This window comes from Gossypium arboreum, chromosome 6, assembly GCF_025698485.1.
Source record: "Gossypium arboreum isolate Shixiya-1 chromosome 6, ASM2569848v2, whole genome shotgun sequence".
In the NCBI taxonomy this organism is placed as follows: Eukaryota; Viridiplantae; Streptophyta; class Magnoliopsida; order Malvales; family Malvaceae; genus Gossypium; species Gossypium arboreum.
Window position 1 is genome coordinate 64,410,586 of NC_069075.1, and position 72,089 is coordinate 64,482,674.

At 33.7% G+C, this 72,089-nt stretch overlaps 2 protein-coding genes and 1 non-coding gene across 9 annotated transcripts; 1 reads left to right on the top strand and 2 right to left on the bottom strand.

Annotated features, from left to right (window-relative positions):
* Positions 1 to 9,813: 9,813 nt before the first annotated feature.
* Positions 9,814 to 17,273, bottom strand: LOC108486166 (UDP-arabinose 4-epimerase 1-like). 7 transcript variants are annotated; one of them, XM_017790048.2, is made up of 10 exons: positions 17,054 to 17,273; positions 16,037 to 16,190; positions 15,514 to 15,638; positions 14,837 to 14,950; positions 14,646 to 14,753; positions 14,452 to 14,543; positions 12,233 to 12,374; positions 11,992 to 12,086; positions 11,381 to 11,510; positions 9,814 to 10,480 (listed from the first exon to the last, which is right to left on the bottom strand). In XM_017790048.2, the coding sequence occupies exons 2-10, from the start codon at positions 16,095 to 16,097 to the stop codon at positions 10,106 to 10,108; spliced, it is 1,242 nt and encodes a 413-aa protein (XP_017645537.1). In that variant the 5' UTR covers positions 16,098 to 16,190; positions 17,054 to 17,273; the 3' UTR covers positions 9,814 to 10,105. The 7 variants fall into 7 exon arrangements, with proteins under 7 accessions (XP_017645537.1, XP_017645536.1, XP_017645538.1 ...); XM_017790047.2 differs by having other exon boundaries at positions 16,037 to 16,195; XM_017790049.2 differs by having other exon boundaries at positions 16,037 to 16,195; positions 16,744 to 17,273.
* Positions 17,274 to 27,934: 10,661 nt separating this feature from the next.
* On the bottom strand, positions 27,935 to 28,041 carry LOC128294744 (small nucleolar RNA R71). The gene has a single exon (XR_008285051.1). It is a non-coding gene; the product is annotated as a small nucleolar RNA R71 (small nucleolar RNA).
* Positions 28,042 to 42,736: 14,695 nt separating this feature from the next.
* Positions 42,737 to 46,683, top strand: LOC108486165 (protein CHUP1, chloroplastic-like). The gene is made up of 7 exons (XM_017790042.2): positions 42,737 to 43,943; positions 44,095 to 44,970; positions 45,171 to 45,302; positions 45,560 to 45,741; positions 45,837 to 45,948; positions 46,036 to 46,179; positions 46,280 to 46,683. The coding sequence occupies exons 1-7, from the start codon at positions 43,167 to 43,169 to the stop codon at positions 46,358 to 46,360; spliced, it is 2,304 nt and encodes a 767-aa protein (XP_017645531.1). The 5' UTR covers positions 42,737 to 43,166; the 3' UTR covers positions 46,361 to 46,683.
* Positions 46,684 to 72,089: the final 25,406 nt, after the last annotated feature.

Sequence of the window (72,089 nt, forward strand, 5' to 3'; positions counted from 1 at the left end):
CCGCGTCACCCATACTTTGCCTTCCACCACCGATACAAGCAAGGGGTTCGCACCCAAACAATCACAACGCCAACGCCATCGAAGGACCACGTGGCCCTCGGCCTGACCAACAACATCAAATGCCGGTTCTTCCTCCAACACTAATGTCGACACTCCCGTAAGACCCATGCATCCGATCCCCCACGACGCTGAACCCGTCGTCAACCACCTCACTAATCGGCCCAACCAATAGCGGCCCTCACGAGTTCTTCACACAACTCCAACGTCAACGACCCGAATAACCCATTCGCTCCAGCACCTCCAATATTCGTGACGACCAGCGGCCACTGTCCACTCGTGGCCGAACCTACTAGTCTCGCACAACTGTCTTACCACCCGAGTGGCATTTACACAGTAACTTAGTATTTGATACTCCTACCAACCAAAATAGGTATGATCGTTTATATCATAACCAACTAGTGCCTTGCAAATGCTTATCCTTACCTGTTTTAGATGCTTTACATCTTGAAACTGCTGTTACTAATTATTTCCACAATATTGGTTAGGTTGGAAATTTTGATATTACTAATTGTGCCTATTATAAGCTGGTTTTCAAATTTTATTCCACGTTTCATTTTCAGCAACATGGTCCAATCTCATTGGATACACCTGGTGTTGTCAAGTTTCGGTTACTTGGTACCATGCATAGTTTGTCCCTCACTGATTTTAATATTGCATTATCTTTTGTGACTAAGGACCATACCATGTCTACTGATTATAAAAATAGCCTATGTCTACTGATAATGTCGAATCCATGTATAGCCCAAAAACATCAAAGGACTTATGGTTTCGTAACCCCGCCTTATGTTACATACACCGTTTTTTGGCTTACAATTTTTCAAGCCGTCGAGATGCTCCGGCTACCGTTTCGAAGATGGAATTATTCTTATTGTGGTGTATGTATATTGGTATGCGCTTCAATTCAAACATGTTATAAATGCAAAGCGTCCTCGAATTTTAGGCTAATTTATTACACAATTATTATTTTCCCTGCAGGGTTCTAATGCTCCTATGTCAGAATTGCATGTTGCTTGTCAGGCCAATCCTTTGGATGCTTAATGCCTCGACTCAATGGGACTGCTTCTTGGTACTCCATCTTCCTTTCATTTTGTCTCTCTAGGTGTTCACTCTGCACCGACTGAGCAAGTCTTTCGACAGTAAAATTAGAATGAAGTACCTACTCTCGCCCAACCTTCGATGACTGTTGAGCAACATTTAGAATGCATCGAGGCTCGACTCGACACTTTTGGCCAACAGCTAGCCGAACTCATTACCATTATGCGCAAACGACAGTAACTACACGGAGAGTTCTTCTAAACTTTTCTTCTGCCTATTTCTTTATTTATTCTACATCTAGGACTATGTGTTTTAAGTAGAGGGAGGCATTCCTCATTATTTCTGTTGTTTTAGATGATGATTTTTTGTTGTTGGTGGTACTTTGGTTGTTGCTGCCCATATAATTTTTTTTTTGTAAGAAGAATATTCTGCCTCTTTTCATACTCAAGAATTTGACCATGACTTTCCCACCATTTGATCCACATGCATGCTTTTGGTCTACTGAGTTAGTTATGATTTTGCTTGTTTGATTGCATCTCCATTGCTTTATTTCTTGTAGGCTGAATAATTATGATTAATAGAGTTAACCCTATTTTGCTTTTAGTAAAGTTGATTAAGTTTAAATGAAAAGAGGACAGTTAATACAATTGCATGCTTAAAATATGTTCATGACTATTAAGGTGGATGCTGAAACTTATTTTTGACACTTGATTGTTGCTCCTAAGTCCTCTAAAATTAAAATAATAATAATGTTTTTGTGGTTATGAGTGCAGCTTAAAATGTGACTAGCTGAGTAACCGGGATAAGGTGCTTGGGTTGTCCTCCTATTTCGTGTTAAAAGGTTGTGTGACGTGTTAGGTAAAACTCCGCTAACCGGAATTAATTTAACCAGGGTGAGGTGCTTAGCTGTCACCTCTCTTCGCGTCAAAAGGTTCGATATGTTCTTAAGAAAAATAAAAATTAGGAGTATGTTGGGCAGAGTAACCGGGGTACGGGGCTTGGCTGTCATCTCTCTTCACATCAAAATGTTCAATATATTCTTAAGCAAAAATAAATAAATTAAATTAAATTAAAAATATATATATTGATAAAGTGGGGGGATTAAAGGAAGAAACAAATAGGGTGTCTTGATAGGTTTGGTAAATTACCTAATTTTCATTGAATAATCCAAGACAATCTTAATTTTTTGTATGTTAATTGGAATACTTTTTCAACTTTACTTAAAGCAAGCTAAGGGTTTTCTTTATTTTTCATATGCATTTTGACTAATTTTTATAAAACTTTGGAGTAGTATTTCTTTCATGGCAGGATTTAACTTTCACAATGGATAGGAACCATACTTGAGGGCAAGCATGGGCTAAGTAGGGGGAATTTGATAATACTCTAGAACGACATATTTTATGTGCTAATTGCATGTTTATTTTGAGTATGATCCTACTATTTTTGGCTATTTTATGGTCTTTTATCTTTTAGGGACTAAATTGAAGGCAAAAGTAAATTTAAGGGTGAAAAGCATGAATTTGGAGATAAAGTATCCCAACATGCGAAGTAAGAGGGAAGTGGTGCCAAAAATGCAAAGTGTGGAAGACTTTTGGGGCAAAAATGCAAAAGAAGAGATTTTATAGCACAAGACTCTATTTAATGTTTAATTATTTAAGGGTTATTATTAAGGACAATTGTTTAGATTTAATTTTAGAATTTATTTTTAATTATCTTTAATTATCTTTATTTATTTGTGGTTATCTTTTAGAATTTAATTAGAAATAGACTAGGTTTCTTAGTACTATAAATAGGGGATGAAGTGACACAAATGGGACATCATTTTTTAGCTGTAACACTCTCTCCCCCGTAAATTTAGTCTTTTTGTTATTTTCATATTTCAATAAAAAAATTCTCTTTCCATTATTTTTTGTTTTTCCCCAAAAATCATGAGCCACTAAATCTAATCTAGCCGAAGGTTGTCAAAATTCTCCAAAAAGGTTCATGAGGCTTAGAATCCACGTTTAGCCTTCTCAACAGGGTATTCATCACTTCTCTGCATTACGGGGCTGGCGCTTCCGTCCATGTCCTTAATAGGTGATCTTTTCAACTTGTGCAAGGAACGGCCGCTGTGTACGTTTGGGGAAGGTTGCACAGTCGGTTCGTTGGCTTTCTACATCAGAAGTTGGCGAGTTCAAGAGACAAAATGGCTTGGTATTCACTGTTGGGAAGTGATGATCTAGCAGAAGATAGTCCCACAAAAGTGATTATTAGCTAGAGTCAGGTTCCGCCAAATCTTAAGTCTAAATTCTTGGAGCTGATAGTCGTAGGCGTCCTCTTCTACTATAACTGGCTTACTCTGTAATGACCCGAATTTTACCGTTACCGAAAAAGTGTATTTTCGGGTCTCTATTTCTGAAAAATGGATTCGTAAATATTTATTAAAAATATTTATGAAGTAAAATGAGTGGTTAATTAGAGTTTAATTAAGTGAATTTAATTTAATTAAGAGTAATTAAGTAAAAGGACCAAATTGAATAAAGTGTGAAAGTTGAATTATAGATTAAAAGAAAATAAAAAGGACTAAAAGGGCAATTATACAAAAAGTATAAATTGAGGCTGTTTATCGTGAAGAAAATCTAAGATTTTTTTTGTTTAGTATATTATTATATTATTATATTATTATATAATAAAGATACTTTATGTTTTAATTATATTATATTATATTATATTATATATATATAAACTAAAGAAGCAAATGAAAGGAAATAGAAACAGAATGAAACAAAACAGAGAGCAGGGGAGAAAAAGAAAGAAAGAATGGGAGAAAAGGGAAAATTGAAGGTTTGAAACTTTAAGCTTTAATAGGTAAGTCAATCAAGCCCTTTTTATTTAATTTTGATGTTTTAGAAGTTTTAGAACAAAGTTTTGATGAAATTAAGTTGATATTTTGATAGTTATTAGATTTCTAGATATTGTCCATGTTAAATAAAATGATGAATTAAGGGCTAAATTGATAGAAATTCAAGTTAAAAATGATGCAATGATTGAATTGTAAAGTGATTCATAAGTTTTATGCTTTAAGGACTAAATTGAAAGAATTTCGAAATTATGGTTTTATGATGAAAAATAGATAATTATGTCTAAGTTTGGTTAAAATTGAGTAGAAATAAAGTATGAATTAAGATAGAAAAGCAAGTGAATTTAGTTAGAATTAAATTGAAATTAAAGTAAATCAACATTTTGTACTAAGACTATTTTGGATAGCAGCAGTAGTCTAAGTTTGAAAAATCACCAAAAATTGTAGAAATTGAATTAGAGAATGAGTAAAATATGGAATTAAATATTATTGAGTCTAGTTTCTTATAGAAGAAACTATATAAGCAATTGAATTGTAAATTATGAGATATAATGAATTTTGTGAGACAAGGTCAGAATGAATTCGGGTTCCCCTGTTCTGACTTTGGAAAATCACAAAAAAGTTGAAGAAAAATAATTATAGGCTTAAAGTTATATGTTTAGAATCCCTAATGAGTCTATTTTCATTAGAAATCAATAGGAATATTATCCGAGTTCTGTACTATGAGATAACTAATTTTTAGTAAAGAAGGGACGAAACTGTCAAACAGCAGAATAGGGGTGAATTAGTAATGTATTAATGATTATGAATTGTATTAATTTCGTAGTCAATGTGGTACCAGAAATCTCGGCTAAGAAAGGACAAGACAAAGTCAACGGGAGTTAGCTCAAAAATTATGGTTTGTATTTCTATAATCCGAACTTAGTTATTATTTGTTATATTTATATACATATGGCAATTGTTAGTGTTAGAATTATGATGTTTTACAATTGGAATGGATTGATTTTGGTATGCGATGAATTTATTGAATTTATATTGATTCAAATTATTTTGATTGAATTTATATTGATTGAATTATATAATATATATGACTTATGTAGAAATTTGAATATTGAATGAATGTTATATTGAAAATATATTGATTGGAAATATGAGGAAATTGATATGAATATATGAGATTGTGATATTTGAATATTTGGTATTGAAAAGTGAATTGAATTGTATTGAATTATGAATTAATGTGCATAATTGAAATATATTTGTTGAATTGAATGAAATTGTATGAATTGTGAAAATGGGTGAATATGTGTAATTATCGGAATGAGATATTGATGAAAGAATTATTAAATTGAGAAAGTGAATGGAATACCCTATTAACTAGTCGGGCTGAGTCGGATATAATTGGCATGCCATAGGATCTGGAAGTGTACGGGATTTGCCGGCTTTATCGATCAGGCATTTTATGTGTTGTATTTCAGGCACCTCGTGTGTCGTATCAGTCACCTCGTGTGTCGTATCAGGCACCTTGTGTGTCGTTTTAGGCACTTTATGTGTCGTATATTGATCAGGTACTATGTACCGTTTTAGGCACAATGTGCCGTACTGGTGTGTTTGGGTTGGAATTCGTGTATCCGTCAAAGTCCAGGTTTGTTAATAGGGGTAAATAAGTGAAAGATAAATCAAATAAATTTGATTGATCAAGCTATTGAAATGAAACGAGAAATTGAATTGAGAATTGAAAATTTAGATATGAAATTGAAAATATGAACCAAAGGTTCATGAAATGATTGGAGTTCGAATTGATGATATATGATGCCACTTGATGAATTGAAATGTGATTTGAGATATATGAATCATATGTATATCTTGAAAGCTATCGGGATAGTAAGTTGATATGATATAAATGAAATTGATGTTATTGAAATGAATTAAAATGGAATATGATTGATAAGTGTATAGTTGAATATAGTTTAATGATATTGAATTGTGAGTAAATTAAGGAAAGCTATACCAAGTAGTAAGTGAAAGAACGGAGTAAATAATAATGGATTTAGTTAAGAATTGAACAATTATGTTATTGTGTTTATTATATGATTTGTATAAAATTTATATGGTAAGTAGTTGAAATTTATCTATGAATAAATAATTGAATAATTGTAATTGTTATTATGATCTTAAGTATTTGTTATATTATTAATTGTTCGGATTATAGAAATAACACTTGAGTATACCATACTCGATTATACGGTTTGTTTCGTCTTGTGAGTTAAGTAAAGATAGTACGTTGAATCAGCATCCCAAGACGATCCCAAATTCATTAAGGTAAAGTATGTTGAGTATTGATAATGGCATGTACCCAGGATGTTTAATGAGAGTCATTTAGGTTGTAAAAGTATTGATGAAATGAGTAAATTATGGTTGGCAATGGTATGTAGTATGAATTTTGAAATTTACTAAAAATTCGTAGTGATTCTAAATTAGTCCCGAATTGAATTTACTGTTCATATTGGACCGCGAGGGCCCATTAGAGGGACGACATCTTAAAACTAGGATGTGTGTGAATATTTATTTTAATTAATGACCGAAATTGGACTGTACTGACTGGTAATGTCTCGTAACCCTATTCCGGTGACGGTATAGGGTTAGGGGACGTTACATACTCTGCTTGAGAAGGATCACTTAAAAGCCAACGATTGGACCCAAGGCGAATCGAGACAACCGGAGGCTGGAATCTCACCACATAAGAAACTCTCTCTGTGTTTATTTTTATATTCTCCATTTTAATTTATTTAATTTCACAATTTCAATTCAACTTTCAATTCTATTTTTATTTTATTTTTCGAGATCAAAACTTTTAATTCTGCTTTTATTTTTATTTTTTTACGAACGTAGGTTTTCTTGGGCACGATTCTACCTAGGATTTCGAGAAACAAGCATTCGTGCAATCCGGTCCCTGAGGATTCGACCCTACTTCCCCTTTACTGTTCTTTTTCATTACTTTGTAGGAAATAGGATATTTTTGGTGCTCTCAACGACCGCATCAACCCGTCCGGGCTAAATCCAATTCATAACATATGCTCAAGAGGATTTATATATTAGGATTACTCGTCCAAGCTAAATCCTTTCATAAATGAGGTCAATAGGATTACTCGTCCGAGCTAAATCCCGTCAGCAACAAATGCAAGTCCTCATTCATTTCGAGAAATCACATATCTATCGATATTCATTTATTCAACGAGATTTAACATTTTCAAGCATTTCCCGGCATGTAGTTATTTTATACATCTATAGCATTCATATAATTTAAATGATCACATTCCACATTCGTTCCAAGCATAAAAGTAACATTTTTCTCGTTTATCCTTTATCGGGCATTTTCGTTAATCAGGCTTTGTTAGGTATATTTTCAACGTCATATACATATATAATATTTATACAATTCACAAACACAACACTTAATTCAAGTATAAAAACATATAAAATTTAGTTACACAAACTTACCTCGACAATTGTTCGTGTATGAAAAATCTACTAATCCGACTTTTTCCTCTTTTCCTCGTTCTAGCTCCGAATTTGGTCTAACGAATCTATACGAGTAAATTTGACATCAATTTATCATATTTTATATTCAAGTGGACTCGATTTTTATCCTAGGAAAAATTACCATTTTGCCCTTAACTTTTCCATAAATTCCCAATTCGTCCCTAAGCTCAGAAAATGAAATTTATGCAATTTAGGAAAATGAAATTTATGCAATTTACTCCTTATTCCAAGCCTAACCAAAATCCCATTACAACATTTATAGCACATGCAACCAAAATCCCATTACAACATTTATAGCACATGCATTCATAAAATTTCAGAATTTTTCATAAAATTTCAGAATTTTTAACCAAATTTCACAACTTTACATTTTAGTCCCTAAATCATGTTTTTATCAAAAATCATTTTGTAAAAGTTGTTTATCTATCAACAACCTTTCATTTTCTACCATAAATTTCTAATTTTCACCATATACATCCATGACCCATTTTTCACATTTTGATAACTTTTCAAATTAATCCCCCAAATAGATAGATTAAGACTATCTCAGTTTCAAAAATATAAAAATTACTAAAAACGAGGCTTGATTACTTACCCAAATAGGCTTGATAAGTTTTCTTCCTCTCTCCTAGGGTTTCCATAGAAATATTTGGGGAAGATGATATGAAATTTTTTTTCATTTAATTAAATTGTCATTTAATAACGTTTCATCTTTCCAATTTAGTCCTTAGCCTTTTTTTTTTCTATGGATGAGTCATACCAAAATATCTACATACTTTCTTTAATGGTCTAATTACCATATAAGGACCTTAAGTTTTGAATTCCATAGCTATTTAATCCTTATAGCTACTAGAATTCAACTTTTGCATTTTATGCGATTTGGTCCTTCCCGTAATTAAACACATATTCGGTAAAATTTTCTTATCAAAATTTTCACATGACATTTCTAATATAGTACGGATCATATATAAAATAAAAATAAATTTTATTTTCGGCTCGAATTTGTGGTCCCGAAACCACTGTTTTAATTTTATCGAAATTGGGCTGTTACATCCCCGACTTCCCAAAATTACCTAAGAATTTTTGCCTTTTCAGTCAAAAACCTTAAACACTTTCAAAATACCCAAAATCCTAAACTCTAATAAAAAAGCTAACCCTAGAAGAGAGAATTAAAAAATGCGTCCAGCTGAACACATTTTCCAACAAACCGACTTATATCCCCAATTAAATTTAAAATTAGCTAAAAACCCAAATTAAAAAAAATGGCCTATAAACCTTATCTTGCCAGAATTGAGGCATATTGTGATCTATTAATTACTAATAATTATCCAAAATATAAAGATAGATAAAAATGGTCTTTGGTGGCCTTGAAGGGAACAATGCAAGAATAAGGGCTCCTTTGGATTCAGAAGAACCCTTGTTTTACCACGTTTTGTATGTTTTTTGTGCAATCTCATCACTACAATGTGTTTGAATTATTACGTTTAAAAATTTTGATGGCACCACACTTTACTTTTCTCACTGGACCTTTAAGGGCCAATAGAAAAAAAGTGAAGTTGCGTTTACAACTTAAATTACATTTTTATCTTTTGTCTTTACTAACATGCTCTTTCGTTTTCCAGTACCAGCATTTTTTTAATGTTCTTAGTAAGAGATATACATATAAATTTAGATCATTAATTATATAAAAATAATATCAATATATACATTAATAGAATCATAAAATAATAAATATAACTATGTAAATAAATTAATAATTAATTGAATTTTAATATAAAATAATATGGTAATATTTTGAGTGAATTAAATTTTATACTTTAAAATATTGAATAAATTAAAATACTATAAAAATATGAAAAATATAAATAATTGAATGTTGTTTTGTTAAGATTTAATTCGTATAAATATATAGTGATTATATATATTAATCAATATAAAATGATTTTAATAAGTTAATATAAATATAACTCTAATATTTTCTAAGATTCATTTAACGTTAACATTAACATTATTTTATTTTATTTTATTTTATTTTATATTTTATATTTTATTATTTAATATAAGTATGGTTTTAATATTTTTATATACACTTATTTTAATATAATATCTTTAAAAATCATTTTTTATTTTTCCTCACCCCCATCACAATGTTTATATCTAAACACGTATTATCATTGTTTTTAATCTTACAAAAAAAGTCTCACTGTCGGTCTAAAAGAAACATAACTTGTTAATTTCACCTCACAGGGGTTTTCTTTTCAGCAGGCACACAAGCAGCAAGAATTATTGAATCAATGTATTGGATTGGTAATGATAACAAAGCATGGAAGAAAATATGGGCGAAAGAAAAAGAAAATCAATAAAACTGAGCCTGAGCTGGGTCTTCAAATACACATATATAATGAATTAGCTGCTTACTCTCTCTCTCTCTCTCTCTCTCTCTCTCTCTATATATATTATATATATATATATCACTAGCCAAGTACTGAAAAAGTGAATTTTCATCTCCATTTTCCCTCCCCTCCATAAACAGCTTAAAATTGGAGCCACCTAGGGGTAGTCTTCAATATGCCAATTGCTATAACAAATAAAATGGTTGTGAGTAGACTCTAGAGAGGTAACCATCACCTAAGAGGCTGCTGCGTATCCATCACGATGTGCCTTTTGCCATCGCCATGCAATCTGTAAACTTTCCTGGAGATCAGTAAGCTGAGCTGTCCAATTCAGCTCACGCCTGATCTTAGTTGGATCACTAAACACTTCAGCATAATCTCCAGGTCGGCGGGGCAGATAGTCAACTTTGATCTCCACCCCAGTGGCTTTCTTACATGCTTCCACAAACTCCTTCACTGATCTACCTCTTCCAGTGCCAACATTGTAGATTCCCACTTCACCGGGCTTTGCCTTTTTAAGAGCTTTCACATGAGCATCAACCAGGTCGGTAACATCAATATAATCACGTATGCAAGTCCCATCATGTGTTTTGTAGTCTGTTCCCTTGACCTGCATGAAAATCCCAATAACCAAAATAAAATTACCACAAAGCCCCATCGTGCCCTTTGTTCACTGAAATCATTTGAAACATAAAGGCAAAACCATGGACATGTTGGATGACAGGTGTGATAACTTGTAAAGTTACAAGAATAAACAAACATGCAATAAGCACATACAAAGCACAGTTGTAATAAATAATACAGAGTTAATTTATCATATACACTACATGTAGTTTTTCACTTGAGAAAGGAACCATTGTTAAACATGTGAAATGACTGAATTCTTCACCCAGATCTTTCAAATCGTCCATGAGCTCCAAGATCTAACTAAAGTATTAGGCAGATGCTTGCAAAGAGGATGTCACCATAAAAGAAAATAAAATTAAATACATAATGCATCTGGCTATACAAAATCATCTACAACAAACTTGTTTCAAGGAAAAGATGAAAATGTAGGCATTATATGTTCACAGAAATTTTTCTATTGGTTGTCAAACCCCAGAGTCACTTATATATAATTTTGATAATGAACTTTTTTTTGTTTTCACACAAAGAATCAACAATTTGATTGCTTTCATGTTAGATCATCACTTCAGTAGACTTATTTGCACTTCCTCGTATGTAGAAAGAGAATAGCATTCTCAAAATTATGCAATTTTACATCAACAATATATTGCACAGGCCTTCAAGAAAGCTCGCTGCTGCTACTCTCCAAGTTTTAAAAATTAAAATCAGAACATTGAATTGGATCTGCACCATTTTTGGTGTTCACAATCTTCCTAAAATATGTCAAACTATTATCTAGGTTGCCTGTATATGACTAGTAGTTTACTTCTTGACCCCAGGTGAAGCTGGAAGTACGAAGCAATCATTAAAGAATCAAAGTGAAGGGATTAAAGGAATAACACACCTTTAGACCAGGAATAACACCATGTGCTGCATCAAAACAAGCACCTGAAATTCGTCCATGCTCACGCAACTCAGGTTTGGGAGCCTCACCTAATCTTCCTTCAGGATCTGATCCAATCACATTGAAGTATCTAAAATTTACCAAAAATATATTAATCATAACTGCTGCAAGTTTTTAATCTGTAAAAAGGATAAATAAAAAGAAGAGCATATTGTTGGACTATTAGTAGTTGTGGTCAGAACTCTACACATTGAATATGATACTAGAAGTCCTTCTAGGCCTACAAAGTTCATCAATACTAACTTCATAATTACAATAATCTGAACTCAGCCACCTTCTAAGGTTTCCTTGTAATCTAGAACTACAAAATACAATAAAAACAGGAATAGGTAGACCTTCCATGTCTATGTCTTATCTATGCAGAAGTTGGCTGGAAGAACAATGAGAACTTATCAATTAACGTCCTCCAATGGGAAAGTATGAAGATCTAACATACTTAGTTTTGGTTTAAGGCCTGGAAGACTTATAGGATTTTGGTGAGTTACTAAAATTATGCACATTGAGAAAAAAACAAGTAACCTAAAAGCTTCTAAAGTAAACTAAAAAAAAACCTTAGGATCATTACTGCCATGTCTGAGTTCTTAGAGTAATCCAGGATGATATCCTCTGCCATCTTCTTAGCTTTTCCATATGGATTGATTGGAACCTGAGTTGGTTCCAAAACAAAGGTCAGTTGCCTTGTAATATAACTCTATATTAATCAATAAGTTGATAAATGTTGATCACTTAATCTTTGGCCCCAAACAAAAAAATAGCAAAATGGTTAAGCATAAAACCAAGTTTGCAACTTGCCTGTGGGGTTTCTTCAGTGATTGGCATCTTTTCAGGCTCTCCATATGTGGCACATGTACTAGAATATATCAAAGTCCTAACATCATGTGCAGCCATTGACTCTAAGATCACCAAGGTGTTTGAAGTAATGTTGTGATAATACCTAAAATTCATGGGAATATATATACCATAAAGAAGATAATTTCAAGATTAATTTAAATCATATGAAAACTTCTCAATCAAAGACTGAGAAGTTGATTTTAAATGTAAAAAACGATGATTTTTAATAACTTAGTTAATGAAAATATATGAGAAATAAATTCAAAATGTGCAAATTCTGTTCTGAAATGTGAAAATGAAGTTGATTCTGATATAATTGCCCAAGTAGACAAGATGAGAACTAGTGGGATATAGATGGCATGCCATTACGAAATACTTAGCACTCTCTCTGTTCTGACATGGCACTTCGGTGTCGCTTTGTTCTGATTAAGCACTTGAGTGCTATTCTGTGATGACATGGCACTCTGGTGCTACTCTGTTCTGTTATTGCACTTCAGTGCATCCCTATACTATTTCCGTATGTCCTAAGTGTTCTGTAAAGTCTACGTTGGGCGACCATTGAATGATAAAAGACAAAAATAAAGCTAAGAATAATATGACAAGATTATGTGTTAGTGATGGAATGATAATTAAAGAAATTATAATGATTGAGTTATAGTATGGGGATACTAATACTAAATTGTTCTATACTTATTTGCTATAATGCTATTGAACTATATTTCATTTATTTAATTAAAGGTAAGTTTAATTCTAGTTGTACTCACTAAGCTTTCACAAGCTTACCACGTTATTTTTAACGCATAGGTAAAGATGTGAAGTGAGGATTTATCGAGCATCAGTCTCTTCACATCTCGTCACACCCCAAGAGCTTGGAGAAAAGTATGCTATCTCCACTATTTTTGTTTTAAGTATATGGCATGTACATAGGTGAATGTTTATGTAAGTAATAAGGAACTAATTGATTCCCACGCTTGATTTTGACGTGTTTTGGTGAGTAAATATAAGGTATTATTTGGTATATGAGTTATGGTTTGTGCTTGGAATGATTATGAATGATTTTGGTATGGTTTGGATGTGTTTGAAAACAGAATTTTTAAGCCCCCTATCCCAAGGTCTCAAGACATGTGAATTGCGTCTCGAGACATACAAACTTCAAAGCTAAAAGTCTACAATAACTGAGTCGTGTCTCGAGACATAAAGGACTTTGTCTGGAGACATGCACTCACTTGTCTCGAGACAGGGCAACATCGAAGCTGAACTTCTACAATGCCATGGCAATGTCTCAAGAAATGTAGGCCTCAGTAATAAGGTCTTGAAATCATTATTAATAGTCTAATTATGTTCCTAAAATGTAATAAGGTCTTCAAATCATTATTAAAAATTCAATTTAAAAGCATTTGAAATCGTAAATGTATGTTCAGTGTTAAATGTAACATTCGTTGCTCGAGTTCACTCGGGTAAGGAGTGTTACAATGAAGACATTTGAATGGTAATGGTATCAGTGGCAGTGCCAGACTGCCAGTAATTTAGTGAATAGCAGCGCCAAAGGTTGTGGCTATATGGTACAGTTGGTTAGACAGAAGCACTCAGAAATAAAACAACAATCAAACCCCAGGACAATCCCTTTTTCATCTCAAACTGTTGGGTTAAGCATAAGAAAGGACCCTAGACAAGTCTAAGGCTTTATACGTGGAAGACACAATGTATCAAGCATACTTAGTGGAAAAAATTCATCTATAGGTCCACATAAACAAAAGGAATCCAACTTAAGTTTTTCTTTCGAAATGTAGTGACCTAGAATAGCTCTTCCCTGAACTGCTCTTTGACTGATGGAAATTTATTAGCTTCAGTTCTAGTGCTCTCATAAATCATGGTAAGGTCAGGTAACAAAGCTTAAATTATTTGTGAAATAGAATGGACCTTAGAAACTGGTATCCTGCCATGTAATTTATAAACAAGGGTACAATTAAATAGGCAGAGTTGCCATCAGCAGGACCAATGAAACAATACACTCTTTCTACTCATTTCATGGTACTACAGCACAGTTGGGTTCATCAACTAAATAAGCACTTGTCAAAATATCAATGGAAAAATAGCAAAATGTGCAATCTACCTCACAGCTCATCTGATCTATATTAACTCAGCCAATTATAAATTATGAAGAAGCTAAGGAAACTTACTTGAGAGGATCAAGTGTGCTTTCCCCAACATATGCAACAGCTGCAAAGTGCATTACAGCGTCAAATGCATTTTCTGAAAATATTTTGTTTACCTATAAAATCAAGGAAACACAGTACACCACATCCACATTTAAATGCATTAAATTGATAATTTTGAAAAATAATAATCATATCAAATTTCAAGAAAAGGATACTGCTTTTGCATCCCCCAAGTCAGCATAAACGAATTGAAGCTGTCCGGGCTCCGGAAATAATTTTTGTAGAACCTTGACAGCACCTATGTTTCCACGTGAAAGATTGTCCTGCAAGAGAGGAAACTTCTTCCTTAAAACCAGGACTAATCACTATGCAAAACAACTGAAATATAAGGAATCCTGAATTATACCACAATAGTTACACGGTATGACTCCTTCAGAAGTCGTAAAGCAGCATGTGAACCAATATAGCCAGCACCACCAGTTACAAGAACATGTGTTACACCTTCTTCATGTTCGGAGAACTGGAATGACAAAAGTCAAGAATGGTAAGAGATTTCAGAAGTTGTAACACTATATAACTACAAAACAACTGGACTGATTCCAAGTGTTCATATAAAGTAGCATCAATTATGTTTTTTCCTCAACTAGAAGGGAAGATGTTAACCACATTCGAAGGCCAAAGGACAAATCCACCATCAAGTGAACAGTTTGATGAAATAAGCCAGCAGCAGGCAACGACAACATGCAAGGATGAATCTTATGGACAATAGCAAAGGGTCCAGCTATAATTGCTAGTGAAGCCCCAGAAATATAACCACATATCAGAACTAACTTAACAATTTAAAGAAAATCAAATAAAGAAAAAAAGTCTTATTGACAATGTCAGTTGTTCTTCAATTGTCAAAGTAACCAAGATATCTGCACTGGAAAAATGCGGCACAATCTTTTGATAGATTGAACCTGGTATTATAGAATCACTATGCCCCATTTTTTCTTGTGATAGAGAGAACAAATATTGCATATTAACTTCGGTATAGCATTATAGAGAGGGAAGAGAAAACCAGAGAACGAATTGAGTACATACCCGACTTAGAGTGTTGAAGTTTGGGGATTGCTTGAGCATGATAATGCATAAGGCTGTAAGGGTTGCAGCCATAAGGATTTTACCTACAAAATTGCTCTTCCTCTTGGGATCAGGATATTCCATTCCTGCAATAAAACACAAACAACAAAATTAAATTTACAGAACAATTTTCTTTTTCCAATTTTATATCATCATCAGCTCTGCTCTGCCTTAAAATGTAAGCAAGTCATATATCATAAATAACTTGAGAAAAAATTGAATATATAATTTGTTTTCCACACTCGGCAACAAATAGTTACTACAATTTTAAAAAGTAAACAAGTATTTTCAACAAAATTCTCAGCAGAAGATGGTTTGATTATCCAAATTTCAAATGAATGGGTAAAGTTCAAACTTTTTAAATGAAAATGGGAGGATTAAGTTCATCATAAGTAATAAGAAATGAAAGCGCATCGAGATTATATAAGAAAATGAACCAGAAATGGATTAGAACTTAGAAAATGAAGTTGAGAGAAAATGTTACCGGACAACGGCATGGATCTAGTAGACCTTGGCTGGCTTCTCCCTCTTGCAAAATTTAGCATTTGAAGAAAACTTCTTGTGATATGAACACAATTTATGTTTCAATTTCAAGGATCAATCAAAGAGCCTTCCTTGGAAATGGCTTTGTGGCAAATCTGCTCTAAAAACAAAAACAGAAAAAGGTTAACAACGATTACAACATTTCTTAAAACATGAGAGAATCATAACATATACAGAAAATTGGTAAAATAAAGAAACAAAAATCAATTATATATGGACCATCCATTGAATTCAGAAAATAGAAAGGACACCACAAAAGGTTGAATTCGAAAATTATAATAAATTTAAATGGAAAAAAAAAAAAGAAGCCAGGATCATTTTCATATTACATTTCAAATTCCTATAATCACAGACAGAAGAGAACTTGAAATTCAAGATCCAAAAAAAAAAAAACAAATAGCAAGTAAATAAGAAAATAAAATAAAAATTAAAGAGATGAAAATAATAAAAATAAATAAATAAACACATTTGCAATTCTTTGTCAGAGCACGTTTGGTCAAGCAGTAGAATAAAAAATTATTAATACAAAAAAAACAATACAATTAGACAATTAAACATTTAATTTTACTTTGATTAATCAGAGACAGACCCAGTTAAGAAAATAAAGCTAGAATCTGAAATCACCTAGGCAAAGAAAAAGAATCCCACCAAAGAAATGTGACCCTATTCTCAAATGAGAAATCATAGAAAAGCACAAAACGAAAACCAGGACTTTCATGGCAGAGGCACCAAAGGAAATGGAATAAAAAGAAATTTACCAGAAAATAAAAACAAAAGAACATTAATGAGACTTTGAAGAAGGCCAAGAAAAAACAAAAGAAAAAACAAAACAACGGAAAAAGGCAAGGGAAAGAGGGATGAACTTGGCATCAGCAAAAGGATCTAAACATCACATTTGTAATACATGCAAATATGTAATGCAAAGAAACTTTAGAATAAATTAAAAGCAAGAAAGAACCCAGCCACGATGATTGAAAACGTGAGAGAGAGAGTAAACGTAAAAAGGCAAGGCAAGGCGAGGCAAGGCAGCAGAGCAGGTCCCTCCCTCCCTGTCTTAGGGCCTCACTGCGTACGTTTCAAATATAAATACTTGACATCTTTTCTACACTGAGAGGGGGAGACCAACAACAGTTGTAAAAGGCGGAGCACACCATTTTACAAAAAAATTTAATTACATAATAAACAAATTTTGATGTAAAGGCACTTCTAATTTTATTTATGAAAATAGATTAATTTTTTCATTATTTATCGGAAACGGCCGAAAACTACAAGATACGTTCATGTGGGAGCGTTTTTTTGAGAAATTTCAATAAATTTCATCCCTAAGGCAACGATTTTGCCATGTCAGCACAAAACGCTCTGATGTGGACTTGCTTTGCTGATGTGGCAAAATTGTTCCTTCAAGGACGCAACTCGTATTTTTTTTTTCAACAGTCATTTAAAATTTTAGTTGGGCATCTAACGATAAAAAAAAAAAAACTATAAAAAACCCCTCCTATTTTTTTCACACAACATTTCTTCCAAATTTCTCAAAAAATCTCTCAAATTTCTCTATAAATCTCTCAAAGCTCTTTTTAATTAAATTAATTTCTTTAATTTTTTTAAATTAGTATTTTTTTTATAATTTCAAAAATATTTGATTGGGTTAGCAATGGCCAGGGAATTAATTCGTCTCGATTATAAACATATCTATATCGAACAAATGAAAATGGTAAGGGTTAATTTTAATTTTTTAATATTATTTAATTATATTTTCATTTATGTAATTTTAATTAATTTTTATTTTATAATTTTTTGTAACAGTCTATAAATCGGGTTTACAATGTTATATTCGTAATATATCTAGAGTCCTCCATCATCATTGATAGAAAACTACTTGAGGGAAGCGGGTTTTTGGCACGTGGCTAATATAGACCGGGGTTGCAAGTTGGACCCGAAATTCATTAGTGCATTAATAGAAAGGTGGAGACCCGAGACGCACACATTTCATCTTCCATGCGGAAAGTGTATCATCACTTTAGAGGACGTGCAGTTACAACTGGGATTGCCAGTGGATGGATCCGTACTCACAGGGTCTGTTCAATCTACTGATTGGGGAGCAATATGTTACAATCTTTTAGATGCAATTTCAAATAATATTTACGGAGGTTGGATTGAGATGGGCTGGTTACGAGACACATTCCCAGAGCCGGGGAATGATTCGACTGAAGTAGAAAAAATATGATATGCTCGGGCATACATCCTTGAGATGATTGGAGGTTATTTGATGCCGGACTTGTCACGAAACCTCGTACATCTGAGGTGGCTGTTGAAACTCATTGAGTTTAGAGCAGCTAGCGAACTTAGTTGAAGGTCTGCCGTGTTGGCAACATTGTACCAGGAGATGTGCAGGACGATGCTACTAAATAAAGTCAAAATCGAAGGTTGTCTATCACTACTACAATCATGGGCTCGGTTTTGCTTTCCATTTTTACGTCATCGAGTGAACCACCCATATACATTCTCAATTATAACGAGGTAAAATTTATATTATATTTTACAATTATTACATAGATTTAAAATATAATTTTACGCTAAAAAATTATTTAATTAGGTGGAACCATTTGACAAGTTTATGTTGGAATACCTACCGCTCTTGAAGATATACGGCTTCTATTAGACCAACGGTTGAAAGCGCATGTAAGTATTAATAATATATATACATAACATAGTCGTTTTATATTTAGTATTTAATATTATGTATATAACTAATATTTTTATCATGTTCATATAGTTTCAATGGACACCATATGAGGATTCAGCAATTCGGGCAGTAATTCTGGATGAATTCTTTTAAAATCCGAACATTTGGCATGTTAAGGTCCCATTGGTCAACTATACTACTGTCGAGATGCACCAGACGAATAGAGTGTTGCGGCAATTTAGATTTCGACAGCTGATTCTCGTGGCACCCGAAGTGCTCAATGATGAGCACAAAATTGACTTATGGCAATCAAATACGAATTGGCCGGTATTCTTCTCGGAATATATCAAAATTTGGGAAAATTAGTTTGATCATATACCTATTCGCGAACCGATCATCGTTCCAGAGTTAGTGTGCTCGCCAGATTACATGCCATGGTTTAGGATCCATGGCAAGCCATATTTGCTATCGGGAGAGCAGAGACGTAGGCAAATCCGTGTCGAAAAGGAACGACGGAACCCTTTAAATCCAAGGAGAATGGATGACAGCACAGGCCCATCAACAACACCCACACAATCACCGGGCCGCCTCAAGCGACAACATCCACACCACAGCCCTTTCAGATTATGCTAGGTGCGTATCCTAGTCCTTATATGTATCCTAACTCTTATATGTTTCCTTTTTCCAGTCCTATGCCAGGTTGAAATGTATGGCCCGATGCATCTCCTTTTTCGATGACTCTGACTTAATCGACGATATATAAGTCATCATCGTAGGAGGGATTGCACGAGGTACCGTTGGGGAGCTCATCTTATTACCAATCCCCATCGCCTTATGGGATTCAAACATCTCCGCCGTGGGTGATGCAAACACCTTCGCATTCTTTATTCTATTAAGGTGGGTTATCCTCCCAACACCCACAACCAGAACAACCACAACCCTCGCCGGAGCAACCACAACCCCCGCCGAAAGCTAAACCAAGGAGGAATCAAATAGATAATAATCAACCACCCCATGTGGCACTGATTCCGACCGACACATACATTGATTTTTTTAATATATTTGTACAAACTATTTTTATATTGTTTCATTTAATAAAATAAAAGTTGTTTTGAATATTTTAATAGTAAATTATTTTTATCTTTTTAATAAAATAGAAGTTCTTTTGAATAAGGCAATAGAAATAATACAACATAATTTTATTACAGCAATTATCACCTATTTCAATTTGAACATGTTCAAATTGTATAACCTGGATTTCTACACCATCCGCACAACTTCTGCTGGTTTGTTTTTCCCAGATATCCATATTATTACGTATTCTACTCAAGCAAGGTCGACCTTTTAGTTTGCGACGCAATTCTGTATTCGGTAACAACTTAAATGGAGCAAGCAATACAGACGACCACTTATATTCATCTAGGATCGGTAGGAATACGTGTCTCCACACATTGTACATGTATTCTATTTTGTACACCTCGTCAACATATCTCACGGGATCCAAACGGAGGTTCTGACAAGTTGCAATTGCATGAGCGCGTGGATAGCAAAGTGCGTCAAACGTCCCACAGTCGTAAGTTCTATTTATCAGGTGTACACGATATTGCTCACCGGTAATACATTAGTTTGGTCTGTCGAACTCCATCAAACAAAACTATAGGTTGATGCGATCATGACGCACTGTATGCATGGTGTTGGCCAGCGTCTTCGCCTTGTTAATTTCTTGCAATACCTTCCGCCACCATACATGGCCTTCTTGCATTTGGCCTTTATAACACAGTGCTCGCTTTGGAAATAGTGCCGCCAAATAGAAATATATCTCTCAAACAACTGAAGTTATTGACAAATGACGTGCTCCTTTTATAACAGAATTTATGCATTCAGCTAAGTTTGAGGTCATATGACCATATCGTAAGCCGCCGTCATATGATTGTGTCCACTAACCGAAAGGTACGTTACAGAAGTAGTCTGCGCCTTGTTTGTTAACTGGGAGAAATCGGTTGTTGTAGTATGTAGGGCTCGTTTCAAGGTCTGTTATACAACTTAGGACGTACCTCTCCAGCACTTGACACCACTGCCACACATCATTATAAGAAGCGTCCCACCCACTATGCATCTTTTCCAACGCCTTACGTTTAGCTATCCAAGCCTTGTGGTAAGAGGGCATGTGCCTCAATTGGCTACGAATATTGGCAATTAAGACCAACACAGAAGTCTTGAGATTTGCCTTCACTATCGGTAGAATTAAGCTAGCTATCATATTTGAATCCATCTTGGGATAATCTTGTGAAACACCTGTCAACGAAGTATGTTAAATAATGCAACATTAAGTAATAACAGTATTATTCAAAAACCCTAAACACCCAATGATAATATACTAACAACACAGGTATGTGGACCTTTGTACTTTTTTATCTCCTACAAGCCTATCTTTTTCCTAATTGAAGCTATGATTTTCCATGAACATGTACCATCTTACACTATACACTTGGCCTCGAACTTTTTAAATTTGGATTTAACCATGTTGCTGTTAACCCTGTTCATGATGCTATGTTATTTCAATGCACCAAGAAAACTATGCTTACTGGAAAACTTCTTACCAACTTCTAATTCACTCGAATCTAATGACAAACTTATACAGTCACGCCTTCTGTGTGGTAGATCTAAAAACTCCAACGCATCATCTGCCGATAGATTGGCATTATGCATGTGGGCTGGAGGTGAGTACGTCCTGAATTGTGATCTTCTTCTTCTTCATCTGAACCCCCTTCAACGTCTTTAGGTTCAGTTGGAACATGTTTTGGTTTAGAAAATAATGCAACTTTTGCACCATCGGGGCTGGGCTCTCAAGGTGGATCCACATCGACTCATCATCCAACCTACCATCATCTGCAATGTACTATGTCCCCTCACCGGTGGACGTCGTAGAGAGTACATCATCCCTTCTTGTGGACGTTTCGTAACATCCCCAATCAGATGTAGATTGCTAACCACTAAAAGTTGATGTAATTCGCCAGTACGTATTTTTAGCATCGAACATCGGCCCATCGAGGTGCAAGTTCCATCCACTAACCGAGTCTCGTGCAGGAGTTGTATATTCCATACTACCACCAAGCAAGGACGCTTCCGTGTTCTGTCTCCCACTAACAGAGTGTCGGGTAGGGGTGTATTCCTCTCGAATAGCAATAGATATTGAAGTCGCAAATACTTCATTTGGCGATGAAAATTGTACATATAACTCAAGATATAATGATCCACAAGCGAGATGAGTCTGCACCATTGCCTCCAAGCTACGACCATCTTTGATATCAAATGAGTCATATGTCACAGGATCAACCGAAACACAAAATTGATACTTAATAGAAGAAACTCTCATTAGCATCGTTCCGAAGATTTTGTGCGTAATTCTTTTATGAAGTTCTGTTAAATTATGTTCTGGTTAAAAATCAGTCGCGTTGTGTTTTTGATAAAAAAACAATTTCGTTCTTGGTATCACGGACCTCACCATCATAGTAAATAATAGCAACAATACGTTCACTCATCTTTAATTTCTATTCTGCTTAGTCTCTCTAATTTTTCTTGCTGTAACTTATGCAACCTGAGAATGAAATTTGGCCCATTTTTAGCCAAAGGCCAGACATGAACTACTGTAGAAAAAGAGCGTCCACGTGGGAGCTTTTTTCAGTAATTTTGCTGACAGTGCATCCTGCTTAAAGTGTTTTTGATACTATTTTTTCAAAACTGGCTTCTCAAATTATTTTTTTAGGAACTACTGTAGAAAAAGAGCGTCTACGTGGGAGCTTTTTTCAGTAATTTTGCTGACAGTACATTCTGCTTGAAGTGTTTTTGAAGCTATTTTTTCAGAACCATCTTTTCAAAATTATTTTTTCAAGAACTACTGTAGAAAAAGAGCGTCCACGTGGGAGCTTTTTTTAGTAATTTTGCTGATAATGCATCCTGTTTGAAGCGTTTTTGACATTTTCTTTTCAGAACCGTCTTCTCAAAATTAATTTTTCTGAAACTACTGTAGAAAAAAAAAAACAAAATCCTTATTGTCAATATAATTTTTTCTAAACCCTTAACCTAAACACAAAATTATTTTTTAAAAAAGCTGAACCCTAATTTAATTAATTTTTAAAAACTCTAAATCCTAATTTAATTAATTTTCTTAAAACCCTAAAACCTAATTTAATTATTTTAAAAAACTCTAAATCTTAATTTTTTATTTTTAAATTCTTAACCCTTAAATAAATAAAACCCTAAATTATTTTAACAAAACTCTAACACTACAACCCTAAAACCTTAAACTCACAAACCCTAAGGACTAAACATGCAAATAACCCTAACCCTAACCATAATAATCAAAATGAAAGTTCCAAAAAATTAAATGACCAACTAGACTGTTTACCCTAATATTTTCTATACCATATTTAAATTTAAATTTTTTTACCATTTTACCAATAAAGGCCCATTTCCAACTTTATTTACGGAAGTGGGCCAAATTTTTCATTATTTACCGGAAAGGATCGAAAACTACAAAATGCGTCCACGTAGGAGCATTTTTGGGGGAAATTTCAGCAAATCGCGTTCCCGAGGGAGTGATTTTGCCATGTGGACACATTTTATAGTTTTCGATCCTTTCCGATAAATAATGAAAAATTTGGCCCACTTCCGTAAATAAAATTTAAAATGGTGGTCAAAAACTTTAATTACAAACATGGTATAGAAAATATTAGGGTAAACAGTCTAGCTGGTCATTCAATTTTTTGGAACTTTCATTTTGATTATTGTCGTTACAATAATTTATCATTTTGGTTATCCATCCGTTGTCTCAATATCCTTTAATCAATCATTATTGATCAGTATTTTGCATGTAATAAGGTAAGTATTTTAAATTTATTTACCCCTATTTTTACCATATGTAAAAGCCCTAACCCTAAATCATTTTTTTTCATAAGCTTCATTTTTTGCCATTAGAAAAAGAGAACAGGGAATGAAATTGAAGCTTCAACGCCCAAGTATGGAGTTACCCAATGCAATCCCAGTGTGCTATTATGGCTTGTGAGCTTCCTTATGGATTTCGTGGTCAAATGGAGACTTGGGGAGAAGGTTTTTCGACTGTGAAAATTACAGGCATCTATTTAAGCATTCTTGTATTTTTTTTAAATGGTTTGATCCTCCATTGTGTCCACGTTCAAGAGCTTTTCTTGTTCGTTTATTAAGATAAGATATATGGAGAGGGAAAGAATGAATGAGCATTGTATATGGGTATTTTGACGGTGGTACTGCTTTTTTGCTTTTGGGTGGTGAAATGATGAAGATAATGTGGATAATTTTGTAGAATTTCAGTTAGGTCTCCATCTTTATTTGGTTTTTTTTCTTGGTTTAGGGTTTAAAAAAAGTTTAAATGTTAATAGGTAATTTTAGATAAGTAATGTTGAAGTATGAGTTTTGTAATTTATGAACTTATTTTAATGTAGTATCAATTTTGTAAATATTCAAGTTGTTAGATTTTGGATTTAGAATTAATGAAAAATAGCATGGAAAAATATTCAAATGGAAAATTTTGATTATTTGACATTTTGCATTCATTTAGAATTCCATTCTAAATTGTATAGTGAAAACTTGGAGATGACTTAATATGCTGTTCAAGTTTAAATGGGTTAATATGATTGTGAAGAAAAAAATTAATATGTTAATGGTAATGAAGAAAGAAAATGGAGATGAATAATTGAGAAGCAAAATATTCTTTCATATGTATTATAATTCAATAAGTAACATTCAAAATATCCAAAATAAAAATGGTAGAAGTTACATAATAAATCAAAAGTTTGTACATCCTACCATTTTACATTAAATGTATCTTAAACCCTACAGTGATTAAACCACGAAAAATTTAGTCACAAATAACCAAAATTCAACCAAGTGACCACAATCAAGTGTTTAAAAAGAGAAAAGAGAATAAACAAAATGATTATAACAACCAATCACAATCATAGTAGCAGATCAGATACGATGGCAATCCAAATTATAAATGAAAGGTAAAATTAAAATTAAGAATGCTATTAGAGTAAATACTCACATCGAAGTTTAGGTGGTCTAGTAGCACTTGGAGGATTAGGTCTCCATCTAGTTAGAGCAAGTTTCAAATTTGGAGGTTCAATTGGAACAGCTACAGTAAATGGTTGTTGTTCGGGTGAAAAAGTAGCTGCTTGCTGTTTGGGTGGAGCAAATGTACAAATAAGTCCATTTCAGACTATTTTATCAGAAAAGACAAATAAAAATGTTCATCCTCTCATAAAAGAACAAGTAGTCTCAATACATGCAAATTATCAATAAAATGTCTCTCACATGTTAATTTTTAATAAATAACATGCACTTTTCATGATTATTTACTCATTGCCAATCAAATATGTCAATAAATAACACAAATGTAATCTCACTTAACAAACATTTACAACCATCTAAGTACATACAATTTTTGGTTTCCCTAATCTTGTCAAGGTAATTTAAAAAAAATCACAAATAGTAGAGAATAAACTCACAAACAGTTGAAGATAATTTCAAAAAAAAGAATCACAATAGAACATCACAAACAATCAAAGAGGGGTTTGGGAAAAAACACTACCTATAAACTTTAAAATGTATAGATATTTCAGCACTCTCTTATGAATAATTCATATAGATTTTGACTATATAAGTAACATTTTATGTGATTTTTCACTTTATTTTGTTATATTTTACTATTTCAATGGAATGTGTTAATTTAGTGAATTTTATGTTAAAATGCATGTTATTTTATTATTTTTGAGAATAATTGAGCTTTTTGAGAATAATTGGGCTAAGGAAAATGATGATAGAATTTTGGTAGTATTTGGGTCTTAGACAGGTACATGTTGAAAGATTGACAGTACAAACACAAACTTTAAAATAATATTAATCTAAAGTTAAAGTTGAGGAGGCCCAGTATTGTTCAAATTGGAAGCACAAAACCATTCCATTTACCCATTCTACCAAGAAATAAAATGGAAACAACCATTGCTAAAATTTGCAGTCCCTAACCACCCATTCAACTCCTAAATCTAACAAATTTTTCCTCAATATTCACTAAATAAAAATCAGCACATTTTTCTAATTGAAACAAGCCTTAGCCTTCCACCTTGCTATTAAAAATAGCATTAAAAAAACCATAACCTTTTAACCACTTATTCGCCGACCACATATAGAGGAAACCAGCTACCTTTTTTGCTAAAAATAGCAAGGAAAGACCCATTCTTCCTCAAATCAAGAACGACATTAAGGGGAAAAGGAAACAAGGTAACTTCATCAACTATAAGTAGGGACTTCATTCTCATTCAAGAGACACACCAATTTTGACACACAATTTTCTCATATTAAGTTTTTAGAGAAAAATGTTATTAAGTGTTATTGCCTTTCTCGTGGCTTGTTAAACACTTGAATTCTGAAAAATAATGCAATCACTTGCCAAAATGAGAGCAGCTAGGAGGATGACTTGAAGCCGTCTAGATGATTTTATCATAAAGATGATGAGGAGAGCCACTATGGGAAGCTGCAAGGAACAGCCGCAGATAACCCCTTATATTTCCTTTTCTTATTGTGAAATAGTCGTGGATTACCCCCTTAGATACTCTTCCCTTTCTTTCTCTTTACTGTTAATTATTGTGTTCTATGTCAAAAGACAAAATTGCATCTCATATTCATGTTTTTAATTTAATATGACATGACTTAATTTTGTTTATTCAAAATATATATGAATCTTGATTTGAATTAATTGGTTTTTGTTTTCTAAATATTTTGTGCAAATGATTATTTCATCCATTTAGGTTTAATTCATGATTATACTTGTAAATGTATGGCAAACATTTGTAGATTAATGAATTAATTGTTTAATCTGAGAAGAGATAATGGTAAATTGACAAAAGACCTAAATGGTGCATATCATGTTGATATCAAAAGATGATTGTTGTACGCATAAATTATGTAAATGCCCGAGAGGGTGATTTCTAAGTTAGTTTTGACATAGACATATGCTAATTAACTTGGGGATATAATAAGACTTTGAGAGAAGCCTATGCCTTAATTAAAATGGGTTTAATGAATTTTCATATTGCCACGATCCTTTCTTGATATTCTTTCTATGAATGCCAATAAGTTCTTGTTAAGTGAAATATTTATTTTAGCCTATTCATGTTGTATTATATTAAATCTTGTGTTTAATTCCTGTTGTGATTATTTTTTTGTAAGGTATGTTGTTTTATTTTGTGGGTATTTGATAATTGATTACACCATTAACTAAACAATTGACTTTTAAAAATTATATCTTCTTTTTATTTTGTTTAACCAAATTAATTAAAATTGACTTTACAAATAATTCACACAACAGTCCCTATGGAGACAATACTCTTTACTTACTATTTATTACTTGTACAACCATGTACGCTTGTACGTAGTCATGCAACACAAGTTTTTAGCACCGTTTTCGGGGACTATATTTTGTTGCTATTTGTGAAGATAATTCTTTTTTAGTTTGGATTATTTGTATTTTTGTTTTTTCAATTTTAACTTTGTTATTTTCGTGATTTTTCTAGGTTTATAAACATAGACCGGATTATCAATCTATTGCCAATTGACCCAGAAATTGAACGTACTTTTAGGTAAAGAAAAAAGGAATGGCTAACCCAAAGACAAGTCGAAGAAATGAATTAAGACCCAAGAGAAGACACAACTTGTAAAAATCAGGATCCGATCCTTGTTACTGATGACATAGATCGAGTGATTAGGTAGTATACTGTGCCTTTATTTAGTGAACTCAATCTAGGGATTGTAAGACCTGAGATTGATGTCCTTCAGTTCAAGTTAAAGCTAGTGATGTTTTAGATGTTGCAAATAGTGGGATGGTTTAGTGGGATACCTGTTGAAGATCCTCATTTGTATCTCCAATTATTTATGGAAGTAAATGACTCTTTCAAGTTACAAGGAGTATCTGAACATGCCTTAAGATTGAAGGTTTTCCCATATTCGTTGCGAAATCATGCACAAACATGGTTGAATTCCTTACTGCTCGATTTTGTTTCCACATGGCAAGAACTGGCGAAACATTTTTTGATGAAGTATTTTCCACAAAGTAAGAATGCTAAGCTTAGATATGAAATTACTATGTTTCAGCAATCCGATGAACAGTCCTTGTATGAGGAATGGGAACTGTTTAAAGAGTTATTACAAAAAAGCCCTTATCATGGTATTCCTCATTGCATTCAACTAAAAACTTTCCGTAATGGTCTCAACGCTCACACAAGAATGGTGGTAGATGTTTTAGCTAATGGAACTCTTCTTTCAAAGTCATACAATGAAGCATATGAGATCCTTGAAAGAATTTCAAGTAATAGCTACAAGTGGTCGACCCATCATCCAGCTATAGGAAGAAGAGTAGTAGGAGTTCATGAAGTGGACACTCTTACATCTTTAACTGCTCAAGTATCAACTACGACTTCCATGCTTAAGAATATTTCTGTGAATGGTTGCAACATTAACCTAACAGGTCAATAACGAAGTCAGTTCGAGAACACTGCATGTGTTTACTGTAGTAATGGTCACACATTTGAAGAATACCCATCAAACCTAGAATCTATCTATTACGTGGGAAACCAACATCAAAATAGGAATGGCCCAAGTCCACAATCAAATCACTATAATCCTTCATGGCAAAATCATTCTAATTTCTCCTAGAGTAATCAAGGGACAGGTTCAGGTAATTCCTATATGCATCATCATTCAAATCATTTGTCAAGTTATTCACAGATGTAAAACCTCAACCAACCGAGTTTTCAAATAGCTTGAAAAACCTTTTAGAAGTATATATGGCTAAAAATGATGCTACCCTAAGGAATCTAAAGAACCATATGGGATAGCTAATAAACTAAGAAACAAACCTTAGGGTGCTTTGCAAAATGATACAAAGAATCCTGAAGCACAGGTAAAGAATAGTGTTAAACTGTTACTTTGAGGAGTGGAACGGTGTTGGAACCAACAGTTGTTGAATCCAAATATGAGCCTATTGTTGTCCAAAATCAAAAGAAAGTTTAACTAAGAGTTGAATCTTCCACAAAGAATAATCTTGTTCCTATGATCCCCACTAAGGCACAACCATAGTAGAGTAGCCCTAAAAAATCAACACCTACGGTAGATACAGAACCAACACTACCTCTGAAAAGTTGTCCATTTAAGGTAAAAATTCCACCACCTCTTTACCCGTAGACATTTCAGAGGAAGCATCAAGAGGTACAATTTTAAAAATTCTTAGATGTACATAATAGTTACATATCAACATTTCGTTGCTAGAGGCTCTGGAACATATGCCGAATTATGTGAAATTCATGAAAGATATCCTCTATAAAAAGAGATGGTTGGGAGAGTTTGAGACAGTGGCTCTGACTAAGGAGTGCAGTGCATTCTTGCAAAATATGTTACCACCAAAGATAAAAGATTCGAGGAGTTTTACCATACCATGTGACATCGGTAATTCATATTGTGGTATGCCGTATGTGATTTGGGGGTAAGCATAAATTTGATGCCCATGTCTGTGTTTAGACAAATTAGAATTGGTGAAGTCAGACTAACAATGGTGACACTACAACTAGAAAACTGATCGATAACATGTCCTAAAGGAAAGATAAAATATATTTTGGTACCTGTTGATAAATTTATTTTCCCTACTAATTTTCTTATTTTAGATTTTGAAATAGACAAAGAAGTCCCTATCATTTTGGGAAGACCTTTCTTAGCAACCGAAAGAACATTAATTGATGTTTAGAAGAGAAAACTCACTATGAAAGTCCAAGACAATAAGGTAGCCTTTAATGTTTTCAAAGCTCTGAGATACCCCAATGTAGGAGAAGAATGTTCTGGTATGGATGAGACAGAATCGTTAGTTTCTACGAATGATTTGTTGAAACAACTCTTAGCACCAGGGATGCTAAGTTACAATGATGAAGATGAAAATCAAACTGAATTGGAAGCCGAATTGAAGGGATTCATTCTGCAACCCTATTTCAAATCTTTAGAGTTGAAATCTCATGAGTATAAGTAGTTGAAAGCTTCAACTGAAGAACCGCCCAAGCTAGAATTAAAGTTACTTCCTTCATATTTTAAACATGTTTTTCTGGGTAACTCTTCTACTCTACCTATGATTATTTCAGTTGAATTAACTGAGAATCAAGAAAGGAAGTTGATTAATGTCTTAAAAAAATTTAAGAAAGTAATCAGTTAAACGATAGCTGAAATCTGGGGTATAAGCCCATTTTTTTACATGCACAAAATCATCTTGATGGCCAAAGAAGGTTAAAACTAATCATAAAAGAGGTAGTTAAAAAGGATATCATCAAGTGGTTAGATGTGGGAATCATTTACTCCATCTCAAATAGCTCTTGGGTGAGTCCAGTCCAATATGTGCCAAAGAAGGTGGCATCTCAGTTGTAAAAAATAAAAATAATGAGTTGATTCCAACCAAGAAGGTTACATGTTGGAGAATTTGTATTGATTACCGATACAATCAGATTTTTGTAGCCTCAGAAGATTAGTATAAGACAACCTTCACATGTCCATATGGTACGTTTGCTTTCAAGCATATGCCTTTTGGTTTGTGTAATGCACTTGCTACTTTTCAACAATGTCTAATATTTATATTCACTAACATGGTTGAAAAATTATTGAAAGTGTTTATGAATGATTTTTATGTGTTTGGAGACTTTTATAACAACTGTTTAGATAATTTGGTCAAAGTTCTCAAATGATGCGAAGAGATGAACCTCGTTCTCAATTGGGAGAAATGTCATTTCATGGTGAGAGAACGCATTGTTTTGGGACACAGAATCATAAGATAAAGAATAGAAGTTGATAAGGAAAAGATAGATGTTATCAAGAAACTCCCACCCCTAGTGTCTGTAAAGGGCTTTAGGAGTTTTCTAGGACATGATGGGTTTTACAGGAGATTCATTAAAGATTTCTCCAAAATCTCCAAACCACTTTGTAAACTCTTAGAGAAAGATTTAATAATTATTTTTAACGATGATTTGTTTAACAAATTTTGAGGAGTTGAAGAAAATATTAATCTTAGCACCAATCATCATTACCCAAGATTGGAGTTCACCATTTAAATTGATGTGCAACACAAGCAACACAAGAGAGATGCAAAACCACAATTGATTCATTGGGTTTTGTTACTTTAAGAGTTTGATTTATAGGATCAAAAAAGAAGTAGAGAATCAAGTGGCAGACCATCTATCCAGGTTGGAACGATAAGATGATACCCATTCCTCAATTCCTATTAACGAGTACTTTCCAGATGAAAACATCTTTGAGGTAAGCCATTTCCATAATATTCTGTGGCTTGCTAATTATGCTAATTTTTAAGCCAATGGTTTAATGTCACTCGAATTGACATATGAACAAAGAAGGAAATTCCTTCATGATGTTAGATATTATTTTTGGAAGGAACCCTATTTATTTTAAAAATGTATAGACTAGATGATTTGAAGGTGTGTAGCCAAGAGTGAATTAGTCGATATTTTGTACCATTGCCATTCATCCCTGAGTATGGAACATTTTGGAGGGTCACGAACTACAACCAAAGAATTGCAAGCCAATTTCTTTCGGCCAAACTTGTTTGAAGATGCATATGCCTAAGTGAAGAAATGTGATTGGTGCCAAAGAGTCAGAAATTTTCCTAGAAGAAATAAGATGCCACTTACTAACATTCTTGAGGTAGAATTATTTGATGTTTGGGGTATTGACTGTCTAAGTCATTTTCCTTCTTCTTATGGTAATAGGTACATCTTGGTAGCCATCGATTATGTTTCCAAATGGGTGGAAGTCAAGGCATATCTGAATAATGATGCCAAGGAGGTGATGCGTTTCTTTCAAAAACATATATTCACGAGATTTGTGGCTCTCAAAGCTATAATTAACGATGAAGGTTCCTATTTCGTGAATAAATGGCTAAAGTGGTTGTTGGATAAATATAATGTAAAACATACAGTTGCTACAGCTTACTATCTCCAGACGAATGGCCAAGCTAAGTTTGCAAATAAAGAAATAAATGGCATACTTGAGAAAGTAGTGTGCCCAAACCGAAGAGATTGGTCCCAGAAACTTGATGAAGCTTTGTGGGCCTACTGTACGATATTTAAAACTTATTTAGGGATGTCTCCTTACAAATTACTGTATGAAAAAGCTTGTCATTTACCCTTGGAACTTGAATATAAGGCCTATTGGGCTCTTAAACAGCTCAATCTAAACTTGAAATCTGCCAGAGAGAAAAGGATGTTACAACTCAATAAGTTAGAAGAGATAGGATTTTTCTCTTACGAGAATGCCAAAATTTTTAAAGAAAATAAAAAAGATAGCATGATAAGCAAATCCATCACTGTGTGTTCAAAGCTGGCCAACAGGTCCTTTTGTTCAATTTGAGATTGAAGTTATTCCTAGGTAAACTTAAATCCCGATGGTCAGGACCCTTTACAATTAATTAGGTTTTCCCACACAGAGTAGTTGAACTCCAAGATAATAAAAGAGGTATATTTAAGGTTAATGGTCAACGACCGAAACATTATTGGACCAGTGAAGTTGAGCAGAAAAACACCTCGCTCATTTTAACCAATCCATGAATTTTTTTTTCTATTGGAAGATTGTTATCTTTTAAAACAATTAATTTTATTTTTTGTTATTTTTTATTTTTCATCCTTAGTTTAATTTTAATTTTAATTTCAATTTCAATTTTATTTTAATAGGTTGTAAACAATTAGCATCTAAATAAATAAAATGAAATAATAATACTAATAAAACTCTAAAAATTGGGTTAAATTTTTAATCTAAATTAAATGAAGGTTAACTTATTATTATTATTATTTTCACTCTTCCCCCTTTTTTTTTTCTCTTGTTTATTTTTTTTAGTTGGTGCCTTCCTCACTACCGCCACCATTCAGGCCATTGTTTGACATCAACCTCGCTTCGTTATGCATCAGTGCAGTAGTCATGCCTTGTCGATCCCTTGGCAATTGAATGATCTGCTACCCAGTAGCTTCAGTCACACCCCATGCGCAACAGAACCTTGTACCCAGTAGCACTTCTGCTCCATGCAGTAGCAGTAGTGTTCTTCAGCAAATCCCATTGGCGATTTGTGACTGACCCCTTAACCTTTGGCAATCGCTTCTTACCACTCCTAGCCCGTCTTGAGGTATTTTTGGGATTTATTTTTTTCTACTAAGTGGTTTTTGTCTTGATTATTCTTTTTGAAGATAAATCAGAAAAAGAAGAATTCAGATATTCAAGATGATGAATTTCAACCTTGGTTTCGAACCTCGAGAATAAAAGCAAGATACATTAGAATATTCAAGGAAAAAACCCATGTTTCTAGAAAAGGGTTTTCAATTTGGTAATTAGTATGATGTACCAACATTCATTCGGGAAATAATTGAGAAACAAGGATGAAAGTTTTTGTGTGATATCCAGTCTTCTCCTAATGAAGACACCGTTAAAGAGTTTTATGCTCACTTGAATTCGCCAACACTGACAACACTCCAAGTGCGAAGAAAGGAATTATCTCTATCATTAACGACAATTAATTTCATATTCAATTTACTTAATATTGATCATGATGGCTCTTTTGCCATGGTAGCCAATGCCAATAAAGAGATGATTCAAGATATTCTAAAAATTGTCATGATTCATAGAGCCAAATGGATAATTTCGAGATAAGGTACTCGCTATTGCCATAAGGAATATCTAACCCGAGAGGCAAATGTATGGTTTTACTTCATTCGAACAAGTATTGTTCCTGCATTTTTTTGTTACAATGTTTCGATAATTCAAATGATTCCCCTATATTGTATATTGACTAGAAAGTCAATTAATATGGGGAGAATATTACTTAACAAAATTCGAGAGTGTGCAATAGGAAAGACATGTTATTGCTATTTTCCATCACTCATCATCCTAATGTGTTGCCGAATAAACATACCGATGCGAGACATTGAATATCCTTACAACAAAGGTATGATCACTACCTATGATATCTCTAGGGCATTAGGCGACTTCACTAAAAAAAGACAGATAATTTAGATTGATGAAGATGGGATTGGTAGTACCAAAAGCCGATTCAAGAAGTACCAACCCACCTGATGATACCACACCTACTTTTATGTCTACTCAGCCTCCTGCCAATTTGATAACATAGGTAGAAATTATGGATTTATTATATCATATGAATAAGTAGCAACAAGTATACTAGAAGTATGCCAAAGTTCAAGATGAATCGAGTCAACTTGCTTTTCAAAGCTTATTTAAATCTTTTGATGTTCTTCTTGAGTTTCTAGATTCGATATTCAAGCCGTGGAACCCAACTCGTGGAACCGGTCCTGAGGACTCCGGCACACCTAGGCAAGATATTAACACGGAGAAGGAGACAAACACAGACAATGATGGGTTAATAAATAAATGAGGGGGTTTTCTTTATTTAAAGACCTTTCTTTTTAGTTAGTTTTCTTTCTTTTTATTTTTAGAAACAAAAAATTTATTTTTTATTGTTGTTTTAATTTTTTTCAAAATAAATTCTAGTTGCAATTATTTTTCAAATGTTTCTCTTATTTCTTATCTAATGAATGTTTTGAACAATGACATTGTTTCGCTTAAGTTTTGGGGGACTGGGCCTTAAATTTTTTCAACTTTTGCCTCAGGTTTTGTAGAAGATGAATTCATGTAGAAAGGTAGATAAGCAGAAAAGATGTTCAATATCAATTTTGTATGGTATGTTAGTTCAAATTCAAGTATGATATTTTATATATTTCAAGTATTTTTATGTTAAGTAAATTATAAAATAAATGTTGATTTTGTGAGTATGTACACCATAATTGTTTTATATTCCTTGATAGAAAAAAAATTCTTTAAGAGTTCGCAAACACAACTTTAGATATGCACACATAAAATGGCAGGGGTTCGCCTATCAAGATAACATGTGAGTTAGCATAGTAAAATAAAGCATAGGTTTGCAAATATTATTAGTTTGTATAGTACCTAAGTTCGCAACATGCAGTATAGTTTCACAAACAAACAAATTTTGCAACAAGAGGTATAATACATGCATGGGTTTTCGTACTTTAATAGGGCTCGCATGCATACATGGGTTCACATTCATATATGGGTTTGCACAATTCACCTAGGACCGCGAAGTAATAAGATTATCACTAACAGGGGTACGCATGTCATTTTTAGAATCACAAACATACAAGGGTCACCGAAAACAGTACTTAGCAATAAATTAGACTCGTATATTTTAATAGTAAATCAACGTAACACTCATGCATGAAAAATATCAATTTTAATCATAACAAAAGATAAAAAAAAATCTAAGTTATGGTTTGCAAAACAATATAATTAAAACTTTAAAGTAACTATTTGAATAACATAATCAAAGCATAATAAGTCTAAAATCTTCATAAAATAAGCTCGTCACCTATTTTCCCAAGGTCACCAATATCTAGTCAGGAGTGAGCCTTGCCAAGTCATTTACCTCACCACTGCTATCTGCGACCTACTTACCTGTGAAGTAAGAGAGGAGTGGGTGAGTTCATTGCGAACTCAACGAATAATTAGGAATCAACAAGGTATGCTTGAAAACAAAGCTTAAATCAGAAGAAAAAAAAACTTAGTCTTAAAAATCATTTCGCGTGCAAGGTTTGCGGGTGTGGTTGCGAGACCCAGTTCGCAGATCTTGTCAAAAAAACATAAGTTTGTAAAACATTTTCACATGTGTTACTAAAAACCAATCTTAAAAACTTAGTTTGTACTTGTTCAAAAAATAAAACTTATATAATGTGAAACACGTTCACAAACTTGTCTTATCAGAAGGGCTGGTGAACATAAGATATGCTTTTGCCCACACTTATCAGAATGGTAGAGGAACATGAATATATTCTCGCCCACACTTATCAAAAATTTGTCTTATTGGATATGTGGATCTCAAAGAGTCCTTATAACATGTCCCATAAGTACAGCGCAAGCAATACACTCTCCTGTACACTAGCATGTCCCAGTGAATAGAGCATAGCTCGACATTCAGTTATCTCTCCACATGTCCTAGGACCTTAGCGCCTAAACCACAGAAAAAGAAAGGTGAGTACTCATAATCCTTTGGTATACCAACATATCTAACATGGCTCGCAAAAGAGTATACACAAACACATACCAGAGAGATCTCACATAGGGAGCTAGGCTTGCAAGGGAGATTGCACATAATCTTATCACATGAGCTCGCATAGGGAGCTTGCTTGAAAACACTTGTAAAGAGCTCACACAAAATCTCATAAAATAGTTCTTAAAAACGTTTCTTAAAAACATAGGCTTGCTTAAGAGCTTGCATAAAACAAGTCTTTAAAACATATCGTAAAAACATGTTTTGAAAATAGTCCTAGAACTTGAAAGCAGGGTTTTATCGAAAACTTACTTTTGAAACTTAGTTTAAAAATAAAGTTCTTGAAAACCATCATAGTTCACATGCAAGATACGAACCTTAAATTTTCATACTGAAAATCATGATAGTGAACATACTTAATGACGACCCACTTCACTCACAGAAAACTGATAATTAAACAAGCTTGACTTTGCCTTTATCCTTACTGGTAGATGGTTCAGCTGGTTCTCATATACATAAACATACAAATTACTTAAACAAACAAAGCTTACATAATTCACACATGTAAGCGAACATGGACAATCAGCCTTAATAGGACAGAGGCTTACTCCAGGTGCTACGACCTTGACTTAGAATAAAGATTTGATAAAAAAAATTCAATGAGAGAATCCTCATGAAATAAGGGTTATATTTATAGACCTTAGTGTCCTGGAAATCTTAGGATACCCTACTTGACTTAGGAAAGACATTACTTGCTCGTAAAGTATTCCTAAATACACTATATCTTTATTTTCTAATTTAATTCTGACTCTATCTTTGATTGGCGAACACCCAGTTCGCAATTCAACTGGTGAGCACTAATTCACCAAACAGACTTGCTAACCTCTATTTCACAACTTACCTGGCAAACACCAGTTTGTCAAACAACCACTTACCACATCTTTTGGCGTATGTTGCTTCATTAAAACTCTTGGCAAACTTCTTCGTGATACTCTTTTGGTGAACCCCAACTCGCCTAAATCTTGGTGAAACCCTAATTCATTGAAGCACCAGCGAACCCTCACTTTGTGAGGCCAAAAATTTCAGGCCTGATCTCAGGATGTTACACATAGATCATGCATGATACAAAAATTAGTCAAGTGGCTCACTACCAAAAACTCTACTGTAGTCCCCTTTAATAAAATCTTTTTCTTAATTCAACATGCCTGAGAAGGAAAGGATAACAGAGTAAGTCCATACAAACTTAGTGAGTTCCATAAATAGCGAAAACACAAACAATATAAAGAGATACCTGGTAGACAAGCATTAATGCTCATGATGATATTCAACCTTTCAGAGAGGTTCAGTAGTTCTATACACAATACATCCAATGGCATTCACTTAACTCAGACAGACTCAACACGTTAACTTAACTTGACACACTGTTGGCCACTATCCTCCAACTTAACCATAACTTATATAACAAGCACAATTTATACACAACCTATCCTTGTGCCTGCCTCAGACCTAGAATTCAAAATCAGAGTCATATCAATCAAACTTATTTATATGCATAAACCTCATTAACTCATCATATCAGTTATGTTCTATTAAGCATGTTTTCTCATGATGTGCCAATCCGGTTTGCATTATAGTTGCCCTACTAGAGGCATCACAAACATATCCCCTTCTCCTCCGTCACATATAGTAGTTCACATATATATGGTACTAGGCTCGTACAACAAGGAGGGTGTTTACATTGAAATATGAACTGACCATACTCACGCTGATAATACTAGTTTAACACCACTCAACTAATCACTACACATTACATTATTGAGAGGAAATACTTACCTTACACAATTAATACATCAAAAGAATTTATAATACATGGAAATAAGAAGAAACTCACTAGAGAATCGAATATAATAATCTACTCAACAGGTTTTTCCCTTGTTGCTCGGACCCTCATTAGCTTCTTGAGCTAAAAGAGAGATAAATACACCTATTAGATCATCAAACTATCGAAATTTGGCATGAGCCGATAGCATGCAACCCAGAATTAGGAAGTTTACTTCCTCACAAACATTCTAAAACCCATGCATGCATTACTGCAAACACGTAAATTCCTTTGACAATAACCTAAGGGTTTACTAGAAATTACTAGTAAACTTGTACTAACAATAGCGTCAGTTAAATAGTAGAAACTCCTCGCTAACGATTCCAACTTATAGATTTCTAAGGGTTTAACGAAAATGCAAGGAAAAAGAAGCAAAAATAAAATGTAAAAACATGATAGTTAGCCATCCTTATATAGTGGAGACAATTAGGAACAAAACTTAGTGGAAGGTTAGAGGATCCCATGATTGCTCTAGAAATTCAAGAGGAAATTAATTAAGTATCAAATCATCTATAGTACCCTATTTCAATTCTAACTAGGTCTCAACTAAACTCCAACATCACTTATAAAGTCATCGTAACATATACTAACCATGGAAACAACCCTATCAAGTTGCAAACTTACGGGTTAGGCCAAACATCTAGGGTTAGCGGATAATCTACCAGAAGAGTCTGCCAAACCCTAGAGTTCACCAAGACTTAGAGTTTACCAAATGACTAATCTCATAGAATACGCCATAATAAAAAAAACAAATACTTAATTAGTTTACTCATTTACTGTCGATAGTAAAAACAACTATACACCCAAACAATAACTCGATATAGTTTTTGCTGGGTGTGCTGTTACATTTAGTTTGTATTGAACTATATTTTGATCATGTTGAATGTAAATTAGAATCCTTGACAACATAATGTTATTGTAACTCATACACGTTAATTAAGTGGTCATTAAAGGGTTATTTCATGCATATTTAATGCAACGAGTTTGTATTTAAATTGCTCTTCCAAATAAAAATGGTCTTAAACTAAGGGAATATCGCTCTGAAAAAAGAGGGTACCTGCCATAAGGATAATATTTTTTTCTATAAAAAAAAGTAAATAGGTGTGTTTTCTAATCAGGTCAACCTGTGACTCTCTGTACCCAGATCCGACGATTGGGTCGGGCCTGGGGTGTTACACTTTCTCTCAAATAGAAACTAATAGAATTACAATTCCCAAAAAATAGAATTTATTCTAAAAAATAAATTTCCACTATTTATAGTAAGAGTTGGGAGAATCCTGGTTCAACTAGTAGAAGCCAAGTAATATTAATTTAATAGAAAAAATCTAGCCCCCCTATTATTTAGGAAGAGGGGTGGCAACCATAGGAAAAAAATACTAGGGTTTGTCATTTTATATGTGCTCTTTGGACTTTTAACCCAACACTTTATAATTTATTCCAACCTAATATATACTTTTCTATTTTCCAAATTAAATATTATCTGCTTTCCTAATTAAATACTTTTCTTAACCCAATTCTAATTCCATTAAAATCATGACAACTTTACCGTAAAAGAATCAATGAGAAAATATATTTAATTTTTCTATATTCAACGGATTCACAATGACTAATTAATTTAAATATATTTTCAAACTTCAATTATTTAGTTAATTAATTAAATAATAATTTGTTCAAAGTTATTTCCATACTTAGTGTGAAAACTACATTCATTTTTGTATGTAACACATTTTTCTAACTTTATCATTTCTATCCATTTCTATTCATTTTATTCAACATGCAATTCTTTTCTAGTTTCAATGAACTAGCGGAGGGATTGTTTGGACACATGTGATTAGGGTTCAAATGATTTATAATTAAGTTCCTGCTTTTTGTTTACTAATTATAAACTTATTTAGTCATAAAGTCATTCTACTATAGTATCGTGACTGAGCTTTCCTTAATGACATATCATTACAAAAGCTACTCGATTAGTGCTCGTCTAATGACATTATCATAAGTGTGTTACCCTTATAAGATATCCTTAATCTCTTTGGGATAAATCCATTCTCCTAATATGATCTTATTTTATCTCATGGTAACCATTACATCTTCCTTCATGAAAATTCAATTACTATCAAAGAGTAATTAAGTCATTTATCACAAAGACAAATGATTCGAAGCCATGTTTACTTTTCGTCTATCATGTAATGCCAATGAGAGGATATCATTTACTCATGTATTGAGTTATGAATTCCACTATTGTGACTGATGTTACATACTACAGAAGTTGTATACCTAACGCACTAGTTTTCAATTCCTTTTTCCATTCAAACTTAGGCTTTTACTTAGATCAAAGTATACGAGTCACGCATACATAGTCCATCATCCACTAAGATTAAAGTATGTCACACTTTGAAAGTCACAAGTGAATAAATCCGTAAACGGATTTATGATCCATTCTACTTGGGTCCTGTTTGATTTATTGTCAGTCTAGTCAGTCATATCGAGATCTTCTGAGAGTCATCTGCTATGATGCTCAAGACAAAGCATCTTTCCAATTGGACTTGATAGACAACATATTAGCCTTTCAATCGGTTTACTCATTTTCGATTAGACTAAGGACATGTTCAGGTTTGTCTACTAATGTAAGTTGTCTTTTTGTATTACGACCCAACCATATAATACCACTTAGTATTAGTTAAACATTAGACAGTCGGTGAGCTAATATTTTTTTTGCATGCAAAAACCATTGAGGATAATGTACAAAAGATGTTAGTATATTTCATGAATAATTTTATTAACCAATCAGTTCGAAAAAATTATAAGTGTACATAGACAAAAATGCTACACTTAGGGTACCAAATCCAACACAAGCAGGCATAAATACTTCTACATGTGTAAACATATTTTATCTAACACTTCATAATGGTGCACACAAGTGTCAATAAGTAAATATGCACATAAGTGCCAAATGCTTCCTCTAACTCAAAACACATCATATGACATGCCAACTATACAAAAACCTTATCCAATATTGTTTAGTAGGGCCAAAACAAGTGTAACCTTTCCTTTGTGCAACTTGCCCTTGCCTTTTTCCTTGGACTTTGCATTGGCCTTGGCCTTACCCTTGCCTCATATCCTTTTGGCCATCGGAATTGGCTTAGGTGAAAGCTTCTTCATGTTACTTTCAATAGTTCATAACATGCTAAGTAAGTTAGGCAAAGTTTTGTCAATCTCATTCATATTGAACTTGAGGAAAATTGGCTATATCTAATCAGTGGCCAACTTTTGGCCCATAAAGAATCCTAATTTCTTAAGGCTTTCAATATAACCTATATTCTTGAGAAAATGGGTTCCCAAAGAAGCCATTCAGCCATTTTGCATTGAAAATGGCTTTAGAGGTCTCATACCTCTCTTGACTGCTTTCCCCTGATATAGTTGTTTTAGGTGCTCGATCAAATCGAGTGAACCATGTTCTTATGTTACTTCTGAAGCTCAGGAGTTATAGTGGCAAGCATTAGACATCCTATGTCTAACACGTCACCAAGATGCTTCTTATGAACAACTTTCTCAGCCCAAGTGGTAGCCGTTACCAGTAGCTCAGGGATGGGTTCTTTAATGACATAGAATTTCCATTCATGTTTGAGGACAATCCTCAAGTTACGGTACTAGTCAAGGATATTTAAGCCATTCAATTTTTTCATCCTGATTTACCATAACTTGCTAGGTAAATTAAGTCCTTTTTGACACTTAATGAGCTTGTACTTAAGCATTTTATGGTTTTATTTTATACTTTTCAGTATTTATAAGATTTTTTACCTTATAATCCAATTTTATGCATTTTTAGTGTGTTTTTGGACCTAAATGGAAAAAACCATGCCTTTTGGAGTTTAACATTGAGCTTGTGTAGGAGGTGGCTAAGGTAAAAACTTGAAGAGGTCTTACTGCTATCCTCTAAGTTGCAACACTAGATCCTTTGTGTCATGACATTGAAGCATTCCATCATTCTAAAGACTTGAATTTCAACAAGTATAACATTATAGGTGAACTGCTGATGGAGTTGTGACTTCGAGTTCTAGGTTGTGACATTGGGGGCAATCCCCACTATTGAGGGATCCCACCATCCAAGGGGTTAGATTCGTGACACCGATGCTACCAAACATACCTGGGAGGAAATTGTTGGCAAGGTCGCAATACTAATGTTTAGATGTCGTGACATCAAAGCTCGATGAGATAAAATCTGCAAGGGTATTCCTCAATCAAAATAGGCCAGATTAATTGTTAAGCATGGACAATTTTGTCCATTCTAGGTTAAATTTGTCAGGAGTATATAAGAAACTTTTAAAAACACTTTTAAACGAACTTTTCCATTAGGCTAGTTTTAAATTAAGTTGCTACTGTGTTTTAGTTTAATTTTCTAAAACTTTTATCTTCCTCAACTCAAATTACTATGTCCATATTATTTTTTCATCTCATATTATTTATCTAATATATGTCATATTTTGAAAATACTACATATTCAAACATAAAAAGAATAAAAACTTCATTTAACAATTGAATTGCAATTATTCTTAAAAAAAGTAAAACTTCATTTTTTTATATTGTTGATGTTTATTTTATGATCTATATTTAGGATTTATAGTTAATTTTCTCAACGATATTTTTTTTAAATTTCAAATTTACATATATTCTAATATGCTATATTACTTCAACTAGCATTTATTAATGTAGAATTTCAATTCAAAGAAGGACCCTTGGGATATTTTAAGCTCGTGGTGGTCACATTTATTTTTTCGAAACCTGGTGTTGACATTTTATTCCAAAATAGCGCAGATGGAACAAAAAAAAGCCCAAGAATTTCAATTTCAAAGCAACTTGGGGTGTGATTTTAAACCATGTTAAATAGGCTGAGCTGAGCACGTTAGGATTGAACGAACAAAAAAGAAAGAAAAGGTGGGCCACACCCACCCGTAAAAAGGACCGTTGCCTTGCAGTGGCTCTCCTCCGTCCTTTCTTTAAAAAAAAAAAAAATCTTACTCATTCAAATTTCAAAAGTTCAAAATGAAGGGAACAAAATACGATAAATAATGAAAGAAAGCTGCAAGTGCCACCATTACCCTTCTCTTAAAATCGGAGATCTCTTTCAGCTTACAAAACAATCCCTTCCCATTCATCTTCTCTTCAAATTTCAAACCCTCTTCCTTCCAACTTTCTGGCATTTTGCAATCAACCGAACCTTAGTGTTTTTCTCTTGAGAATGTAGTGATTTTTTCTCTTGCTTCAGCAGCTTGTCTTACAACATCTTTCCTTCTTCTAAAGTCTTTACAATGAGAGAAGAAAACTCATTTGAGAACAGAGCCAAAGCATCAAAATTTGGTGATCAAAATCAACTCCCAAAATCTCTGCACACCAAGACTATTACCAATCAATCCAAGCCCAAGTCTTCATGGGGTTCACACATTGTGAAGGGCTTCACAGGCACAGCTGACAAGAAAACCAAGGTTCAAACCATCACTGTCCAAACCAAGAAACCTCCTATATCAAACACTGATGTCCCCACTGCTAACCCATCTCTGCATTCTCATTCTAGAGTTAAAAGGTCCCTCATTTCTGATTTATCTTGCTCTGTCAGTGCAACCCAAGTCCACCCTCAAGTCTACCCAACTCACCGGAGGCAGTCCTCTGGTTCTCGAGATCTCTTCATCGAATTAGACCACGTTAGGAGCCTTCTTCAGGACTCTAAAGAAAGGGAGCTTAAGCTGCAAGCTGAGCTTGCCGAGTGGAAGACAAATGTTAAAGTTCTGGATCTCCAGACCCAGCTTGAAACAAGGAACATTGAAGTAGATAATCTTTCACACAGAGTTGGGTCGTTGGAGTCGGAGAAGACCAGCTTATGTGGTCAACTGGCAACTTTGACTTCCATTTTGGAAAGGAATGAGGAAAATTTGGAAATCTCAAAGGAACCGCAATCGATTAGGGATCTTGAAATGGAAGTTGTGGAGTTGAGGAGGTTGAACAAGGAGTTACAGATGCAAAAGAGGAATCTTGCTTGCAAGCTTTCATCTTTGGAATCCCAGTTAGCTTCTCTTGCCAAAGCCAATGAGGTAGCTTCGTTAACTTTTTTCTTTCTTTTTCTAATTCCTCTGTTTGGTTGGTGAATCAAGAAGATGATTGATTTGTTTCTTTTCTTTTTCTTCCTTTTGCATTAACTAACTGATTTTTCTATTTCCTTGCTTCATATCTTGGTTTTATCAGAGTGATGTTGTTGCCAAAGTTAAAGCTGAGGCATCAATGTTAAGGCATACCAATGAAAACCTGAGTAAACAAGTGGAAGGTCTACAAATGAGCCGGTTGAATGAAGTTGAGGAGCTTGCATACTTGAGGTGGGTTAATTCTTGTTTACGAGATGAACTACGAAATTCATGCTCAACAATGAATTCCGATAAGGCATTAAGTCCAGTTAAAAGCAAGGTTGAATATGGAGGCTCACCGAATTCCACAAGCAGTAAGAGCTCAGAACGCAGTAGTGCAAGTATAAAGAGATTAAATTTAATTAAAAAGATGAAGAAATGGCCTATCACTAGCCAGGAACCTTCCAGTGTAGAGTATGCAGCTAATGTTATGGACAAGGAGTGGGTGCATATAGAGGAGCTGAGAAGTCCTGGAAGAAGACATTCTATAAGTGGATCAAAATGTTACATACAAGAGTTGGTACCAAATAAGAGAAGACAATCTGATGGTTTTATGTGTACCAAAGAAATGGAGAAGGAGGCTGAGCCAGTAAGTTCTCAAAAGCCTGCTGCTTCAGCTTCCTTGGATTTTGAGAGAAGGGCTTTGAGAATTCCTAATCCTCCTCCCAGGCCTTCCTGTTCGGTCCCTAGTGGACCTAAAGAGGAAAGTTGTACACAAATTCCACCACCACCACCACCTCCCCCTCCAAAGTTTTCAGTGAGAAGTAGCACTGGTGTGGTGAAGCGTGCCCCGCAAGTGGTCGAGTTTTATCATTCTCTCATGAAAAGGGATTCTAGAAAGGATTCCACAAATGGAGGAATATGTGATGTGCCCGATGTTGCAAATGTTCGTAGCAGCATGATCGGTGAAATTGAGAATAGATCATCACACTTGCTTGCTGTAAGTGCTTGGATTTTGTTTATGTTAATGATTTCAGCTCCCAAGTTGCATTTTCTATTTGTTTTCTGCCCCTTGGGAAATATAGGGACCAAAGTAAAACTGACATTCATATAGCATGGTTTTTGGAGTTGATGATGTTCAAAATTTGTATTAACATCTTATTAGTATAAGATATCGAACTTGGTTCATTCTTTATGCAGATAAAGGCGGATGTTGAAACTCAAGGAGAATTTGTGAATTCGTTGATAAGAGAAGTCAATAATGCTGTTTATCAGAACATTGAAGACGTTGTAGCATTTGTTAAGTGGCTTGATGACGAACTTTGCTATCTAGTAAGTTGCTAAAATTATTGAAGTTTTACTAACTTTGACATAACTATGTTACTTTTTATTCTTCATTCAAAAAAAAAAAAAAATTATTTATCTGATTTCGATATGGGTATGGAGACATGATTCTCCATAAACACTTACACTAGGGTTCAAGCAACATAGATGCATCGAGTAAATGATTTTGCTAGTTAGCCAAGTGTTGCTAATGATTTTATCTAGTATGCTTAAAAAGAGACATCATGGAAATATATCTTTTCAAGGTTGATGAAAGGGCAGTGTTGAAGCACTTTGCTTGGCCAGAGAAAAAAGCTGACACATTGCGAGAAGCAGCATTCGGATACCAAGATCTCAAGAAATTGGAATCTGAGGTGTTATACTACAAGGATGATTCCAGGATGCCTTGTGATATTGCCTTAAAGAAAATGGTTGCCTTGTCTGAGAAGTAAGAATGTTGAATCTTTTTCTTGTGAAAGAAAAACCAAACAATTTATGCAAGTTGAAAATCTCTGTAAATTTCTTTTTGAATTAAATTCCCAGGATGGAACGTACTGTTTATAACCTCCTACGTACAAGAGAGTCATTGATGCGCAACTGCAGGGAATTCCAAATTCCCACAGACTGGATGCTTGATAATGGGATTATGAGCAAGGTACTTGGAGTTGTAATTTTCCATATGCTTTTCTACATATAAATAAGCATCATATGTGACAGGAGGCTTAATTTCTGTTGACTTCAGATTAAGCTTGGATCAGTGAAACTGGCGAAGAGGTACATGAAACGGGTAGCCATGGAACTGCAGGTGAAGGCAACCTTGGAGAAGGATCCTTCAATGGACTATATGCTACTTCAAGGAGTCAGATTTGCATTCAGAATACATCAGGTTGGTTGTACCCTTTAGTTTGATGCATTGTACATGAGTAAATCGTGTTTTAGCGTTTAAAACACGTAGAGTGACCCATGTGGTGGTTTTATGGGTGCAGTTTGCAGGAGGATTTGATTCTGAAACAATGCATGCATTTGAGGAACTCCGGAACCTTGCCAACCTCCTTAACAAGAAGTAGTAGTAGTAGTAAAGGTGATTTTTGTTTTCTTGATGCATGTTGATGCTAATAGTCGGAACACTGTGGTTTGCTTACCATCTCGGTGAGGATTTAAAGTGTGGAAAGAGAGTGTTTTGATTTGAATGTTGATGGCAAAGCAGCAGCAGTATGGGTTGTGTGACAGGATGGAGGGTGTGAAGTTTGTCAGAAGAAGAAGATGATGATGATTGGATGGACTGAAGGATAGCTGTTGCTGCTGTGCTTCATTTTTCTTGGATAGCACTACAGGGAAAGGAAAACGGAGCTTTGGATTTTAAAGAAAATCAAAGAATGATTACGGTTAATTTACCATTGCTACTAGACTTCACTATATTTTTGGATTTTGTTACTCTCCAAAGGTAAAAATAAAACATAATTAATTTGAGTAAAATAATCAAAATTTAGAAAATTAAAAATTAAACATTTTAGCAAATAATAAATAAATAAAAGGTTTACTAAAATGATTTCTATGACATTCAAAAATATCATGTTTGAAGGCATAAAGAGAGGCAATATAAGTACGAATTTTATAATGGATTGTTGGATTATAATTTAAGGAAGAATTAATTTATGAATTTTTACTATGGTACCTATTTTTTTTATCTAAAGTACATTCAAATTTTCAATTTAGTTAAAATATGCTTTCATTATATATTTTAGTTATTTTATTTGATAGAAATTAAGAAATAATTTTTATAATCAATACAAAGCATTACATGACGTGTTTATGTAAAGATATTTTTTATTAAATGTATATATACTTTAAATATATAAAATGTAATTATATAAAATTTAGAAAAATTACAATAATTGAACATAAATTAGTTAAAATTAATAATATTATTAAAATAGAGTAAACTATCAAAATAGTCATTTTTATTTGTTTCAGGTTATATTTTAGTCATTAATGTTTGAAATGTTACGTTTTAATCACTTATGTTATTTTTTTGTTATAAAATGATCACTTTGCCATTAAGATTTATTACTTCCCAAATGGCAATCTAACCTAGTACTTAAAATGGGTTTTAAATACTAACATAGATAGGGATGAGCAAAATTCAATTCGACTCGAAAAAATTGAAAAAAACTCGAATTTTGAATTAAACGAATCGAGTTATTCAAGTTATTCGAGACAACTTGAATTTTATTTCGAATTTCGAGTTTGAATCGAGTTGAGTTTTCGAATTCGAATAACTCGAATAATTCAAATATCAAACTATAATATTTTACATTTTTACCCTAAACTCTCAAATCTTTTTACTTTTCTCTCAAAACTTTTGCTTCCAACTTTCCCCCCAAAACTTTTACTCTCCTCCACTCCCATTCCAACCCCCCAATTTACCCAAAATCTATTTCCTATAAAATTTTACTCTCCCATTTACTTTTTCTCAAAATTTTACTCTTAAAAACTTTCAAAACTTTTTATTTTTTCTCAAATTTTTTACTCTCTCCCACTTTCCCCCTAAAACTTTTACTCCCTTCCCATCCCACCTTCCATTTACCCCAAACCCATCCCCCCTCCCAAATTTTTTTTAATATTTTCCCTCTAAAATTTTACTCCCCCATTTTCTTTCTTTCAAACTTTTATTCCCCCAAACTTTTATTTTCCTCCTAAACATTTACTTCTCATCATTTACTCTCAAATAAAAAATCAACATTATCCAAAAATATCACTAAACATAAATAGTAATAATTTTATTTATATATACTATTTATATTATTAAATTAAATTTCACATTTTATATTATTTATATTATTGAATTGTTTAGTCATATTAAATATTTATATTAAAATTGATTTATTAATTATGCTATAAAATATTCGTGCTAAAATTTTATATCGGTATCAATTTCACATTTTATATTTAAAATAACTTTTATTAAAAAATCACATTTTTACATTTAAAATATTTTTAATTCCAAAATACATAGTGACAAGAATCAAGATAATTGAAACAACTAAGCAAGCAAAGAAGCTAACTCAGTATATAAAAGATTACTAAATAAATTATGAGGTGATGAAAGTTAATAAAAAATTTGATTAAGCTGGACAAATTTTATTATGATAGGTGACAGTGGTTACAAGGACCCAAAATTATTTTTTAAAATTTAACTCGAACAAATATATTCGATTAGATTCGATTCAAATTCCATCTCACTCGACTCGATTCGAGAAAATTTCAAATCAAATTAGGATGATAAAATATGATTCGTCAACTCGATTACTCGAAATTTTTTCATTCGATTCGAGCGAACGCTCACCCCTAAACATAGATGTCCAGCCAAGTAAATTAATTAATTTTTTAATTAAAAAAATTTAATTAATTAATTTTTCTAAATTAATTAAAGGAAAATGATAATTTGGTTTCCAGAAATAACCAAAACCAATGTATCATATTAATCCTTGAATTGGAAAAAAAAAAAAAACCCTTGGTCTCCTTTTTTCTTTTAGTTTTGTTTCCATTTTGACTGAAAAACCATCCATTTTCATAGTCATCTTTGTTAAATCGAAATAGTAGAAATTAAATTGAGTGCTCCATCAATCAGTTGAATTTTTTTTATTCAAAATAGAAGAACAAATGATCGATTCAATGGAAGGTCCAAGCATGAATGTAAGTAATGAGTTTTTTTTTTGTTTTTTACCTGAGTTTTGGATTTAGATATTATGGTTTATTTTGCAAAAAAAGGTGGTCCATCTTTTCATGTTTTTTTCTGTATATGTTACAGACAAAAAGGACATGCTTCATTTATGCATGGTTCTATGTTTATTTGCAAAATCCAAATCATTCTCTCCTTTCTCTTCACCCTCTCCAAGTTTCTCACTTTCCTTATCAGTCCAATAATCAACACCTTTGCATGAGGTGCCATAGGTGGATCAAACTAATAGAAAAAAATGACAACAATGCCTTCTCCCATTCCCATAATTTGGGCACTCAAAACATCTCCTACCTGGATTTTCATTCAACCATGAAGTTTTCAACATAGCTGGCCAACCACAATAGTAAGCAAGTATAGAGGTTGGTGTGTCCATCTCTTCTTCTTTTCCGTCGTTCTATTTTACTCTACTATTCTCTTATGGTAACAAAAAGACCCCAGCCGTTGCTTCTTTTTAAACTGGAAAAAATTAGGGTTTAGGGCAAAATTTTGAATTCTATCAACATTTTAACTTTTCTCATCTCAGCTGGATATCCATGTTGGCATTTAAAACTCATTTTAATTGTCACGTCAGACTGTCATTTGGGAGGTAACAGATCCTAACAGTAGAGTGACAGTAACACCCCTAACCTGTTTCCGTTGTCGGATTAGGGTTGTAGAGCATTACCATACAAATTAGAACATTTAACTTCAAAACAAAAAAAATTATGTAACATAATATAATAATAGTAAAAATACTCTTACGAGGCCTTAAATCGAGCCTTCAGGGCCCTAAAATAGAACAATTAGGGATCAATTTGAAAAAAACAGAAAATTTTAAAAAAACCTGAAAACAGGGGTCACACGACTGTGTGGCTAGGCTGTCTGACATAGCCCAGACCGTATGGACATTCAAAGTTTAGACACATGGCCGTGACCCAGCCTGTGTGTCCACTTGTGTGGGTATTTGAAATAAGGCCACATGGCAGTGTACTGGACCATGTGTGCATTCGATGTTGAGTCACACGACCGTGTCGCAGGTTGTGTCTTAGACCGTGTAGCATACTAACTTGAAACACACGACCGTGTGGGTGATTGTGTGCGGCACACCATTCAATTGACACCAGAATTTAACACATCAACTTGACTCAATTCAACATTTCAAGTCCATTCATTAAACATAAATCATATATACCAAATAACCATTTCAAAAGCACACCATTCAACTATATTTTACCTACTTTCATATGAGGATACATAAATGTCACATACCATATGTTTTCACTTTCATTTGCAATTCATCAACTAAGGACATTAAGACACATATAGGCTTGGCGTAAACTCAAGACAAACCAAGTTATCAAATCAATATTCAAGCTCTATTACATGCTAAAGCACACCTATATCATTTAATCTAAATTTCTATCCAATGTACCCTCATTGGTATTAGAAGTTAACATCCAAACCAACTCATGCTTAATGCCATAAATTCATATTTTAAACTTACACCACACATCACACATCACACATCTACCATTTAGCCACTTCATTCACACTTCAATAAACTAAAAGCCATCTAAATAACAAGGCATTCACAAGTGACTAAAACCCATACTTACATATACATTTATAAGTCAACATCAAGGCATATAGGCAAATAAATTTAAACCATATCACATTGGTAAATATCATAAAATAAACTCCTATTACATGCCATTTATAACTGCTAACCAAAACAACCAAAACTACCAATATGATGAATGGATAGTGTGATGGTGCTCCGACGAGATTCCAACTAGTCGAGCTTTTCAATGACCTATAAGACAGAGAAAAATAACTACGTAAGCAACTAGTTCTTAGTAAGCCCGTATAACGAAAACTTAAACTTACCAAACACAAAACGATTAAACCATTAAACATTGCTCATTAGATCAGATGAATATTCTTCTTTTCTGTCCACAACACTTCACATATAATAGATACATTTGAGAATATATTAACCAATGAAACATGACCCATATCATGTAAAGGATTTCTATATATAAATCATCCATCATATAATCCATTTGTTACCTTTTTCCTTCAAATTATACATATTAAATTTTCCATTCCATATTCTTAATAACCTAGCTCATTTCATATACGTACCTTTTCGTTTTAAACCTTAATTACCCATTGAACCAAATGAAACATTATCAAATACTCGAAAAATACTCAGATAACCATTTAATTCTCTAAACACACTACAAACATAATTAGATGACATATTTATAAACACATATGAAACATATAACAACACCAATGCATTAATATTCATTATCAAACTATACTAATCAAAACATTCATCTCATTTTCATACTTATGATACATACCTCACCAGAAACATGTTACATGAATAGCGAATGGTTGAAGGATGAGTTACCGACCTTTTCATTGCGATCCTTTTTTGTAACAGGCCATTTTTAGTGAAATTAGAATAGTGGTTTCGGGACCACAAATTTGATGAGTAAATTATTATTTTAATGCCTATGGGATGTTATAAAGTTTTAAGAAATTATGATGTTTGCATGCTTAAGTACGTAAAAAGGATTAAATCCTAAAAAGTGCAAAAGTGGAGTTCTAATATCTAAAGGTGTTAAATAGCTATGAAACTTAAATGTGGGTGACTTAAATGGTAATTAGACCATTTAATGTGTTAGTGGAATTTTATGGACATAGAATTAAGTGTTTTTAAAGTTAAAAATGAAGGTTAATTTGGTAAATTTATAAGTAAGTTAAATTAAAATAATACAAACAATTGTATAATCTTTCTAAACAACCTTCTTCACAGAACCTTCATTTTTTTCACCTTGAAGGTTCGACTATGTCCAAGTGTTGCATGTAAGCGATTTTTGATCCCATTTTTAAAGATTTCTATGTTTTTGAAGTCATTATAGCTTAATCTAGCTAGTTTTGTAATTGTTAAAGATTTAGGGTTTTTCCATGAATATTATTGCATGATTCTTAATGTTTTATGAAAGATAACGAATCCTTGTTAATAAATAAACAAGTTTTGTAAAGTGATTTTTGATAAAATTGTCATTTAGGGACTTATTTGTAAAAATGATAAAAGTTCATGGTGAAATTGTGAAATGATGGTTTGTGTGAATTGATATAGATCCTTAGTGAATTTGGCTAGCAAGAGTTAGGGATTAAAATGCTTAAATTTCAATGTATGAGCTTAAGGACTAAATTGTAAAAAGTTAAAATGTTAGGGGCAAAATAGTAATTTTACAAAAATATGAAATATGAACTGAATTGAATAATAGAAGAACTAAATGTATTGAATTTATCTATTTAGATCAAGATAGACCATGTATGGATCTAGATCGAGGATAAACTAAAGTGTAATAGCCCGATTTAGACCCTATTCGGAACGGTGGTTTCGGGACCACGAATCTGAGTAAAAAAAATATTTAAAAATTATTTTCTATGTTTATTATGTGTGAATTAATATCTGTAAAATTTTCGTGTTTTAATTTTATTGTTTGAATGCCGATTTAATAAAAGAGCTTAATCGCGTAAAATGAAAATTTGATGGTTTAATATGTAAGGGCCGAATTGTGAATGTCTTTGTAAATTGATGTGTTTAAGATGAAATTTTCCCATGATAACATTTAATGGATGGTAGTGACCTTATAATATAATGGTTTTATATTTTATTATAAAGGTTAAACTTGTAAAATGCTAAATTATATATGTTATAACAAAAAAAATTAAAAGGCCATGTTAATATATTCATACTTTTGACCGAAATAACAAAATAAAGAAAGAAAATAAAGCTTAGGGCATTCGACATTGTTGAAGCTTGATTTAGGTATGTAACTAGCTCGGTTTTTGATAATTTTTACGTTTTTGAGATCGTTGCAGTGTAATGTACAAAGCCCATGCTTGAATTTTTGATTTTGATGAATATTTTGAGTTATGAAATTGATGAATAATTGAGCTTTGTGATGTTAGTTGATGAAATATGAAAGATATATTTTGGATTAACATGTTTTGTATTGGAATTTTTGATGATTTTGAGTAATTAGGACTAAATTACAAAAATAATAAATTGAGGGACTAAAATGTAAAATAAATGAAATTTATAGACTTGTATGAACACAAGGAACATTCTGCCTAAGCATGGTGTGTGAAAATTTTGCATGTTTTGTGTTTTGTGCAATTTGGACTAAATTGTAAAAAGTGTAAAATGTGAGGGATAAAATCGTAATTTTCCCATTTATGTGTTTTTAGACTAAATTGAGTGAAAATATGTTTGAATGAGTTTAGTTTGAATATGTTTAGATCAAGAACTAAAGAAATCGGATTTAGATTGGGGGAAAACCAAAGTTGTTGATTAGTCGCCCCATTCTAAATATCGTTGTCCGAGGTAAGTTTATAAGCAAATAGATGTTACTTATGTGATTAAATACGAACTATAAATGCTTAAATGAATAATGTGATATTATATATATGGAAGCCGAATATGTATAAGCTTAAAAGCTATGTGTACGAGTTCAATTTGATTGAGTTACGACGTTTGAAAGCCCTGTATGAACCTTAGGAATAGCTAGGACACATATGTCATGACATAGGATTTTTTATGTTTTCATGTAAGGGCACATCTGGGACGTTGGCATCGGTATGTGATTATGTGTAAGACAATGTTTGGGACATTAGCATCATATTTGATTCATGTAAGACCCTGTCTGAGACAGTGGCATCGATATGTGATGACATGTAAGACCACGTCTGGGACGTTGGCATTGTACGATATGCGTGATTATCCTAGTATCATATTCAATTCCTAATGGTTCAACGGGTAATTATAAGTTGTGATCAAATGAGTAAATCGAGCTAACTGATCAGGTATGTGATAGTTGATTACCTATTTGAAAATAAGGTAAGTTAGTTATTTGGTATGTGATGAAAAACATACATGATGCTAGTGTGAATATATATGTACATGTGCAGTATATTCGACCACATGTTATGTTTAAGTATGTGATATTAAAATTTGATTCATAATTATATACATACAAGTGTTTTAATATTCGGTTATATATATATTGATAATATGACTTTGAAAGTGTATGATATTTTGATAATAGATATATGTATATTCGGCCAAGGTAAAGTTCATCTATGAAATTATATGTTGTTTATGAAACTTTAAGCTTGAGGTTAAATGTGATTGTGTTATTGTAAATTGGTTTAATTAAATTGAGTTCCTTATTTGCTTATGACTTACTAAGCTATGATAGCTTACTGTGCGTATTTGTTTACCTCTGTTTTATAGATTTTTGGATCAAGTTACGAGCTCGGGGATCGTCGGCAAAGTCTAGCACACTATCAACTGTTTTCATTATTCTATAAGTTTGAAACTTTGAACATATGGCATGTATAAGCTTGATATATTAGTATGTTTGGTTTTGAATTTGTATATATCTTAGCCATGCGAAAATGGCTTAATCTTGATATTAATGCTTATATGTGTATTCAGTTATGGCATAGGATTGTTATTAAAGTATATTTCATGGCATATATATATGTATGGTATTTGGCTATATGGTTTAGCTTGATTATTAGGTTAGTTGATGATTTATTAATTTGACAAGGGATAAATATATTATGGTAAGTATATTCCATGACATGTTTGAATGGTGTTTTGGTTATATGATTTAGTCGAGTATTGATATGTATGACTTATCAATTAGTCATGTTGATAAATTTAATATAAGGCATGTATGTGGTAGTGTTTGATGGCATGTATGTGGTAGTGTTTGATCACATGATTCGACAATGAGAATTGCTCAATATGGTGTCTATATATATTGGCTTATTAAGTGATGTTCTGGCTTATTACAAAGTATATAAAATTTGTATGATTTTTGTGGTTAACTTTACTACCCGAATTGATAAGAAGTAAGTTGGTTTTGTGTTAAATTTTGGTATAATGCATAGTATGTATAATTAACATGATTGGATTCGGCATTTGTACATATAAATTAGGGTGAATTGATTTGATTTCAAGATTATATTATAAACATGTTGAATTGGTTATGTGACTAGCTATTAAGTGAACTAAATGCATGATTATATTCGGGTGGTAATAAGTTTAGTTAATAAATTATGCCTATGTTGGTTGTGAAATGATCAACTTTGTTTGATTAGAAAATGTTTATTTAAGCTTGTGGTTGAATGGCATATTTTGTATATATATATATATATATATATATATATATATATATGATTAATCTTGGTAGCCGAATAGGTGAGCATATGAATTGATCATGTATTTGTAATTTTTTCATGATGTTGGCATATACATTTTGGCATGTTTGATTTGATAATTATGCTTTGAAATGGTTCGTAGTTTGTTTGAATATATGTTGATTGACATAATGGTTTGATTACAAGAATTGTTAAACTAAAGTTACAAATGTATACATTAGAATATTGATTTGACTGACTGTGTGAATAAATGAATGTTGTATCTTTTTCGGTAATGCCTCTTAACCCTATTTCGGTGATGGATACGGGTTATGGGTGTTACATTTGATTTTTATCAGAGCTACGGTTTAGTCGATTCTAGGACTAACGTAGTGCATGTGAGTCTAGCTATACATGCCATATTTTATACCGCGATAGCGTGATGACTTCTGACATTTGAAAATGTGTTTTTGTATAATAAATGGATCCCGATAGAGCCATAGTTAATGATGTCAATGGTATAGCGCCTACTCCCGCACAAGGGATAGTGTCGGTTGATTCTCGACCGATTTCGAGTAACCAAGAGGGAGAGGCTAGACAAGCCTTTTAGCAAATGATGAATGACTGGTTTACTCAATATATCTGGACGAATCTGACTGCACAACAACCTCCGCCCCTGACTAATCCTTCTCCGATGCCTGCTATACCTCAAGTGAGTGATCCGTTGAGATTACATAAGCCTCCTGTTGATAAAATTAGAAAACACAGGGATGAGGAATTCAAAGCTACTGATGATGATGATGCTGAGCGAGCTAAATTCTGGCTTGATAATACTATCCGCGGGTTTGATGAGTTATCTTGTACCTTGGATGAAAGTCTAAAATGTGCCATATATTTGCTACGAGACACCGCATATCACTGGTGGAATACACTAGTATCGGTGGTTCCGAAAGAATGGATGACTTGGGACTTCTTCCAGACTGAATTTCGTAAGAAATACATCAGCCAGAGATTTATCAACCAGAAGCGCAAAGAATTTCTGGAATTGAAATAGGGTCGCATGACTGTGACAGAGTATGAGCAAAAATTTGTGTGACTCAGTCGATATGCTCGAAAGTGTGTTTCAACCAAAGCTATAATGTCTAAAAGATTCGAAGATGAGTTGAACGAAGACATTAAACTACTAGTTGGCATACTTGAAATAAAAGAGTTCGTAGTACTGGTTGAGCGAGCATGCAAAGCTGAAGAGTTCGGGAAAGAGAAAAGAAAAGCTGAATTTGAAGCTAGTGATTTGCGTAAAAGATCGTCGGGTAAAACATTTCAGTCGGCATCAAAGAGATTCCAGGATGATTCTAGCCGTTCAAAGGCTATTGCATGTTATACTAGACGTGATTGAGATAGACCACCTGTGTGCTTGAGAGCTACCTCAGTAGCTAGTGTTGGTAATGTTAAATCGAATCAACCCGAGTGTAAACATTGTGATAAACGACATCCCGGCAGTTGTAGATTGCATGATCGGGTGAAACGGCCCGATTGTGGGCCTAGCCAGAACAGTGGTTTCGGAACCACTAACCTGAGGTCGGAGAAATTATTTTTAATATTATTTTATGTGTGATGACATGTTTATAAAGATGCATGAAAATTTTGGTGAATTAATTTTAGCGTTTGTGAGCTTAATTGCGAAAAAGGACTAAATCGCATAAAGTGAAAAAAGTATTAAATTGATAGTTAAGGGTGTTAAATTGTCATGTATCTTAAATTGGGGGTATTTAAAGGACAAATAGACCCTTAAATTATAGCTTGGCTGACCATGAGACAAAGAAATTAAATGGTCAATATGTTAGGTATTTGATGACATAATATGTGATAAAATAATTACCCTAAAGCTTAGCCTTCATGTTTTTCATCCATCCTTTCTTCTTGATTGAAAATATCAGCCATTAGAGGAGTTTTTGAAGCTTGAAAATTTCAGCCACTTAATCTCTCTACAAGTAAGTGATCTTGATGGTTTTCTTGATGATTTTTGTACTTTTAGAACCCTTGTAACATAAGCTTTCAAATGAGGGGGTTATTTTGCAAAGTGGTTGAAAGTATAGGGTTTTACCATGAGTGTGTTCATGTTTTTTTCTAAAATTTTATGGAAGAAAATGAGTTACGGTAGTGTAATAAAAAACTTTTGTGAAGTAGTTTCCATAAAAACCCTAACTAAGGACCATTTTGCATAAGTTGTAAAATAGGTGATAAATGTGTGAAATAATGAGAACTGTGGGCTGCTTTTAGTATAAGAAGTGATCAGCTAGGCTTGGTTAGCGAGAAAATGTGATAAAAATTAATTTTCGAACCTAGGGGTAAAATGGTTATTTTGTGAAAGTCTAGGGGCAAAACGGTCATTTTGCCTAATTATGAATTTTCGAGTGTCTAGAGTAATTTGCTGATGAGATAAATAAATTTCTATAACTTTAGATCAAGAATTACAAAATTCAGGCCTAGACCGGGGAAAAGCAAAGCAAGTGGACTAAGTAGAATTAGTCGTCTACATTTTGTAATATGATGTAAGTTGTATGTAAATAACACAACTACATTGTTATTATATGTGTTTGAATTGATATAGAATAAATTGCTTAATTGTGGTAATGAAAATACATGATGATAATTGAGATAATAAAACTCCCAGGTGAACCTCAGGAACAAATTGGATATTCGTACCATGATATTTGGATCATTTGTGCGCTAGTGTAAGACATGTCTGAGACATGCATCGGCCATATTATGAGAGCTAGTATAAGACCATGTATGAGACATTGCATTGACATTGAGACGAGAGCTAGTGTAAGACATGTTTGGGACATGCATTGGCCTCGAGATGTAAGCCAGTGTAAGACATGTCTGGAACATGCATCGACTACGAGATGTGTCAGTGTAAGACCATGTCTGGGACATGGCATCGACACGGAGATGTGAGAGCAAGTGTAAGACCATGTCTGGGACATGGCGTCAGCCTCTATTTTGATAGTCAGTGTAAGACCATGTCTGGGACACGGCATCGACTTGATGGATGAGCCAGTGCAAGACCATGTCTGGGACGTGGCATTGGCATTACACCTTATGTTTGAGGCTTAATGAATATCCGATAGCATTCCAAATGGTTCAACGGTGAGAGTTACAGTTTAACTTAAACGAGAAAAGTATAACCATGTTGTGAGTGGTACAAGTACCCATTTGAAATTTATGAGATGTGAGCTCAATATATGCTATGTGAAGTGTATTGGCTAGTGATGAGTAAGTTGTGCTTATGCCTACTTAAGTACTATGAGCATGATGATGAATGGTAAAGCTATTGTTATATTTATTGCATGCAACTTACTAAGCTTTATGCTTATCTTATTTCTTTCCATTTTCCTATAGTGCCGCCATAGTAGCTCAAGGATCACCGCTCACGTTAGAGAAGCCAGTCACACTATCATCCGAAGCACTTGGTATAGTTAGATATTTTATTTTGATTATGGCATGTATAGGACCTTGACTTTTGAGTTTTGTGTTATTGTTAATTGGCTAAATGTGTTGGCTTTCTTTAGCATTTTTATTCATTTTGTATAAGGCCATGAAAATGGCTAAAGTTAAAAGTTGTTATATGAATACAATAAGTTATTTCATGAATGGGTAATTTGTTGGTTGTTTTAGTAAATATGAAATGTATATAGGCCTTAGCTATGGTTGTTTGGTTGAGAAATCATAATAAGTTAGACTTTGATATGTTGGTTGATGTTAGACGTGTTTTAGGGTGGCCAAGGCTTGGTAGATAGCCTTATATTGTCCACACGGGTAGCCCCATGGGCATGTTGTCCAGCCATGTGTCCCCTGCACGTAAAAATTACAAGTCAATATGCATGATAGTAAACACACGGGCAGAGACTCAATCATGTGTCTTAGCCGTGTGGAGGACACGGCCTCTGGACACGGGCGTGTGCCTTAGCTGTGTGCTCCTTATTAGATGCTAATGTCAGAAATAGAATGTCAAGGTTTTTAGACATGGGCTAGGACACGGGCATGTCATGGCTGTGGGAGGGACAAGAGCCATAGACACGGGCGTCTGTCAGGCAGTGTGAAAACCCTTGTAGGTTTGAATTTGGAATTAAATTCACATAGGTATGTGACACAGGCGTGTCCCTAGATACTTAGGCCGTGTGTGTCACACGGGTCATCAGCACAGCCATGTCATAAAGACCACATGGGCGTGTGCCCTATTTTTAAGGGTTAATTTTCTAAAGTTGGTTAAGGACTCGAACGGGTCCCAAATGGTTTCGAATGCATGTTTGAGGCCTCATAGGCCCATGTTAAGAAATTTTAAACAAAGTTTGAAAAAGTTTTAAGTTTGATCAAGTCTTAATGATTCGAAAACGTTGGAATGCATGTGTTTAAGTAAGGTAACGCCTCGTATCTTGTCCCAGTGTAGGACTTGGGTGTGGGGTGTTACAGCGGACTTACTTTAAATGTGGATCGATGGATCATTTCATTTGTGAGTGCCCTGAGTTAGCTGAACAAAACACAGTATAGAATGCGAGACCAATTAATATGTCAGCTCGAAGTAGACCACCCAGAAATACGGGTAATGTGAGTAGCAGTCAGAGAGGAACTACAGACATAGCAGTTCGATCTGAGGCTCGCGCACCTGCCAGAGCTTATGCCATACGCACACGCAAGGAGGCTTTATCCCTATATGTTATTACTGATACATCCACTCTCTATGATACTAGTGTAATTGCATTGATTGATCCTGGTTCGACTCATTCTTATGTGTGTGAAACTTTAGTATTCAGAAAGACTTTGCCTGTTGAGTCTACTGAGTTTGTGACTAGAGTATCGAACCCCTTGGGCTGGTGTGTTCTGATTGAAAAGTGTGTAAGAATTGTCCTTTGATGATACGGGATTTGTGTTTTCTGATTGATTTGATGTTGTTGCCATTTGATGAGTTCGATATAATTCTAGGTATGGATTGGTTGACTTTGCACGATGCTGTCGTAAATTGCAAAAGAAAGACTATTGATTTATAGTGCCAGAATGACGAGATTATTCAGATTGAATCTAACGATCTGAATGATTTACCAACAGTCATATCTTCGATGTTAGCTCAGAAGTATGTGAGAAAGGGTTGTGATGTGAGAAAGGGTTGTGAAGCTTACTTTGTGTATGTGCTTGTTAGTAAAGTGACTGAAAGAAAGATTAAATCAGTATCAGTTGTGTGTGAGTATTCAGATGTGTTTCCTGAAGAATTGTCGAGTTTGCCACCTATCCGAGAAGTAAAATTTGGTATTGAGTTATTGCCGGGGACAACTCCGATATCAATAGTTCCATACAAAATGGCACCTACTAAACTAAAAGAATTGAAAGCTTAGTTGCAAGAGTTGATAGATAGAGGTTTCACGCGACCGCGTTTCTCTCCCTGGGGTGCACCAGTTTTATTTGTGAAAAAAGAAAGACGGAACTACGAGAATGTGTATCGACTATAGACAGCTGAATAGGGTGACTATAAAGAATAAATATTTGTTGCCATGGATTGACGACCTGTTCAATCAGCTGAAAGCAGCTACAGTGTTTTTAAAGATAGATTTGAGATCAAGCTACTATCAGTTGCGAGTTAAAGACTCTGATGTACTAAAGACTACTTTTCGAACAAGGTACGGACACTATGAGTTTTTGATTATGCCTTTCGGACTCACTAATGCACTTGTTATTTTTATCGATTTGATGAACCAGATCTTCAGATAGTATCTAGATTGATTTGTGGTTGTGTTCATAGATGACATTTTCATCTATTCCTGTGATGAAACTGAGCATGCCTAATATATGAGACTTGTGTTACAGACTTTATGAGATAAACAGTTGTATGCAAAGTGTAATAAATGTGAGTTCTGGTTACGTGAAGTCAGTTTGATGGGACATGTTGTATCAAAATCGGGTATTCGGGTTGATCTGAGTAAAATTTCTACTATACTTGATTGGAAACCTCCGAGAAATGTTTCTGAAGTCCGAAGTTTTCTGGGACTTGCTGGTTACTATAGACGGTTCGTGAAAGGTTTCTATATGATTGCAACCCCGATGGCGAAGCTATTACAGAAAGATGTTAAGTTCGAATGGTTAGAAAAATGCCAGAAAAGTTTTGATCAGTTGAAAGCCCTTTTAACCGAAGCTCCAGTGCTAGTTCAGCCAAAATCGGGTAAAGAATTTGTTATCTAAAGTGACGCATCTTTAAATGGTTTGAGCTGTGTTTTGATGCAGGAAGGCAAAGTCATAGCTTATGCCTCGAGACAGTTAAAGCCGCATGAAAAGAACTATCCGACACACGACATAGAATTGGTAGCTATTGTGTTTACATTGAAGATAAGGCGCCACTATCTGTTTGGTGAGAAATGTCATGTTTATTCTGATCACAAGAGCTTGAAATATTTGATGACTCAGAAAGATCAGAATCAGAGACATCATTGATGGCTAGAGCTGTTAAAAGACTACGAGCTTGTGATTGATAATCATCCGGGAAAGGCTAATGTTGTTGCTGATGCTCTAAGCCAAAAATCACTATTTACTTTACATGCAATGAATGCGCATATGGCTATGTTTGATGATGGTTTGATTATAGCTAAGTTAAAAGCAAGTCCATTATATATTCAATAGATTTGTGATGCTCAGAAAGTTGATAATGACTTGTTAGCAAAGCGGAACCAATGTGATTCGAATACTGATTCAGAGTTTCGAGTTAATGCTGAGGGTTGTCTGAGGTTCAGAAACCGAATATGTGTTTCGAGAAATTCAGAGTTGATTTAGATGATTTTGAATGAAGCTTACAGCAGTCCGTTATCTGTTCACCTAGGTAGTACGAAAATGTACAACGATCTAAAATAGCTTTACTGGTGGCATGGCATGAAACGAGACATTTCTGACTTTGTTTTGAAATGTTTAGTCTGTCAGCAAGCAAAAGCCGAGCATCAGGTACCTTCTGGATTGCTTTAGCCGGCCATGATGCCTGAGTGGAAATGGGATAGAGTCACGATGGATTTTGTGTCTGGTTTGCCGTTGACACTGAGCAAGAAAGATGCAATCTGGGTTATCGTGGATAGATTGACTAAATCGACTCATTTTGTTTCATTCACACAGATTACTCGCTTGAATAAGCTAGCTGAATTGTATGTTTCTCAGATTGTGAGATTGCACGGAATATCTATTTCTATTGTTTCGGATAGAGATTCGAAGTTTACATCGCAGTTTTGGAAGAAACTGCAAGATGTTCTAGGTACGAAATTACATTTCAGCATTGCTTTCCATCCGCAAACAGTGGCCAACCCGAACAAATCATTCAGATACTTGGGGATATGTTGAGATGTTGCATTATCGAGTTCGAAGGTACGTGGGAACGATTCTTACCTCTGATTGAATTTGCGTACAATAATAGCTTTCAATCGAGTATCAAAATGGCACATTACGAGGCTTTGTATGATCGTAAATGTCGTAACCATTGTATTGGATCGAGCTCTGTGAAAATAAGTTACATGGGGTCAATTTGATCAGAGAGACTGAACAGAAAGTGAAAGTAATTCTTGAAAGTCTGAAAAAAGCATCAAATCGTCAGAAATCTTATGCGGATTTGTAACGAAAAGATATAGAATTTCAGATCAGGGATAAAATAGTTTTGAAAGTCTCATCGTGGAAGAAAATACTCAGATTCGGTCGTAAAGGAAAATTGAGTTTGAGATTTATATGGCAGTTTGAGATTATAGAGCGTATCAGGCCGGTTGCTTATAGACTGTTGTTGCCCCCTGGGTTAGAAAGATCCATAATGTATTCCATGTTTCAATGCTTCATAGATATCGATCTGGTCTCTCACATGTGATTAATCCATCAGAGATTGAGATTAAGTCTGATGTGACATATGAGGAAGAATCGATTCGTATTCTGGCTTGCGAAGTTAAAGAATTACGAAATAAGAAAATTCTGTTAGTGAAAGTACTATGGCATAGACACGAAGTTGACGAGGCAACGTGGGAGCCAGAGGATGCAATGAAAGAACGTTATCTGAACCTATTCACCGGTAAGATTTTCAGGGACGAAAATCCCTAAGGGGGGAGAGTTGTAACAGCCTGATTTAGACCCTATTCAGAACAGTGGTTTCGGGGCCACGAATGTGACAGCCCAAAAATTGACCCTAGTCGGGAAGTGGTTTCGGGACCGCTAAACCGAGTCACCGAAATGTTCTAACGTAATATTTATTGTCTAGAATATGTGAATATGAATGTGTGAAAAATTGAATGTTTGGATTTTGTTAATCGTAAGTGAATTTTATCAAATAGGACTTATGTGAGAAAATTTAAAAATGTGCTAGGCAAATGTAAGGTGGCCTATTAATACATGTGGGAAAATGGTTGTCCTTGCATGTCAAATAACCCCCTTTCCTAAGGTGAGTGGCCGCCATGACAAGATTATGGGTAAAGGAAACATGTTTCCAACATGTTTTGCTAGTGGTGTATGTAGGAAGCCATAAAATAAAAACTAGCATTAAAGAAATGAAAAAAATGAGCATGGATGCCCCCATTGTGCCGTAGCTAGAGAGAAAGAAAAGAAAAAAAGGTTTTGTTCATTCATTGTTCATTCTTTTGGTTGTTCTTGAGAAAAAAAATGAAAGGAAGGAAGATCACCTAGGTCAATTCGGCAAGCATCTTCGGCTACTAGGAGGTAAGCATTGAATTTGTTGATTTGGTTTTGTAATATGCTAAGTTGAATGGTGGATGCACTCTTGGTAAGGTCAAGGAAGTTGAGATTTCTTGTGTGTGTCTAGGCAAAATGCCAAATGATTAAGTGTTGGAGATAGGAGCTTACTTAGAATGATAAATTCTTCTCCTATGATTATTTTTCTTGCATGTTAAATGGCTTCTACTTAGCCATGCAAAATTTGTAATTTGTATGGATGATTGGAGCATTCGGCTAGGGTATAAAGGAAGGGATTTTGGTTGTTTCATCTAAGTATGGATGATGAATGTGCTATGGAAAGAAATTGGTCTTCCTATGAATATGATTCGTGAATGTTTATATTAGTAAAATAATTTATGTTCAAACACTTGAGGATTCGGCATTGTCCATGACTATTGTGTTTAAGATGTGATTTTGAATATTTGAATATTGAAAAGTAAGAATAGGTGTGATCGGTCATGGGAATTTGAGATGTTGTACATTAGAATTGAAAATACTTGAGACTAGATTACCTTAATAGTGATAATACATTCGGCCTTGATGCATTAATTGAATGTTGGCTAAGGTTTTGATATTTTGAACAAGGATAGTTGTGAATGGAGTGAAAACCATTAAATTATACACATAAGTATCCAGCAAGAATTTTAACTACTAAATGTATTTATACTAGGAAATCAAGACATCAAAAGGGGAGAATCAAACAAAGGCAAAACAAAGATAATCGAGTAGTCGATTGGAAATCGTTTCATCCAATATAAGGTAAGTCATTAGCATATATTTGATATTGCTTAAATGATTGTAAAAATCTATGCAATTGTGCTTAATGGGATGATATATATATATAAATGAAATGTATGTGTATGGAGTGATGACATTTGTTGAATGTAAAAGAAATAGTGAAATGTGTAGAAAGTTGCTTTCGGCACTAAGTGTGCGGGCAATACGTGTGTACGGTGACGAGATTGGCACTAAGTGTGCATGCTGGAAATATATGGCACTAAGTGTGCATGCTGGAAATATACGGCACTGGGTGTGCGAGCTCGAAGGGTATGGCACTAAGTGTGCGGGTTTAAAATTGTACAGCACTAAGTGTGCGAGTTTGATTATATAGCACTAAGTGTGCGAGTTGAATACATATAGCACTAAGTGTGCGGATTCACTATATGCTCTTGCATTACAATTGGCACTGAGTGTGCGACATCATCGAGCTAATCCCGGACAGCGGATCGGGTAAGTACCTTGAGCTCATGACGAATAGAAAATACGTTCATGCTCGGGGTTGAACTTGGTAAGCCTTAAATCTATGTGATGATTGAAATTGTATGATTATGGTGGAAATGAGTTAGTGTGTGAAAATGCCTCAAATATCTTGTTGTATAGAATATGAAATGTGGATGTATGACTTGGTATGAGATTGAACCGAAAGGTCCGAGGATTTATGGTATAGCTTCAATATGGATGAGTACCTAGCCTCGTCTATTGTTCATGTTGTGATAACTTTATCAATGGATGATTGTTGAATGCTTATGACTTACTGAGTTATAAACTCACTCGGTGTTTTCTTGTCACCCATTTTAGGTCTCTTGGACTCGTACTGTTGCATGCTCGGAACCGTCGTTGAAGTCATCACACCGGCTGGAAATCTTGTGGTATTGTCTTCGTTGTTGAAGAACATTTGGCATGTATAGGCTATTATGTTTTGTTGAACTGTGGGTTGTAAACTTTAAGCCATGTGAAAATGGCCTATGTGGTCGTCGAGTGGGATGCTAGAACCTATAGCCACGAGTCTTAGAAACTTTAATTTTGATAAGGTGGCCATAATTTGTGTCATGTATGATGGAGGATTAAGGCCAAGGAAAGATTCATGAAATTGGCATAGTCTACTGCAGTAACTGTTGCGGACAGCAGCAGTGAGACGAGATTGAAAAATCACTAAAAATAGAAGAAGTAGAATTAAATAGTGAATAAATTATGAAATTCAGCCTTGATGAATCTATTTTTATATGGATGAAACGAAACGACCATATGAGCAGTATACTGAGAGATATTAAAGCTCTCGTGAGACAGGGCCAGAACGGTTTTTGGGTCCCCTGTCGCGACTTTGAAAATTTACTATAAATTATCCAGAAAGAATTAGAAGTCATGCCTTATATGTGCAGATTCCATTTTGAGTCTAGTTTCATTAGAAACAATCGGCACCAGTATTAAAGCCCTGTACAGAGAGATATTCAAGTTGTAACGTGCGAAGGTCAGTGTAGTCGACCCCTGTAACATGGGTGACTTTAACTAATAAACTGTACCAATTAGCCCGACCAAAAATTCTAGAAATAAATCCATGGTTGGATATATGAGTCTAAATTCAGGGAAAATTTACGGAATCAGTTTCTGAGTTTTGGAACTCGAGATATGATTTTTAAGACGACAGTGACGCAGTTTTCCAGCCTGTCTGGAAATGCCAAATTGGTTGGTACTTTGAGAGGATTTGGCCCGTTAACCCCTCGTGTCCGACACCGGCGACGGTCACGGGTTCGGGGTGTTACAATGAATCTGAGTCAAAAATATAGTTAAAAATTATTTTCTATGTTTATTATGTGTGAATTAATATCCGTGAAATTTGCGTGTTTTAATTTTATCGTTTGAGTGCTGATTTAATAAAAGGGCTTAATCGTGTAAAATGAAAAATTGATGGTTTAATATGTAAGGGCCGAACTGTGAATGTCTTTGTAAATTGATGTGTTTAAGATGCAATTTGCCCATGATAACATTTAATGGACACTAGTGACCTTATAATATAATGGTTTTATATTTTATTATAAAGATTAAACTTGTAAAATGCTAAATTATATATGTTATAATAAAACATAAATTAAAAGGCCATGTTAATATTTTCATAATTTTGACCAAAATAACATAAGAAAGAAAGAAAATAAAGCTTAGGGCATTCAACATTGTTGAAGCTTGATATAGTTATGTAACTAGCTCAGTTTTTAATAATTTTTACGTTTTTGAGATCGTTGCAGTATAATGTACAAAGCCCATACTTGAATTTCTAATTTTGATGAATATTTTGAGTTATGCCATTGATGAATAATTGAGCTTTGTGATGTTATTTGATGAAATATGAAAGATATGTTTTGGATTAACATGTTTTGTATTGGAATTTTTGATGATTTTGAGTAATTAGGACTAAATTGCAAAAATAATAAATTGAGGGACTAAAATGTGAAATAAATGAAATGTATGGACTTGTATGAACACAAGGAACATTCGGCCTAAGCATGGTGTGTGCAAATTTTGCATGTTTTGTGTTTTGTGCAATTTGGACTAAATTGTAAAAAGTGTATAATGTTAGGGATAAAATGGTAATTTTCCCATTTACGTGTTTTTGGACTAAATTGAGTGAAAATATGTCTGAATAAGTTTAACTTGAATATGTTTAGATTGAGAACTAAAGAAATCAGATTTGGATCGGGGGAAAACCAAAGTTGTCGATTAGTCATCCCATTCCGAATATCGTTGTCTGAGGTATGTTTATAAGCAAATAGATGTTATATATGTGATTAAATACGAACTATATATGCTGAAATGAATAATGTGATATTATATATGTGGAAGCCGAATATGTATAAGCTTAAAAGCTATGTGTATGAGTTCAATTTGATCGAGTTACGATGTCCGAAAGCCCCGTACGAACCTTAGGAATACCTAGGATACATATGTCATGACATAGGATTTTCGATATATGTTCTCATATAAGACCACTTCTGGGACGTTGGCATCGATATGTGATTACGTGTAAGACCATGTCTGGGACATTGGCATCGTATTTGATTCGTGTAAGACCCTGTCTCGGATAGTGGCATCGATATGTGATGGCATGTAAGACCACGTCTGGGACGTTGGCATTGTATGATATGCGTGATTATCCGAGTATTCTATTCAATTCCGAATGATTCAATGGGCAATTATAAGTTGTGGTCAAATGAGTAAATCGAGCTAAGTGATCAGGTATGTGATAGTTGATTACCTATTTGAAAATAAGGTAAGTTGGTTATTTGGTACGTGATGAAAAATATACATGATGCTAATGTGAATATATGTGTACATGTGAAGTATATTCGGCCACATGTTATGTATAAGTATGTGATATTAAAATTTGATTCATAATTATATGCATACAAGTGTTTTAATATTCGGTTATATATATATTGATAATATGACTTTGAAAGTGTATGATATTTTGATAATAGATATTTGTATAATCGGCCAAGGTACAGTTCATCTATGAAATTATATGTTGTTTATGAAACTTTAAGCTTGAGATTAAATGTGATTGTGTTATTGTAAATTGGTTTAATTAAATTGAATTGCTTATTTGCTTATGACTTACTAAGCTATGGTAGCTTACTGTGCGTATATGTTTGCCTCTATTTTATAGATTTTGGGATCAAGTTACGAGCTCGAGGATCGTCGGCAAAGTCTAGCACACTATCAACTGTTTTTGTTATTCTATAAGTTTGAAACTTTGAACATATGGCATATATAGGCTTGATATATTAGTATGTTTGGTTTTGAATTTGAATATATCTTAGCCATGCCAAAATGGCTTAATCTTGATATTAATGCTTATATGTGTATTCGGTTATGGCATAGGATTGTTATTAAAGTATATTTCATGGCATATATATATGTGTGGTATTTGGCTATATGGTTCAGCTTGATTATTAGGTTAGTTGATGATTTATTAATTTGGCAAGGGATAAATATATTATGGTAAGTATATTCCATGACATGTTTGAATGGTGTTTTGGTTATATGATTTAGTCGAGTATTGATATGTATGACTGATAAATTAGTTATGTTGATAAATTTAATATATGGCATGTATGTGGTAGTGTTTGATGGAATGTATGTGGTAGTGTTTGATCATATGATTCGGCAATGAGAATTGCTCAATATGATGTATATATATATTGGCTTATTAAGTGATGTTCTGGCTTATTACAAAGTATATAAAATTTGTATGATTTTTGTGGTTAACTTTACTACCCGAATTAATAAGAAGTAAGTTGCTTTTGTGTTAAATTTTGGTATAATGCATAGTATGTGTAATTAACATGATTGGATTTGAAATTTGTACATATAAATTAGGGTGAATTGATTTGATTTCAAGATTATATTATAAACATGTTGTATTGGTTATGTGACTAGTTATTAAGTAAACTAAATACATGATTATATTCGGGTGGTAATAAGTTTAGTTAATAAATTATGCCTATGTTGGTTGTGAAATGATCAACTTTGTTTGATTAGAAAATGTTTATTTAAGCTTATGGTTGAATGGCATATTTTGTATTATATATATATATATATATATATGATTAATCTTGGTGGCCGAATAGGTGAGCAAATGAATTGTTCATGTATTTGTAATTTTGTCATGATGTTGGCATATACATTTTGGTATGTTTGATTTGATAATTATGCTTTGAAATGGTTCGTAGTTTGTTTGAATATATGTTGATTGACATAATGGTTTGATTACAAGAATTGTTAAACTGAAGTTACAAATGTATACCTTTGAATATGATTTGACTGACTGTGTGAATATATGAATGTTGTATCTTTTCCGGTAATGCGTCTTAACCTCATTCTGGCGATAGATACCGGTTAGGGGTGTTACATAAAGCCTCAGATTAGTTGATCTTGTTCCTATATCTTTGTCATCAAGGTAAGTTCGTATGATTAAATATTGTTTTAATGTTATAATGAGTTATATGTTAATGTGTTAATTGTCATGTAACCAAGTGATGTACATCCAATGATGTTATGACAGTTATCGAGCCTCGTTTGAACTTTAGGAATTCGTAGGATACAAATGACATATTATTAGGGTTTTCATGTTTCAGGTGCCAGTCTTAAATGTCCTACTGATGACTGAGGTCCTGCATTTGTTGCGGATACTCCACAACTCATGTGACTAGCATCTTGTAGCTTACATTCTGACCCACAAATTGTGTGAGCAGGTCCATTTCATAGCTTGTGTGAGTAATGGTGTAAAGGAAATGTTACAATTATATGTTTAGCACACTTCGTGTGAGCTTCTCAAGTATCCGATGATATTCTAAATAGTTCATCGAGCATGAAAAAGGAAAGGAATAGTAAGTGTGCGAATGAACTAAACCATGTATTATGAAAAGGATTGAAATGGTAAGCTTCAATGGAAACATACTTATGTTCATGAAAATGACGAGTTCTGATGAAATATATTCATGTATAATGACTTACCTTATGTTAATTCAAGTGAATTATGTTTGAATGCACTAACATGTGTTGTTGATGGTGCTTAGGCTTGTGCCAAGCTTAGGGTTGGATTATGTTATGCTTAATCTTAATGTTATGAATTGAAGTGGTAAGCTATGTTCATGTTTTACGAACTTACTAAGCATTATGTGCTTACGTAGTTTTCTTTTCTATGTTTCGTAGATAATCAAAAGTTTGATCAGTTTCGAAACTCGTTGGAAATCTATCACACTATCTGACAATTATATTGGTAGATTTTAATGTTTTGGCCAAGGTTATAATGGCATGTATAGGTGGACTTGTGTTTGATGTTTAATTGAATGCTTAGATGTTGCTTTTGGCATGTAAGAGTTGGTTGTTTTGGTACCATTTTGATGATGGTTGAATTGTGTCAATTTGGTACATATGATGCATGAATGGTATGGATCAAATGGTAAATTTATGTTGAAGTGATATAGGTCAAGTTATGATATCTTTTGAGATGGAAATGAACTAGATGATTTTTGTATATGTTTAGGTAAATTTTTATGTTAGCATGTGAGGTGCCTTGTATGACATATTGGTTGAATGGATTTGATTTTTTGAATTGGTCATTTCATGCATGTTTTGGTAAGGTTTTGATGCTTTGGTTATGTGCACAAAAATGCTTTTAGGTACATGCTTGATTCGGTGATGGAAATGTCTTGAATTTGGCCAATTTCATGTCCACACGGCCTGACACAGTGGCGTGTGACTCAGCCGTGTGTGACACATGGCTAGGCGACACGGTCGTGTGTCCTTTGTAGGTTTTAATGCATGCAAGTTAGACTGTTACACGGCCTAGCATACAGCTTGGGACACGGGCGTGTGGAGCTATTTTGGGAGTTACATGGCCTGGCACACGTGCGTGTGGCTTGGCGATGTGACCTAACTCAGAGAGTTACACGGGTGATTAAACGGGCTGGGACATGACTGTGTATCCGTATTTCAAAAGTTACATGGCCTGAGACACAGGCGTGTGACTTCTGCAGTCCAAATTTTTTAACTTTTTCTTAAACTTTCAAATGTTTCCAATTTAGTCTCGAATTGTTTTTAAAATATTTTTAGGGCCTTGAGGGCTCGATTTAGGGACGATATGTACATGAATGAATGTTTTATATCATGCTATGTCAATGTATGGATTGTATGATTTAATGTTCAAATTGTACGTTAATACTCTGTAACCCTATTCTAACGACGGATACGGGTTAGGGGTGTTACATTTTTGACCTTTTCATTTATATCCTTTTTGGATAATATTCTCTTCAACCTTTTCATTTGATATCCTTTTCGGAAAAACATCATTTCAACCTTTTCATTGATTCGAAAATACCGAATATAATGTCATGGTATCTTTCAACCATGGTCTTTTTCCTTTTTGAGTATAATACCATGATGTATTTCAATCACGAACTTTTCCTTTTCTTAATCAAGAAAATTCAAAAAACCAATTCATTGATACATTTGTAAAGATATTAATTAATTTTATAAATTCAAATGTAATATTTTAAAATGAAATACAAACTTACCTCAATAAATACAGTTGTAAAAACAAAGCCGACGACTAATCCGACACATTAGCTTTTCCTCAGTTTAGATCTATTTGATTCATTTCTTGATATAAGTAGTAATTTTCATTCAATTAAACCATTCAAATAACTTAATATCATTAATACAACTTATAACCCTTATCAATAAGAAATTTATAAAATTACCCCCAATGTTTTACCTTTTATGCAATTTAGTCCCTAAATTCGAAACTTGCAAATTCACCATTTTTAACT

Excerpts from the sequence above, each read along its gene's own strand:
- LOC108486166 (XM_017790048.2), bottom strand. The coding sequence starts at position 16,097 with ATGCTAAATTTTGCAAGAGGGAGAAGCCAGCCAAGGTCTACTAGATCC. Across the intron at positions 14,754-14,836 it reads CATACCGTGTAACTATTGTG|GACAATCTTTCACGTGGAAA; the intron begins GTATAATTCAGG and ends CCTCTCTTGCAG. Across the intron at positions 10,481-11,380 it reads GTGTTATTCCTGGTCTAAAG|GTCAAGGGAACAGACTACAA; the intron begins GTGTGTTATTCC and ends ATTTTCATGCAG.
- LOC108486165 (XM_017790042.2), top strand. The coding sequence starts at position 43,167 with ATGAGAGAAGAAAACTCATTTGAGAACAGAGCCAAAGCATCAAAATTT. Across the intron at positions 43,944-44,094 it reads CTCTTGCCAAAGCCAATGAG|AGTGATGTTGTTGCCAAAGT; the intron begins GTAGCTTCGTTA and ends TGGTTTTATCAG. Across the intron at positions 45,303-45,559 it reads ATGACGAACTTTGCTATCTA|GTTGATGAAAGGGCAGTGTT; the intron begins GTAAGTTGCTAA and ends TATCTTTTCAAG.